This window comes from Epinephelus moara, chromosome 4, assembly GCF_006386435.1.
Source record: "Epinephelus moara isolate mb chromosome 4, YSFRI_EMoa_1.0, whole genome shotgun sequence".
In the NCBI taxonomy this organism is placed as follows: domain Eukaryota; kingdom Metazoa; phylum Chordata; class Actinopteri; order Perciformes; family Serranidae; genus Epinephelus; species Epinephelus moara.
The window spans coordinates 12,761,718-12,829,035 of record NC_065509.1 but is presented as its reverse complement, the minus strand read 5'-3'; the positions used below and the strand labels follow the sequence as shown (position 1 = coordinate 12,829,035).

General features: G+C 41.1%; 2 protein-coding genes across 3 annotated transcripts in view; one reads left to right on the top strand and one right to left on the bottom strand.

The window, feature by feature from the left end:
* The first annotated feature begins 6,600 nt into the window (after positions 1 to 6,600).
* psd2 (pleckstrin and Sec7 domain containing 2) lies at positions 6,601 to 53,484 on the top strand. Of its 2 annotated transcripts, none has more exons than XM_050041744.1 (15): positions 6,601 to 6,741; positions 16,697 to 17,267; positions 18,333 to 19,118; positions 37,094 to 37,291; positions 37,595 to 37,675; positions 39,155 to 39,267; positions 40,181 to 40,239; positions 41,849 to 41,938; positions 42,357 to 42,400; positions 42,522 to 42,712; positions 42,881 to 42,951; positions 43,498 to 43,655; positions 46,186 to 46,330; positions 46,637 to 46,780; positions 48,696 to 53,484. In XM_050041744.1, exons 2-15 carry the CDS (start codon positions 16,783 to 16,785, stop codon positions 48,924 to 48,926), a joined length of 2,796 nt encoding a protein of 931 aa, XP_049897701.1. In that variant the 5' UTR covers positions 6,601 to 6,741; positions 16,697 to 16,782; the 3' UTR covers positions 48,927 to 53,484. The 2 variants fall into 2 exon arrangements, with proteins under 2 accessions (XP_049897701.1, XP_049897700.1); XM_050041743.1 differs by having other exon boundaries at positions 39,155 to 39,306.
* Positions 53,485 to 63,137: 9,653 nt separating this feature from the next.
* purab (purine-rich element binding protein Ab) overlaps positions 63,138 to 67,318 on the bottom strand; it is a 6,978-nt gene continuing 2,797 nt past the window's right edge. Inside the window, exon 2 of the mRNA XM_050043121.1 lies at positions 63,138 to 67,318. This exon is cut by the window's right edge and continues 2,446 nt beyond it. The gene's annotated coding sequence lies outside the window, so the exon portion shown is untranslated.

Below are 67,318 nucleotides of genomic sequence, written 5' to 3'. Positions count from 1 at the left end.
TACGGGGTGTTGCGCGACATCCTGTTCTTGCAATTCGGATAAGCACAAACACGAACCATTGTTTTCAATCGATGCAGTAAAACTCTCAACTGTACTCCAGGACAACCAACGCCACTCTGAGCGGCGCTCAGCATGGCTCCTCTGTTTTCTTCTGGCAACAAGCAAAGCTCTTGCGAGATGACGTCACATAGCCCAGAAGAAGTGAAGGGTAAGGGAAACGCTTAGTATGCTATTTACAGAGATAGCACTGGCAATCTGAACCGGTCAGTGGCGAAAAAAAGCACTTTTAATGCGCAAACTTATACGGGACGCATTTGCCCCCATATCTACCTCGATGCTGCCGGCTGCATCCGCCTCCCTCAATACTGAACCAATTTTAAAACGAGTTGTACCTATGAATCATACGCACACATACACATGGGGAAATAGAGCCCAGGTTGAAAAATACCGAAGTTATTCTTTAATGTACAAATCTGAGAGTGGTATCAGTCCTCCCATCTAACTCTCAAAAAGCATGGAAAGAACCTGCAAACTCAATAGTGACATCCGTGTTGACAAACAGGTGCCTATTTAGACACCAAGCAGTTCCAGAGCTTTAATTTGTAAGTCAAATATTCACTTCCCTTTTAGCTTTGTTTGCCTTTTCACCAACTACCGAGGGAAACATCTGTCTCTTTAACAAAATGCTCCACTATGTCCACAGGCTAGTTGCTAATTTTGTCCCTCTGCCATTTGATGCTGGGTGGTAGCGTATAGTGAGTTTTTTCACTGAAGTCTGAACCTAAAATTGTGGGCCAGAAAACCAAAACAATCAGCTGAAAGATGATATAAAGGTTGATGCTACATGGGGCACTCCCATGTATTCCCATGCTTCTCTAAATATCTCTGCTAAAAATTGCTCTTCATACATAGTATTAACCAAAAACAAGTTTTCTGAGACTCCTGTTTACTTTGTTTAAAGATGGCACTGGTAAACATCTCTTATCGTTGCTGCAAAACATGTAAGAAACAAGTCCTTGAATGTTGTCTTGGGAGGTTTGATTTGTGATTAGTGAAACCAGCTTCTGTAGCAACTCATGCCATTTGTGTTCATCTTCAGAGAATCCATGCACACACACACACACACACACACACACACACACACACACATACACACACACACACATGCAGAAACACAGATTCATTTAATACCAAATATCAGAGACACACACATGCTTCTACACTCTAAAGCACATTCTGCTGTGAAGTCCTCTGATCAAAATCAAAGACCCACTCTATGTGCACACACATTCTGCAGTGTGTGTGTGTGTGTTATATATATGTGCCTGCAATGCTTCCTGCTTGTGTGTATGTGTGTGCCCCAGCTGTCTCACAGAGCTCCCTGTTGTTTGGCCTGCCGTGGCAGACGGAGCCAACGCTGTAAACTCTGCGGATCGATGCTCGTTTGGAGGATTTCTCTATTTAATTCCACCTCAGTCAGCAGCACTTCATCCTTCTCCCTGTGTGTGTGTGTGTGTGTGTATGTGTGTGTGTGTTTGTGTGCGTGTTTCTACACACTTGGGTGCCTGAGTATGTGTCCTTGTGTGTGCACATTGTATCTCTATCTTTATATTGAGTTGTCTGTGTGAGCATGTGCAGAGGAATGCTGCAGGAGGTCTCGGTGTGTGTGGATGCTAACATCTATGTGTGTGCTTCTGTCGCCTACACACACACACACACACACACACACTAACACACAAAGCGGTGGGAGTCGTGCAGCTAAAGACACACACCATCAGTCTGTCTAGCACCTCCCCCTTGCTTTGATTATACTCACAACGCTATTACTTGAGCACAGCAACATCAGCATATTGATTAATCTTCCCTACTACCTGCTCTCATATAACATGCTAGCACACGTGCATGCACACGCTCTTCATGCCAGCACGTCTTGTGATTGCACATTTGAACACACACACAGGTAAATGCATGCATGATGGCACACACACACATATACATACTCTGACACCACAGCCGTGCACATTAACACACCATCACGGGAGACCACCCACCCTTACAAACCAAAACGCAAGCTGTTAGCTCTTCTCCTCACCAGTTACCTCCCCCTTCCCTCCCCTCCCTCCCCTCCCATTGTCACATCAGGGATTTCCAGTGTCCCCAACACGTTGCAGCCGTCACAGCCCTGCAGATGTCACTTAGCTGCAGACCCACCTCTTCATTTCTGCATCCATCCATCCCTCTGCCTCTCGTGGGACTCAGAGGAGGGACAGAACAGGGAGCAGTGAGTGCATGTGGGTGTGTGTGTGTCTGTTTGTGTGTGTGTGTGTGTGTGTGTGTGTGTGTGTATGGCTACTGAGGGGGAAGGGAGCCGGGCAGGTTAATGAATTAGTAATTAGGATTGACGTTGCGTCTGCAGTGGGTTTCCCCCAAAACTGTTTTCACTGCTTTCTCTCTCCGGTCATCTGTGCATCCTCTGAACTCTCTTTGTCATCTTCAAACCCCTGCTCACCCCTCCTTCCCCTCCCCTCCCTGTCTCTCCCCTCTCCTTGCATAACCCCCCTCTACCTGTCTCACTTTGGGCCTCGCCTCTCTAACCTTCTCCTCCCCTTGTCTTCAAACACACACCAGGCTCTTTTGTTCTGTCCACATCCTCACACTTGCTTCCTGCATCTCTCTCTTCTTCTTAATTCCCCTTTTTCTCTCTTCATCTTCCCTCCTCATCTCTTTTCAGCCACTCCCCTCTTCTTCTGTCTCCTTCTAATGTGCTATTGATCACTGGAGATCACTGAATTGCGGGCTGAAGTTCTCAATCCATGCAGACGTTACATTAAAGCTTGGCACTGCTTTGCATTATAAGGGCTGTATCCCTGACGATCCCTGAAGAAAACATTGTAAAATTTTGGCAGCAGACAATGCAGAGCCATATGTGTGATTGTATACGTCTGCCGTGCTTCTGTTTATGACCTTGAAGTGCACCAGTAAGAGGGTACTCTCACAGCACCGTACTGTATGTTTCAAAGACAATACAAATGGTTTCACACTGGCGCTTGGCTTGATTTAACTGTGCTGGTTTTACTCGTGGGAGATGAGTGAAAGAGCAGGTTGAAAGCGAGTGAAAAATGGGTGGTGGGCATATGCTGGTACAGTGGAAGAAATGTCCTTAAGGCTTTGTCAAGGGCAGAGTGAACAGAGGCTAATTTATGGTATGGGTTGGCAGATAACATGAACTGCTTGTCCGTTATTAAGGCCAAGAATTCTAACATTTTGTGTCAGATCCTCTGCCATCCATCAGAACAAACACAGCAGCATCATCACAGGCTCAGAGCATCATTTTCTATTTGACAGCACAATCACAGATATTTCAAACCATACCTTGTTTATCACTGTCGTTCTGTCTATCTAATAAAAAATCAGACCCCCAATCCATTCTCCAGCTTGACAAAGTATGTACATAAATATAGACACACAAAAGCATGTACACTCTATTAATAGCAAATCAAAGTTTTTCAGAAAATGTCAGCTAACACTGAAAGCTATTCATCTTTGTTCTCCAGCCTACATAACTGATTGTCTTCCTTACAGCGGTTTAATTAGTGGTATTTCTCTTTTGGATAGGCTGTAATTATAGTCCCGCCACAAAGGAAGGAGTATTGACAATTTCCTCCAGAATGACTGGCACCTTAGAGAAGAGACACTGGTAAAGATCAGCAGAAAATACTGGTAATACCACAAGTAATGAGGTGTCTTCTGTGGTCAGACTAATGGCCATGGCATTTCTGATTGTTTACAACAATCTGACCAAGAAAAATGTACGTTCTGTGAAAGGGATGTCTGTGATAGACGAGATTAATCTAGTCAGTACGTGCCGGAATAGGCTTTGCACAGTGGTTACAGATACTGAATGGATAGATGGAAAACTTTGTTTTCATTCAGTGACATTCTTGGAATATTGGTAATGCTGGCTGACAGTGATCAGGGGTGGAGCCAGATGTTGTAGTCATTCAGGGCTCAAGGGGATCCCCTGAGGAGATGTTTTCTTCACATCTATGGCAACTATAGAGTGCTGCAGGGAAGTTAGCATCACCCTGGTTCCCTCGTCAAAAACCCTATGGGATTGTATCATTGGATTTTGGATTATGGCAGAAAATAAACAGTGTCAAACAAACATTTATTATATTTACACATTCTGTTCAGCAAGATAATCTTTACGAATGAACACCAATTTTCTGATTTTTGAAGCTTAAATGCAATCGCTAGAAGTAAAAAGCTAACATTCGGCTATAAATGAACTACACCGCAATCACATGACTTAAGACCACCACCATAAGAAGGCTTTTAAAGTGGTATTCAGTGTGATGACGTTCTGTAGTCTCATTTAGCCACTTGTTAACAACCGGCTATTTTAAGACACATAAAAGCTTAAAAATTCATGAGTGTGGACGTATTTTATGTCATAGAACAAAACGTGAAAGTCTTTTACGCTAGTTTCAACCACAGACCTTATTTCAGGCATCTAACCAAAAACCCGTTCAATTTTTTCAAATTTTCATCGGCTTATCCGAGGCCGGGTTGCAGGGGGCAGCAGGCCGAGCAAAGCACCCCAGTCATCCCTCTCCCCAGCAACACTTTCCAGCTCCTCCTGGGGGACCCCAAAGTGTTCCTAGGTCAGATGAGATATGTAATCCCTCCAGCGTGTTCTGGGTCTGCCCCGGGGCCTCCTACCGAAACACCTCCAGCAGGAGGCACCTAGGAATCATCCTGATTATATGCCCGAACTACCTCAACTAACCCCTTTCATCGCGAATGAACAGCGGCTCTACTCCGAGCTCCCTCCGGATCTCCAAGCTCCTCACCCTATCTCTAAGGCTGAGCCCAGCCACCCCATGGAAGAAACTCATTTAGCCGCTTGTGTCTGCAATCGAGAGAGATCGAGTGCAAAAATGCTGACTGATTTCATGATTTTAGGACGAATTCCTGCACCTCTCTGTATGTAATATTTTTAAACAAGTTGAGATTATATAACACCTAAATATCCAAACATCATTTGCGAAAAACATGACAGTTGCCAAGGGGTAAAAAGATCCTGTTGAGCCTACATCCTTGTCTTCATCATTCTAAAACTAACACACAACAGATGTTGAAGATGACTAATTTTCACTCCTGCCACAAAAATGGTCTGACGTTTCTATTTTTAAGTTAAACAGCATTATTAAACTTGAAACACATTTTTGTAATATGCTAGAGTAGAGTTCACAGAACAACGAGGAGCTGACAAATCTGCTACATTTAAATCCATGCCATAATAATCTAGGCCTCCACCAATGCCACGGTGGATATGATCTTCAATACTCTCGATGGAATATAAGGCCAACAAAAGAACATTTATTCAATTATATTAGATTTCTTTAGGGAACAGGATGGATTCAGGGCTTTTGAGAATACATTCAGGGCTATAGCCCTAGAAGCCACCACTTGCTCTACTGCTGACTGTAATTACAGTATATATATAGGGTAATCTTTAATTCCTAGAACACCAACATCACAGGCAACAATAACCAGAGGTCAAAGGTCAGGTCCATATTGTTGTTGTTACAATGAAACAGAACTATAACATGTGAAATGTAACACAAATATTTCAAACTGATTGTATAGGGTCTGTATCGTGCTAGTAAATATGAGTTGTCTATCATTTGTATGGGACATTGCTTACACAACATGATTAAAGCTTGCTTGGGCATTGTTAGATTTTAATTTGTTTTATTGAGTAGTATTGACTGTTTCATGGGTCATGTTTTCCCTCACAGACATCAGATTCCTATCTAAACCAAACTGCAGCATGACCAATGCTACATCCTGGGTATGACAGCTGCAGGACTTTAGACCTTGGACAGCACTATTTGACCGTCTGTAAATAATCAGCATGGTGTGTTTTTCTGGTCAATTCCCAGACTTTCCCCCCAAAAACATGTGCTCCCAATGCTTGTGTCGGCGAAATAGGCTTAATAGATGCCATTACCCAACTCCATTCTTCTGGGAACATCCTGGAACCCTCCCAAGGTCCTTTGGGTATCCCTGGACCTCAGTCTGGGAACCACTTGACACCCTTTGCGTACTCTGCATCCACAGCTCCTGTGTTAAACTTTAAGCCTAACCTGTTTTAATTTAATACATTCTAGGTCTGGGCCGTTATATAAGCTCTGGTCAGAGAGGAGAAGGACTTGTGTCAACACAACTGTCAGCGCTAATCTTCACTGCAGGCTACAGTGTCTGATATCAACAGGCCCTCGAGACACGTCCCGTTCACACCGCGCGGTAACCACGGGAGAGTGATGGTGCTCCCGAGCAGTCCTAGGAGCGGAATTACAATTGCTCAGCTGCCATTCAAACACACAGAGGCTCCACGGAGAGGAGGAGACGGAGAGGACGCCTCCGTGCATCCATCCATTCATCAATCCGCTCAGTAGTCGCTCTCCGCCGCCTGGACCTCCCGCGAGCCCCTTCCAGCCTGAGCGGAGGCGCGAGACAACACCACGAGCTTCGGCGGCGGCGGCGGCGGCCGTGAACAACGGTCGCACGCGCATACCGGTGAGAGGGGGGCAGCTGGGAAGGACGCTCAGCGTGGAGAGAAAAGAGAGCCCGTCTGTCAGTGTTATTCCCCGGTGTGGATGTGGAGAGACAGAGGGAGGGAGAGGACCACCGCTAAACTCTGCTTTACAGCCCCAGACTGAACGCATTTTACCGGTGAGTAAAGAAACGTTATACCGGACATGTTTAAAGTGTTGTAATTTTGAAGCTAGCTGCGCCGTGTTAGCGCTAAAAAACCTCTGTTTGACCGGCAGTTATAACGTAACCCATGCTGAGATATAATGTAGCCTGTTTCAGTTTGTGAGCGAGAGGAGCTAAAGGGTTTCTCATGGAGGCTGCGTGGAGGTTTCGCGTTCTGTTTTTCTTGCTAATCTGTGACCAAAAAATGCACACACAGCCGGTGCGAGCAGGCTTTAGGACAGCAGTGTTTGTGGAGCTAATATAGGCTGAAAGATATGCACCGTGCGGGCCGTGGGATTTTATGGAGGTGTGTGTGTCTGTTTTCTCTCTCTTCTTCTCCCCCTCGAGAAGAGAAAGAGAAAAGCGTTTCCTTTCCGCTTTTAGGAGGACAAGTCGATCTTGAAACGCGACCAAGGTCTATTTTGGAGGAAAAGAAAGACACCGGCCTCAATTGAGCTTGAACCGTGTCTCCCAGCCATCCTGTTGTCATGGTTACTGGCTCGAGGAGGCTGGGAGAACATGGCTGTCTCGCGCTGTGCTCTCTCACTCTCTCTCCCTCTCTCTTTCGCACACACACACACACACACACACACACACACACACACACAGGGGGAGACAATAAGCCCTGTCTTATCTGGTGTTTGTTTATGTCTTTTTAAGTGTATGGGGAGACACTTTGGAAAGCGAGCCAGGCACATAGTAACCCCCCCTATACATTTAAAGGCTATCCTATTATCCTATGCACATTTTAAAGCCCCCATAGGAATTATATACAGACAACCGATGAGAAATACAAAACCACACGATCACTATAAACCCAAAATAGCCCCACAGCCTATATATAGAAGTCTTATAGAAATATAGTGATCTTTTTGCAGTGGAAGATAGAGCTTCTGGCCCATATCTTTTCCCCTACAGGATGTGGGTGGCTTCTTTTAAACAGGTGTTTGATAGCAGGTTATTTTTCATCCCCCAAGCACAGTCACTATTATCTTAATTATAGACATTTACATGTCTAGTCTAGATCCATTGTAATGCATTCCCCCAATACAACGGTGGGTTCTCCCAGGCAAGTGTGCAGCTCTTTCCAATGTAATCATCTTGAACTCAAGGTGTCAGACATCCAGACACACCAGCAGCAGCAGCAGCAGCAGCAGCAGCAGACCAAATTGTTCATCTCTTCATTTTCTCTTTATTCTCTCTCTTATTGTCCCTTTCTTTGTTAATTACTTTATTGACACAATGGGTCATTGGGAGCAACAAACCACTTTAGGATGCTGCATTTATAAAATCTTTCAAACCGTGTCTGAGAAAGAGAACATGCAGTTTTGCAAATCATGCTAATGCCAGAAAGGGCATGTTGTGCGTGTGTGTGTGTGTGTGTGTGTGTGTGCATGCGCTAAAGAGTGAATTTGCATGATAAAATGGAAGTGCCCAGGGAAAAACAAGATAAATCACCACATTACTGCGAGCATGTATTTAGATATAAGCGTTTAGAGTGACAAAGTATGAGTGGACGGTTGACCTTGATGGCACAGAAGTGACATATTGGGGTGATTTGAGAGCTGGCTGACTGTTACGCTCTAGTAGGCTGCTGTGGCTAGTTGGAGGCTTTGTGGTCATAATGGTGTGACTTGTAGGCAGGCGAGCAGGCTAGGAAAACACCCTGGACTAATTCCAACTTCAGATTTTCCTGTTTTCCTGTGTCAGGATAAAGACCAGGAAATGATTATTCTTCCTCCCTGTCTGCATCTGTGCTTACACCACAACAGCATTTTCGAAAGGTGACTCTATCTCTGTACCTTGTGTGTATGTGTGTGTGTGTGTGTGTGTGTGTGTGTGTGTGTTTGTGTGTGTGTGTCTTGGCTGCAGTGCCAGTGCTGCAGCGAGCATGTATATCATGAACAGGGTCAGTAGGTCATTTATAGTGTGAGACTGCAGTGTTTTTTCTGAGCGTAGACTAATGAAGAGAGGAGGAGGGAAGTCTTAGTATTCAGATGTGATTAGCATCCATCAGTTTCAGCTGATAGCCTCATAAATTCATTTTGGTTACTAATTAAACTCTCTCTGAAAAGTATTTAGAGGGGTTGTCTTGGTTGTTAAGGTGCCTATTATGATATCATTGGCTATTTAACACTGTTGTAGTTTTGTATGTCTGTGTGAGCTTATTATTTATCAATCAGTGACATAATTTTACATTTAGGAAGATGAGATAATCCACACAATGTCAATGACTGCAGTGAAGCACCAACACTCTGTCCCTCACACCACTTGTGAATACTGTGGTGGTGCTTTTCAGTAAGAAACCCTCATGGTGGCACGCAGCACAAACAAAAGAACTGCACAAATGTTTTTTTTGTCTAAAATGAAAGCGGGCAGCTCTACAAACGTAATGAGGTCAGACAAGTTAAAAGTGGTCAATTGGCCGACTGTTCCACCACTTAACTCAGTAAAGAGTGGTGCAGTGATGCCCAACACAAGTGTCTGCAGGCAGAGTGCTCTCAAAATGATTTACCAGCAAAACAGAGCTATAGATAGATAGATAGATCGATAGATAGTTAGATAGATAGATAGATAGATAGATAGATAGATAGATAGAGAGGTAGAGATTAAGGATTAAGGGGATTTAAGGGTTTATGCAGAACACTAGTCTCTATAATATAATGTTAAGGCTGCAATTTAATCAATTCATATTGCAATATTGCATTGTCAAATCATATGGTGTCAGAAAACCTGCAACATGATTTTCTTCCACATTGTGTAGCTCTATTATTTGTCAAACTCTCAGGGAATCCTGGCTAATCCTCTCCACTGCACCATGTTACATTCAGTCACTGCCAATAACATCTGGTCATGGTGCAGCTCTACTTGAAGAGGGAAGGCGTTAAGTGCCTGCTTAAAGACAGAAAAGTATCCCGTTATCATCAGGGGTTGGTAACTAATAAGGCTGCTCTGATTAATTGGGCACCAGTCGTTTTTGGGACCTTTTTCTTCCAAATAGTTTGATCTGTGGTCTCTATTTTATTTTTTTATGCCTGTGTTGGACAGGACAGATAAAGTGTGAAAGGGGGAGAGAGGGGATGACATGCAGCAAGGGGCCATGGGCTTGAATCAAACCCGTGGCCACTGCGGCAAGGACATTGCCTGTACATGATTGGGTGCCCCTATCAGTGGTCTCTATTAAATCAGAGGAGCCAATCAGATGATGGGAAGCACACAAGACAATTTCTCCATGTGCTGCTGAAATAGTTTTACTGGTCTGGCAGTTCAGACTGCTATAAGGCTACCTCCACGCAAATACATTTGTTTTAAAACGCATAACTATTGCTTTGTTAAAGCCTAACATCCACACCACTCCAGTGCATTTGCATCGCTAAAACTGAGACTTTTGAAACCACTGCCGACCCTGTTTTAGTTTGAAAGCTCCAGGATTGTGTTTCAGTTTGGATGTGCAGAAACAATGGTGCAGACACCCATGTTAGCCCAATGATGGAGTCTTATCAGTCTTAATATATTTGCTTTGCAACAATGCCCAATCTATGTTTTCCACCACCTTGACTGCCTTATACTCATATTACTTTCAGTGACAGTTGTGCTTCTTGTCGGTCCAAGTAAAGAAATTTCTGCTTTTACGTTTTGCTATTGCTGATCTTCCTTCGTAGTATTTTCTGCAACTAAGCAACCAGAGCAGACAATCTGCTTACTCTTAACACAGACATATGCATGGCCACTGTACGAAAATGGTCATGTGATAAACGTTTTCAGGTGTGTTAGTAAAGACAGAGATTATTTTTAAAACAGTGCTAAAGTGCTTGTGTGTATGGAAATCGTTTTCATTATAAATTATGTTTTAAAGTACTAGTGTGGTATTGGAGAGAGTGTAATAGGTTGCACATGTTGCCTGCCACTAAACAAACAGTTGTCAATTCATGATGCTTTCTTATCTTTTAATTCTAATACTTAATATGCAGTATTGTTAAGAATTGTTCAATAAATGAATAATACTACATCATAAATAGAGGGCTTCACATAGACCATGTGATTGGTGATCTGTATTGGCCAATGATGCTTGCAGAGATCAGTTATTGGCCCTAAAATTCCTGATCGGAGCGCCCGTATAATTACAGATTTTCTATGGAAAGCCTGGGTTTCAAACTGAAGGCATGGTTGACCATGCAGGCTTCTAACAATGTTGACAGAATGGGAAGAACAGGAATGGAAGTGTTCACACATTATTTCAAGATGGGTAGTCTGACTGCTAGCCAACACTTTGTTGACGTCCACACCAACACATTTCCTTACACCAAGTGACAGAAATATTGTAGCTGTCACAAATTCTCAATATCTAAGACTTAGAAGTAAAACTAAAACTTTAAAACTTTTTGACTCGCCTGATCGGAGTAGTTGTCCAAAGGAACTCTGTAAATAAGGTTGCTACCATTATGGGAAGTGAAGGAGTGAACATTTACCGAGGAGAAGAAGTCAAGATATCTTGACCTCTGCTGCTTTGATTTTGACAATTCTTTTAAAAATCTCATATGGATCCCAAAACTAATAGTAAGTGTAAAATTAAATTGGCAAAGTTGCCCTTTAACACCCTGGCATTCTAAAGTGCCTGCGGTATGGAGAAAATCAAATATCACATTATTTTTGAGCAAATATCTCAATATTGATATTGTGACAATATTGTAGGGTTGTATTGGAGCTTTCACAAAATATTTACACAGTGAGATTTCTGATAAATAATGATCAGTAATGTGTGTATAATGAGTAAGTGGGTAAAGGCAAATAATATAACAGCTAGAACAGTGTTAAATGTTCAGGAAATTGCATCCTTTTACTGTAATGCAGGCTTTTAAACCAAAAAAAGACAACAATTACAATATCCTGAATCTAAGATGGTATCTAGTCTCATATCACAATATTGATATGATATAGATATTATGTCTCAATCTCAGTCAAGCCACAATTTTTTTTTTTTAAAGATATTTTTGGGGCATTTTAGCCTCTAATTGATAGGACAGCTTAAGCATGAAAGGGGGAGAGAGAGGCAAGGACATGCAGCAAAGGGCCACAGGCTGGAGGCGAACCCGGGCCGCTGCGGCAACAGCCTTGTACATGGGGCGCCTGCTCTATCCACTAAGCCACCGATGCCCCAGTCAAGCCACAATTTGAAGTTGCATCATATAAAACTTTAGGACGCAATGCAGCAGCTGGGTCGGCTTCCTAAAAATTGCTCGCTCTGGAATAGTGTTTCCCTTATTTTTTTAAGCCTCCAGTCTGATTACCTCAGAAGTATTTCTTTGGCATCTTTCTGCCTATACAGACCAGTCATGCTTATCGTTGGAGAGTCCCAGCGGACTGCAGCTCTGTGTCTCAGGGATCAATAAATTACACCATGGTGCGTGTCTATGTGCGTGCAGTGTGGTGCATGTTTGTGTGTGTATCGGAGAGTGTGTGCGTATGTCTGAGTGAGACAGAAAGACAGGCAGAGAGATAGAGAGAGATATAAAAGGCACAAGAGACAGAGAAGAGCTATTTAATGATGACTTGGCCTTTTATCCAGCCTCATCCTCACTGGATTGGTTGGTTTATATGTCTGGATGGGCATGCTGTCAGATGTGGGATTGTGTGTCGTTCTCATGATTGGCAGATGGTCCGATCGCAATTAAAGGAAATTGATAAGGCTTTAGAGCCCCAGTGTTCTGCTGACAAAAGTGGAATGCAATAAGTCTCTCCTGATAGCCATTGTATACATAGACACAAAGACTGACCCACACCTTTTCTCTATCATTGGCTGTGTTTTTCTCGATCTGCCTATGTGGGGTGTCGGAGCACATCTTCTCTTCCTCCTCAGCAGCCAGATTCATAGCGCAGCTCACTTCCACAGTCTCTCTTTTTTTTTCTTTTTTTTTTTTGCTGGCTAAGACCCATTTACCTCAATCACTGAGAAATGAGAGGCTGAGAGAGAAAAGAGAGAGCGGAGTTAGACTGTGAGATAGCAGAAAACATAATGTAGAACAGATGAAGAAGAGAGAGTGGGAGGAAAACAGGACACTGGAGACACAAAGAGAGAGAGAGAGAATTCCCACTTTGCGTGTCTGCTTTCATAACTGTTCACTGTTTCCATTTATGGAGATGTGTCACTGTTTTGTTTGTGTGTGTGTGAATTTAACTGTCTTAATATGTGCTAATGCATCTTTGTGTAACTGCATAAATGGATGCAAATTGTACTTGTTTGCATATGCTCAGTACATACGTATGTGTGAATGTGAGCTCCAATAGACTCAGATGAAAATTTGTTTCAAATATTCAGCACCTGAGTGTAGGATTCTTCAAGCCTATAATAATAACTCTTTGATTATTCATGATAGATTTATTACCAGTGTTTGAGATGTACTGTATCGTCCTTAGTGTGTCATAATACAGTCAATAAATCATTTGCGATCCACAGCATCAGGTGGCATGTGATTTATGGTTCTGCAGATGGAATACACTGACACAAACTGCCTGGTGTTAATAGATAATGCAGATGATTCCCACCCTCCTTCTCAAGCAAAAAACAACAACAAAAAAACAGAAAGAAAGAATGAGTAGGCCAATCACTGATCACGTATGCAGAAAGAATTTGTTGGGGGATCAGTCAGAGCGTCCTTTGAGATCATCACACTTTCAACAGCAGTCAGAGTGAGAAGGATTAGACGACGCTGGCAGAGACACACTGTGCTTGGTTGTGAAAAAACACATATTTGCTGATGTTATACTGTTTTTTATGCCGCTTGTACTTCTCGGAGTGACAGAAGACATTTTTTCAAACTGTGAGATGTCTTATTCTTGGCTTTGAATGCTCCAACAATAACATTTGCCACAGGGATTGAGATTGAGAACTCAATTCTGCCGTTGCTTTTGGGTGACAACATAAAAGTCCTAAAAAAAGAGAGGTCTACTGTAATTAGGAGACAAGCTTGAAATAAGGGAGTAATTTGCCTGACTCTCTTGGTTCTGCATAATTTGCATCATCTTTTTGCAGCTGTGATGAAACATTTAGTGGGCCTGTGGTGTACTCGTGCTCAGGGGCTAAGCCAAAGCACTTGCAACATCATAGATACAAATTTGGCTCACATCCTAGCCCGCCACAAATCTTTCCTCTCTGTCATGATCCCATTTGTTTTCTTCACAGTTTGAACAAAATAATGCAGAAATTCTAGAAATTTCCCAGAGAAACCACAGTTTATTTGGCAGGGTCACTATGTTAATTTCAGCCTAACTAGGTCCTTACCTGCATCTGCATGCCATCAGGAAAGATTTGAATCCCAGCAAAAATGTTAACTGCAGCTGTGCTGTAAGTCCCTGCTAGCGATGATTCAGCAGAGCAGAGCTCTAATGTGGCTAAGGACTGTCTGTATCAGGCAGACAGGGCCGCTTCCTGGCTGCACTCTGCAACAGTATCACAATCCAAACATCTACTCCACCAATGCAGGTTCCTGCTTGATAAAATGTGCGAAATACACTTTAGCTTGACTGACGCCATATCAAAATGATGTGTAATCATAACTACATACATACACACTTTATATAATATACCTTATTGCTGGATTATTGTAGAATTATTAGGGCTGGTTATATACTCAGCACTTCATTTTTTTTTGTCTTTGCTTCATTCAATACTCATCATGTGAATGGAAGCATTTACTTGCGTAAAATGCCACAGACGCCACAGGCATGTTGTGCAGCCATACCTTTGAATGTTTTGGTGCCATCTCGGCATGCTGAACTGCCAACTCTGCCAATACTCTGCGGTCAACTTCACCATACCCCAAACTGCATTGTTTGTAGTTGCTGGGCCAATCACACGTTGCATCAAATTGAAGAAAGCTTGCAGTGATTAGCTGCCTCAAAGGCATACAATTTTTTTTTTTTTTTTTTTTTTTTTTTTAGATCTGGGTACAGAAAGGATTGACTGCAGGTATTTGTTTGATAGAAGAAGTTTCAGTACCACTTTGCTCTGGGTTATTTCATATTTAAATACTTTAAATGTATCCAGTACCAATACCCAGCCCTAAGAATTACTGTGTTTTTTCATTACTAAGGGTAAAAATTTCATCCAGACATGGCATCATTATGATTATTGCTATATATCACACAAAAGCCAGTTGAGACAAAGGAAATATGTAACAACCATAGACTGTATAAAAGAAGTGGATGTAGCCTCCAGGTCTGAAAAGTGAGGCCATGCTAATGACCAGCAGGGGGTGACGCCACTAGTTGCAAAACGAAGTCTGGTTGTACAGAAGTCCATGAGAAAATGACTTTTCGGTTGATTTATTACCTCAGTGAACATTTTCCTAATGAGTTTATGGTCTCAGTCACTAGTTTTAAGTCGTCAACATGATGTTCATTTTGTACATTATGGTCCACTGAGAGTAAAATAGACAATATAGCAGGGTATGATTTTGGGGCGTGGCTGCCTTGTGATTGAGTCACTGGCACGGTGACCTGTCAGTCAGGATAGAGGCGCAGCAATGTGGACCCTCCCCAGCTCCACCCTCTCATTCTTGCTACAAAATATAAGATGACGACAGCCAAAATGCCAGACTGGAGGCTTCAAAAGGGTAGTCCACAAACAGATGGGTGGTGTCACAGTGGCTATGCCCACTTCTTTTATACAGTATGGTAACAACAGACCTAATAATTCTAAATGATTATTTATTATTTATTGGTTTGGGAAATCAGTGTCTTTATGTTAATAAGAACACCTTCATGATAGTGATACGTAGCACAATATGGCAAATGTATGTAAAATCAAATAGAAAAAAATCCAATTAATTGATATTAGAAGTTCATTTCATGACCTTGGAAACAGCTTTTGGCAAAACTATCTCATCAGGAGGTCCATTAATAGCTTTCCTGGAGCTTTCAATCACCTCACACAATCCACCTAAGTAGAAATAGTTTGCTCAGTTCTGAGCAGTGTGTGGACTCTTCATCCATGTTGGCTTAAAAGATGAGATTGGAGGTTTATTCCTGACCTTGAAGACTGACATGATGACGAAATACTTAGTGATTAATTGATTATCAAAGTGGTTGGGTGATCAATTTTATTTCAGCACTAATCACATTCTTCACACAATTCATCAGATGTCATCAGATTGTATCTAAAAGGAATTAATTTCATTTTATATACAAAAACCTCCATATTTTTCATAAACAGAATAACATATCAGCCTGTCTTCATTCAAACGTAACTTGCTCTGCAGAGCCGTAATTAAGAGATGCTCATTAGCATTTGCCCTTGAGCCCCAGTTAGACAAGATGAAGACCTGCGGTATAGAGGTCTCTGCTGCTCAACCAACAGTGAAAGCGTGAGAGTAACAGAAGACTATTACAACACATGTTTGAATCTCAGGTTACTGTCATGCATTCACACAAAGCACAGTCACAGCAGGGATGGAAACAGATAGTTAGTTATTCAGCTGTGAAATCACATAGACAGAGAGCGGATGAGCTGGCAGGATCATTCTGACAGGAATCAGTTGAGCTGTATTAAACAAATCTATCTCCCTGCCTGCCTGTCTGTATCCCTCTGCTTTCTACTTTATCTACCTTTTCCTGCCCTCCTTTCAGAGCTGTTTTGGGATCATCTGGTGCAGAGGACAAAGTGTTCCAGACATATGCATCTCTCTCGCTCTCTAACACACACATTTACACATGGAAACACACTGCAACACACACATACACAGCTGTTCTTTTGTTGAAGGTGACCTCTGTGACTTGTAATTAAGACTAGAAATAATCAAATGACTGTATCAGTATCTGCCGTAGTTATTATAGTCATTTTATAACACTGCCTTCTCCTCCTCCTCATTTTCACTTGGTACTTTGTCTTCATTTCATGCTCATTTTCCTCTTGCCTCTTTCTTTTTCTCCGCAGAGGGTCCCCCCTGGTTGCTGATCTGAAGCTCTGGTCCTCATCTCGTGCTGGAGTAGACAGCCACCCCCCCCTCAGTGAAGAGCACCATGACCCAGGAGGGGCAGGCTCTGCCCTCTCCCACCCCACCAGAGAGCCCAGTGGAGACCAATACAGCAACCAACACCAGCACCACCGCCCACCCACCCACAGAGACACACAGCCAGGCAGAGCAGGACAAGCAGGGGGCTGGGGCGAAGGACGAGAGAGAGGAGGGGAAACAACAAGAGGAGATCAGAGAGGGAGAGGAGGAGGCACGGGGGGAGACACACGGGGAAGGAGAAGGGAAGGAAGAAGTAAAAGATGAGGGAGGAGAGGGCGAGTTGAAAGAGGAGAGGGTACAGACAGATGGAGGGGCGGAGGGAGAGAGGGAAGGGACGGTAGGGGAAGCATGTATAAATGTGGAGGTAACGGAGGAGGAGGAGGCATCACATGAGGCGGAGGGGATGAAAGAAGAAGAGGAGGGGAAGGAAGATGAAGAGATGCAACTGTCTACAGCGGAGGAGGAGGCAACTCACTCTCAACAAGCTGGGCGGTTGGTTCACTAAATCATCTTTACTGTTGCGCTCTGTCAAAATATATATCGCTGTAGGGTGTGAAAATCCTGTGAGTACATCTTTGACCTTTGGGTGTCAAAGTATGATATAGAATTTAACTTTCATCAACAATTTATTAGTGTCCTTCTTGATAAGCAGACACACACACACACACACACACACACACACACACACACACACACACACACACACACACGGCTTCCTTAAGGCTTTTTTATAGTGACCTAAGACTTTTGTGGTTAGGCAGACTGTGTTTATGTTTCATGTATCATAATAGAGTGCCACTTTTCAACGCTGAATGTTTTTAATGGCAAATTGTTTTCTCAGTGTGGTTCTTTGGTACATAATTAACCTCATTTGCATTTTACAAAATGAACAGGCAAAAGCCTCAAACTAAATGAGCTGAAAGGAAAACAAACACAGAAGGGAAATGGTCTAATTTCCCTAAGAGCCGGAGGACACAGTAAACCAATTTTAAACCAGCAGAGATAGTGAAGGGTTGTAGGTGAACAGTTCAAAATGTGGCAGAAAAACACGTCTGTTAATTAGTGCTCTGCTGTGAGAGAAAATGTAGATACAATAAAATACATAATAATAAATAACAAAATGACACATTACAGTTAAAGTATAAGTAAATTAAGCTGTTGCACTTTGATTTAACTAATTTTATGAGTAATTTCTCTCCATCAGCAGCAAACACAAAGGACTACAATAGATTCATATCCTCACAAATAAAAGGGATGAAATAGTAGAGGTTTGACAGACCAGGGGAGATGAGGTTCCAGCTATTCACAAAGTAGCAAATTGGACAGTGCTTTTTCATCTTTCATCTTGCTTCAATTGTCAGTGTGGCTATTCAAGCTGAAATATTTGCCCATTGTGCGCACTTCTCCTGAATGAAGAATGATTTCAGCAATGAATATGAATGATCTGCTTTGCATGTGTGCCAATCTCGACAAAGAAACTGCCGTGTGTTTGAGTCATATGCTGAAGATAATTTCACACTTTCCTTTTTCTTTTCTCTTCTCTGCACGTTGAAACAGACTGGCAAATGGCATAGGTGGGAATGAAGACGATGATGAAGCGGGCGAAGAGGACGAAGGCGGAGATGAGGGGGAGACTCACACACACTTGGACACTTTCAGCTCTAACTTTGAGACTACTGTAGAACAGGCCGACACAGAGGTGGAGGAGGAGGAGGAGGAGGAGGAGGAGGAGGAGGAGGAAGAGGTCCAGAAAGAGGGAGATGGGAGAGAAAACCAGGACAGTTTCAGCTCGGTGTTTGAGCAGATTGTTGAGCAGGTGGATGTTCAGGAGGAGGAAGAGGATGAGGAGGAGGAGAGGGAGTTGGAGGAGGAGAGGGACAAGGGTAGGGTGGACAACAAAGACGGCTTCAGCTCTACTTTCGAACGCATCGTAGAGTCTGCCCTGCTGAGGGGTGGGACCTGCTACAGCAGCCTGGACTCTCTGGACGTCCTGTCGCTCACAGATGAGACGGACAGCTGCGTCAGCTTTGAGGCGCCACTTACGCCGCTCATCCAACAGAGGGCACTGTTACAGGGTCCTGAACCTCTGGAGCTGGAACTGGCAACTGTTCAGGAGCAAGAAGGGGCTGAGGCTGGACCAGACTCCCCAGGTGATCTCACAACTGGGGAGAGCGCTGTCCGTGGAGCTGCAGCTGTGGGTGGAAGCCCACTGAGGACCACCATACCAGGGAGCAGGTCAGAGTTTGTGCTGAGCCAGCCCGGACGCTGGGCCATCCCGAATGGATACCACACAGACTCCCAGGGAGCCATAGAGGGTTGTGGAGCCATGATCAACTCTGTCAGGTAAAGAGGCCAGTTTAAGGTCATTTAACCCCAATGTTTATGTATTTATTTACAGTATCATTAGAATTTGAAGTTTTGTTTGAAGATAAATTAGTCAATCCTGTTGGAAACTGGTTCAGTTTATGTACTTCATTTCAGCCCTTTATTCTGTATCTTTAGGTTGGATCCATCAGGGGTGAGAGGGGGTATTCTTAATGTACATGGCAGCCTTTTTGGCACTATCAAAGCCAGATATTTTCAAATCCTACACATAGGGGCTTTAAAGTGTAACTTCAAAAATGTAACAATATTACCATTTTCCAGCTCTCAGATGCAGTTTTTATTCCATGGCCAGAGGGATTATGTTTTCAGGTTGTCCATCCGTACATTCCACTCCCGTGAACACAATATCTCAAGAACACCTTGAGGGAGTTTCCTCAAATTTGGCAAAAATGTTCTCTTGGATTCAAGGATGAACTGAGGTCAAGGTCACTGTGACCTCGCAAAACATGTTTATGGCCATAACTGAAGAATTCATATGATAAATGACAAAATTTCACGCAAATGTTTAATAGGACAAAATGATGAAGTGATGACACTTTATATCCAAAGGTCAAAGGTCATCTTCACTGGGACATCATAATGATCTGCTAAAACACATTTCTGGCCATTATTCAACATCATATCTCAGGAACAGAAGAGGAGAGATTTGGTCAGATACTGAATTGGTGACACTAATCTTGGGTGCCTACATTGGAGGTGTTTTAGTTATATAGATCTTCTGTGCTGCCGAGTTGAAGATGTGTGTGAAGCATCCATGTTTTAGAACGTGTCGCTTCTTTGCAGCAACATCCATATTTAAAGTATTGTCTACTGTCATGGCTACATATGAGTCTGGACAGACATGGATATAAACAGCAACTTGACTGATTGGCAGAGACATACAACCATGAGTTGGCAATTCTAGTTTATACTTACACAGATATTGTGATACAGATATTAGACAGAGTGCAACTGGGATGTTTACTCTTTCAGTTTTGTTCAGTTAATAACATGCAGCCTTTGCTTCAAGCTTCATTCTTCAAATCTGGCTGAAGTTTTATGTGATTATAACAGCTAACACCCACTGTACATCTTTCTGTTGCTCATTAAGAAAAATTTAACCGCATAGGCTATTTCACAATGGCACAGCAACAACTGCTCCACCATAATTAAACTGTCCTTGACGCAGGAACATGACGCACATACAGCCTTAGTGTGGCCTTGCTTTTGAACTACCATGGCAAATAGGTTATTTTACGTTTTGGATGTTTAACACAGACGGATACATTTTTAAATGACTGATGACAGATTCCAGTGTGTGCTCTGCTGCAGCCAGGCAGTGAAAGCTTTGTGTAGATACACTGGTGTCCCTAAGTGTAATTAATGTCATATGCTGTGACCTTGGCTTAACCAGCAGGTGGCGTGAGCATGGTGAGACCCAGCTGTGGGCCCTCAGAGAGGGGGTAGGGTGGATGGTTGGGGGTGAATGTGGGGGTCTGGTGGTTCAAACGGAAGTAATTTGTCTGTGCATATAAACTCGGTTGGCAGGCAAATCCTTACCAGTCTACCCAACCAACCAACAAAAAAAACCTAGGCTCGTGTTACTCGTCTTAAAAATCCTTCATGTCTTTGCAGAAGGAGAGAATGGAAGCTGGTACTGTACATGGTTGGATAGCTTTGTGCACTTTAGCGTGAACGTTACACTCGCACAACAGGGTTGAACAGCAACAAGCAAACAAAAAGGCAGTGCTGGAAAACAAAATTCAAAGATGCATTCGGAGAGCTTTTACATTTTTATGCAGTCAGTGCGGCTGTTTAAGCAGTATTGTTGCATTTTAAATGAAACAGCTCCTTCCCCTGTTGATAGTGACTAAGATCCTGGTAAATCAGGACAGCAAGTTCACGGAGCAGACCTGCAGACTATTTGCCTTATGCAACCATTTTGCTTAAAGCGTACTAGCACAGTAGGGAGAGATAACCTCAGTGCTGCGAAATTACACAAGGTTTATGCATGACAAAAGACCTTCTTTGAATGGAAACAGAATTTGCAGCACGAGTGTGGTGGGCTCTTTTGGGAGATTAACACTTGAAATTTATACAGCAGTGTGGAAATACGATACAGGGTGCCTGTCGGTATAATGAATCACTTAGGTGAACAGAACAGCAGGAGTATCCTTCTCCTCGCCTCAGATAGCCAACTGATATTTATGACAATGCTGAGACTTTATACATTCATGGTCTCTGACTCATCCGTTCTGTCCATCATTTGCATAGACCCGTAGGAACTGTGGGGAATACAGCAACAGCTGACAGTACTTTCTTACATTTAATTACCTTAATAGCACTAAAGAGGGTTGAGGAAGACAGCGCAGAGCCTCTGAAGGGGGAGGTGGTAACAGGAACCATCTGGGAAAAGCCATGTAACCTGAACTACATCTATAGGTCGGTCTGGCCGGCCTGTAGAAAATCCCCGTGGCTTGTTCTCCCCCTGCACAGTTTCACTTACAAACCTACTGGAATTCCAAATAGATGCACAGACCTCTGACATTATCAGCTCAACTAACTGATGGGATTTGTTCACAGACTCTCCTGATGCTTCAACAGCTCAGTATGAGTTATAGGATGAACTGAGGATTTAAGATGTCGGCTCTCTTTCTCTTACTCTTCTCTCTCTCCTCGTCTGCAGATGTTGTCCTTTAAGCACGGTCTTGCTTCCTGACCACCAGCGCCTAACTGAATGAGCTATTGTTTATGTCATGACATCATCGTCTTCAGCTTTCCTCTGCCCAGCAGGGTCTAAGAGTGAATGTGTGTGTGTGTGTGTGTGTAAGTGACTGATTATTGCTCTATGCTAGCCGGCTTGCCAGACATTTGAGCACTTAAATCTAGAGTGGATACATCTGCTAGTCAGTCTTAAAGGGATATTTTAAGTTTTGAAGACACTTGCAGTATCCAGTTTATCATGAACTAGAAGTCCTTGATGTCCATTCAACTTTTTTTTTTTTTTTTAAGGATATTGAAAGGGAGNAGGGATATTTTAAGTTTTGAAGACACTTGCAGTATCCAGTTTATCATGAACTAGATGTCCATTCAACTTTTTTTTTTTTTTTTTTAAGGATATTGAAAGGGAGGAGTTACAAGCATTCAGTGCAAGTCAGTGGAGGTAAAAGCCATTTCTCTGAAATCACAGTGAGTGCAGTGAAAGTTTGTTTTGTTGTAATATTCTCTAGAGGGAGCATGAATAATTTTAAAATAATTGCTTTTCAGCTGAATTGAATTGTGAAGTAGCCTAGCCAAAAATGAAAACATCACAGAGCCAGTGTTTTTTATGGACTCTGAGAACACATGGCTTAAATGAAAATATAGACAGGCCATTATAATTTCTAAATGAATATCTTTTTATGATTCACAACATCAAAGCAAATCAGTTATTAATACAAGCTAATAAGGTACATACGTACATTATCTCATCCATTTCAACATATATTTCCCTGTTTCATTTCTTCTTCTTCTCTCCTTCGCTCAATTCATCTTTGTTTGCGCCATCTCATCTCCAGCCTCAGTATTCATTTCTCTCTTTTATTCTCCTTATCTCACTTTATCTCAACCCCCCCTGCCGTCCACCTCCTTTCTTCTTTGCATCACCTCCTCTTCCATTTCCCCTACAGTGCTCTCCTGCTGCTGTGTCTTATCTTCCTTTCCTCTCCTCTCTCTACCTCCATTCTTCCCGGTGGGTAGCCACAGAATTGGCACAGTTACGCATTTTGGCACTTCAGGCGTCATGGGTAACTAGTCGTTTTCACTGCAGGACAGAGCAGCTGCAAAGCAATGGATAAAAATGGCAAGTTAATCAGTCAGTCACTCAACCTGGCAGACATTTAGTTGTTTTATGGGTCAGTCAGTGCATGTGTTTGTCTGTCATCCAGATTTTCTGTTTGCTAGTAGATAGAACCACTCGTATCATATCCCTATTCACATACTACAGAACACAGCCAGACTAGTGATAAGAAAACAACAGCCATGCCAGCAGATTTTTGAGGCAGAACTTACTCATAGTGGTGCTTTTAGGTATATGCTAACTTTGGCATGCTCACAATGACAATGTTTAGTAACAATGCGTGTTAATGTTTTAGCATGTTAGAATGCTAACATTAACTAATTAGCTCTAAACAGAAAGTACAGTTGACGTGGATGGGAAAGTTATTCATTTTGGCAATATTTAGTCATAAAAAATGAAGTATTGGACAAAAATTAACCTTATGATGGCGCTTGAGGTAAGTCAGATGATCCCCAAAGTCATTTGGATTTATCATCTGGTAGTCATAAGTATCTACACAAAATCCCATGGCAATTCACTGAGTAGTCACTGAGCTATTTCAGCCTGGATCAAAGTGGGGGACCAAAACACTGACATCGTTATCTCCAGAGTCACATTGCTAGCATGGTTAAGTCCAGTCTTTTACAGGATATATAGGGGTCTATGAACAAAGATGTTTTGCTTGAAAGACACACATCTCTGAACATGGCCACACAGCATGAGTGTTTGTTATTACTGGTGACAGAGAGTGTATGTAAATGACAGAACAGCGTAACAAAGAGTAGTGTGTCTTTTTCAGTAAAACATTGGCATGCAGCATTAAGCAGTTGGATCAACATATGTGTCTCACATTGCTGCAGAGACTGTTAGTGAGTCATGAATCAGTTTTACACATGTCTAACATGCCCTTCATGAATGCAGCTGAAATACTAATACTCCATGCCTCACCGCAGCTATTCTTACTCTTAATGTGATTCTGTTTTACAGATGTTTTAGCTGTATAAACAGCTGTCACCATGCAGTGCATCAGTGAAAAGAAACACAACTGATTGATTGATTTTCATCGAATCAAAACCTTCAAATTGTTTCAGACGACTTGCAAACTGGCATCAGTTTTTCAACCATCCTAGTACAACAGACTCCGTCCAAAATTCAGGCTTCAACTTCCATAACAGACAGAGCTTTGATGACGCCCCAGGCGAAGAGAAGAAATCTAATCTCACCTCAGCCAAACTCTCCCTGTAGATCCTCTCCCTGCTACTGCTGATTATTCTGACATCAGTGGATAAAGGAAGTAAAGTAGGCAGCTGGCCACAGGGATATAGGAAACATTGGTAAGTATAGCAGATGTAGTAGACAAGCCATCCAACACATGGAAATAAGTTGTGAAGGGTTTCTTTTAAGCAGCTAACTGCTCGTTAGTTCTCAGGCTTTTCAGTCTTTACATTGTGTAGTTTGTCACCCTGTCAGTCAGTCACTCAGAGATTGATTGGATTAGACTGTCAGTCACATTTGGTCGTTTGATTAGTTAGTCAATCAATCTGTTACTTTAGCAGTTGTGTCCATCTGTGTCCTGTGGGAACCATGATGGAGGTTGGAGCTTAACCTTAATCCATAAAGGCTGCCGAAACCGCAGTGAAAACACTCTCTATCTGTCTATCTGTCAAGCAGCTTACAACTGTACGTAGCCAGCTAGATCTACACAGTGGAGCCAACTAGTTGAATGCTGCTTATGTGATAATGCAACCTGTGGTGCGGCATTCATGCACACTAACAAGCACACACAGAGAAACGCTTCAGTGAAAGGAGACGGACTGATATGGATATGGCACTTAAGACCATTATGCACAGTCTCACATCAAAGCACAAACTAATAATCAAAAGTATGCGTGTCTGTTCACTTATGCACACTTTATACTCATGTACATGTGTGCAGTATCTCTGGCTGTATATTTGCATGCATGCATATGTTTCTATGTGTGTCCTGTTTGGCAAAACATGCTGTGAGTGTGTGTTCCTCCCCCTTGCCTACTAGATCTAAGCCCAAGCAGAGCAGATAAAAGCCAGGCGCAGTTGTTTCCATATCAGAGAAGCAGCTCTGCCGTGTGGACTATAATCTCTTTCATATACACTGTCGAGTGCAGAAACGCACACACACATAAAAGACACACGGGCCAGCAGCATGCATGCGTAAACAACATTGTGCATAATGCTCGTACGTCCTAATGCTCGCTCAGTGACGCAAATGTGGGAGCTTTTATATCTATCTTTCACACTCTGAGTCTTTCCCTATTTCTGTTTCACACTTGCACTCTCACACACACACACAAACACAAAAACACACACATCTTTCAGGATGTCATTTTGGGAATAAAACCCTTAGCGTGGTTCTATAGCGCTGCTGAAACATCCTGCAGATTATCCTTTCCTGGCTCTCCGTCGGGTAGTGATATGGACACACACACAGTAACACACACAGACATATGTGTGCGCACTTTTGCAACACAAGCAGTAATACATACAAATTCTCTCTTTCACCCTCTCACCACAGACACACACACTAACTGAATCATTTCAGCACTGACAGATTTATCCCTGTCTATTTATAGCTCAACTCTATGTTTTATGACACATCCCACAGTACTGTACCAATGACTGTTTTGGCTGAACTAGGTTCTTCTTACCGCAGACTTCTCTCCTCTGAGGCGTCTGTCAGTGCTTCCTGTATGTGCAGCGTGTAAATTGAGCCAGACTCTACAAAACAGTTGTGTCTTTTTTGGGCTCTGTTCTCCTCTTTGAATCTGTTTGATTTTAAGGCAGAAGTTATCCTCTAGATGTTGTTCGTGATTAAGCTGTTCAGTGTTTCACAAACACAATCCCACACCTGAACACAATTAGTCTCACCCAGCCGAAAGAGGTCATCATTGTCCATTGTCTGCAGCTGAGTAGGTGTTTTTTTGGACCTTGTGCGTGTTTATGTATGTGCAAGAAATAGACAGAGGCAGACAGAAAACAAACCATACCAAAACATTGTGTTCACGTCTGTAAAGTAACTTATTGCACTTAATTTTTACTTTCAGTGTTACATTTGATAAGAGTATTCATTTTGGGTTAGTCTGTGATGTGATATTAGTCTCAAATATACTTATTTATAAGGTACAGACAACTGCTAGATTCCAACATCAACTCTTGTGTACCTTGTAGATCCATAAATAAAAAACAGATCAGTCAATTAGGGATTAATCATGGAATGTATAACATAATAAGTAGCCACTGTGGCAGCACCCATTGGTTTGTGGACTCCCATTCTGAAGCCTCGAGCTTTGCTTTTTTGCCATCGCCATTTGCCATCATCAGGTGACCATATTTGGACAAGAGGGTTGAACTTACCCCAACGCTAGCTCCTAGCTTGGTTAGCCTTCAGCATTTACAGCTATAGTTAACTGTGAAAATGCAAATGCTTATGCTAATGCTATTTTTTACCAGTGAAATCAGGCTTAAAACCATTAAAACAAAATGCACTTACTGGAAAACCTGAACTTCTGACTCCTTAGAGGGTCTTAACAGCCAAACGCTGAACAAGACTTTTTAAGGCAACCAAATTTCATGAACTGAAAACACACTGAAATAGTGACAGCTACGGCTATGCCTATACTCTGAATCTGAAGTTCAGCCATAGTTAGGTTACCTAACCAACGTCGTCGCCGTGGTAGTGACTTGTCCACGGACAGCACCCACCTGTCACTTAAAGTGGCCCTGCCCTTAATTAGGCTATGCATAACTTTAAGCCTTAATATAATTTAAATGGGTGAGTTTTATAAAAATGTATCACCTGAAAAGTTGTAATGAATGGAAAAACTGTTTTTTGTACCAGGCTGTAAACATGTATATTTCTGCTGTGAAGTTGGACATTCTATGAGGATTGACTGACATCCAGAAACATCCTCAAATGGCCATTCAAACAACTGCAGTTTTCGGCACGTCCATGTTGGCTTCATTTTTCAGCTCTTGGAGGTTGGCACGTTAGAAAAGCCATTTCAAGATTAAGTAATTTACTTGTGATTATATAATCATTTTCTAATGTAGCAGCCTTAAAGGCTGTAATATAATCTATTAACTAAGTATGGTAATGATATTTTTTAACACCAATAGTGGTTGATGCTGGCTCTAGATATTACAGTTACAAAACAATCCATACATCTATATTCTGAATGCTGGGTTGTGGTGTAAGCTGGCTAAGCAAGGTAGTCCAGACGTCACTCTCCCCAGCAGCAATTCCCAGCTCCTCCTGGGGGATCCCTAGGTGTTCCCAAGCCAGATGACATTTATAATCTCAGCATGTTCCTGGAAAACCTCCAAAGGAAGGCACCCAGGAGGCATCCAGATCAGATACCAGAACCACTTCAACCAGCTCCTTTTGGCACTGAGGAGCTGCAGCTCTACTCTGAGCTCCCTCCGGATGTCTAAGCTCCTCACATAGATCAGCTGGTAAATCGAAATCCTCACCTCCCTGCTCAGCTCCAGTCTAGTACAATGTGTACATTACTGCTGACGCCACAACAATCTGCTGTCTGTCGATCTCACGCTCTATTTAACCCCCACTCATTAACATGACCCTGAGATACTTGAACTCCTTCTCTTGGGGCAGTCTCTCACTCCCAGCCCAGTGGGGGCAATCCACCGTTTTCCAGCAGGGACGATAGCCTAAGACTTGGACTCTTATCCTGACTGCTTCACACTTGACTGCAAACCGTTCCGGTGTGTGCCGGAAGTCACAGTCTGATGAAGCCAACAGAACCACATCATCTGCAAAGAGCAGACACGCAATTTTGAGGTCCCCAAACCAGACACTCCTCCCTCCAGCTGTGCATTGAGATCGTATCCATGAAAATCACAAACAGATTTGTAACAAGGGACAACCCTGGCGGAGTCTAACAACCACTCAAAACATGTTTGACTTCCTGCTGAGAATACACACACATCTCTCAGTCCACTTATGTAAGGACCGGATGGTTCGTAGCAATGGCCGGAGAGCTATACCCCCCATAAGACTCCCTGGGGAACATGGTCATAAGCCTTCTCTAAGTCCACAAAACACATGTGGATTTAATGGGCAAAGTCCCATGACCCTTCTAGTGACCTTGTGCAACTTTTTTCTGTTTTAAGTTTATTGGTTTCTAGGACACAGCTAGAAGAAGCAACACTGGACGACCACCTGAGCTGCTTTTTTGACTCTATCTTTGGCATTATGACAATATGAATGACTGATTGAAGCGCAGAAACGATGGACTTCTTTTAATAGACTGCATATGTTATTGAGGAGCACTTATCTGGTTAATCCTCCTCTGGCTAACAGCTCAAAACACTGAATCAGTTTTTCCCCCATGTGCCGGCTGCCATGAGAACATCACATCTGTGCTACGACAGCTTTATAAATTCTGCTGTCTGTGAAAATCCATGGTGTGTAAATGACAAAGGTTAGCCATGAGTCATGGTAGTGAGCTGCTCGAAAAAGTGATGCGTGATCAGTATTCAGCAGTGTCTGCTCGGTCTAAAAAAGTATTCTGCTCCCAGTGCTGACTGGATAGCAGCTTTATTGTTGTCGCCAAGGAAACTTAGTCATTGTTGTCTGTGCTTAATAATGTGCAGAACCTGGCTGCAGGGTTTTGTCTCTGTTCTCATCTTCCATTTCATCCCCCAAATTTTTGTACTTTTGACCCTACAGCTGCTTGTCTGTTCTCTGATTTTGCCATTGTTCTTCTTTCCACCAGAGGAGAAAGAGGAAGGAGGGATATAGATGGTTAGGTTAGTGTGCAGGGATGTGTCAATGTGTCTTATACAAGCCTGTGTTTGTGTGTGTGTGTGTGTGTGTGTGTGTGTGTGTGTGTGTGTCATAGGGACATAATCCATCATGAAACATGTGATGATTAGTTTCTGTGCCTGTGTACTCTCATATTACTATACATTATTTACATTGATGCAGAGCTACATAATGCAGTAGTCACTGATCTTCAGTGACCTTAATAAAGCACTTTTACTATTTATATCCTGCCCTGTATCAGTTAAGCTCAACACCTAATTCGGTGTCCTCATTTGACATTAAAAATAGGAGGGTTTTTTTTTTTTGCATTTTTCTCTCCTAGGTTACACTTTTTAGGTGGCTTTACTCTGTCTTGCATCCATGCTCGCTGAGCCATGTTGAAGCAATACACTAGAGGGATGTACAGAAATAACCACATAAAATGACTACATGTTGGAAAGCAGCTTAGTGAACTGCGTCCAAATACAGGACGTCCCGCTGATATTTAACTGATCTGCTGGCTCAGAGCCTTTCACTTAAATGCAGAGGAAGTTGTGTTGGCCGGGACACACAGGGCCATTGTAAAGCCACCACTAGGAACAGTCAATTCATCAGGAAAAGTCTGTCCGGTCGTTTGCCCCGCCCCCAACATCCTCTCCTCTGTGGAGCGTTCAGGCAGCCAACAAACTTCAAGGAAAAAACTCCTAACACACTCCCTGCCTGTTGACACTATGGTGAAACGACGCTACGGTCTCGTTTATCACCCGAATAGGCTGTAATTATCTATGAGCCGACTTCCGCTTTGAAGAAATGTGATTTGGCTTGAAGTTGAATAAGAAACCGGGCCGATGCAGATTTTACCGACTGGATGATGAGGCGGTCGGACCTCAGCGCGCCTTCAACCGCTGCTTGCCAAATTTCCGAGAGACGATGTGGAAAGAGGAATATGATGTTCACTTCGACTTTTTGCTGCAACTCCTGTAAGTTTCATATTCATACAGATCAGAGAATTGTGTTGAGATTACATGTCAAAATGGGTGGGAACACTGACATTATGCTGCGTGGCAAAATGGAAATAACGAGGTAGCTGTACTGTAACTCCACTCTGACGAGAAATCACGGTTGTACTTATATTATATTTATGTATGGGCTTGTACATGGCACCAATATAGGGATAAAAGTGACCTAAACGGTGTTTTAAAAAAATCTCATATGGTAAGCCATATTCCTTTAGGGCTTCAAGTGCCTGCCAATCAATGTAGTGGATTTAGAGAGATCTAGCACACTTATACCATACATTTCCATTTTTTCTTTATCAGGACTTAAAGTGGCATTTAGTAAGGCAAGAGTTATAAGATTGCTGTTGTTAAATGTGATACTGAGACTAGGCTGCAACTAACCTTTTTTTCATGGTCAAATAATCATTTAATGCTTTTTTGGTCAGTCAGTTCATTGATTATTAATTAATAAATGCCTGTAACAAGTTCCCAGTGCTCAAAATAATGTAATAATAATAATCAAATTGATTTTTATAACCAATAGTCCAAAAACCCAAAGATTTTCAGTTTACAATTAAAGTAAAACAGAGGAAAATCCTCAGAGATGATGGAACAAGTGTTTTTTGTTTTAATTTTTGCTTTAAAAATAACTTTTTTTTGTCAAATTATTGTTGAATATTATATTATCCAGCAATTTATTGATGGATTTCAGCCCTAATTGAGATACTAAATAAAGATTTGTAGCTAAAGCCCACCTTAAGGATGCCCAAATGTTCTTAACTGTTATTTTCATGTCCGACTTGTACTTTGAACAGTGACCAGCAGTTTTTAAAAAGTCAATATGACCCAACTTGTACCCAGCACAGCCTTAGTGGATGACCCAACAGTGTCAATACTTATGTGTGAAAACAAACATGCAAATAACGTTAATTAACGATTTCGTGGCTGGAGGTGTCCTTTTTGCTTGTTTTACATTTAAGAGTTCAATACTGCAACTGTGTTTTTTTCCCAGAGATTATATCTACAGGCCTCAGCATATGACTTGGCTGACACAACACACACAAAGAGCCCTCACATGTGTGTGTTCCTATGATATGTCAGCTAGCCATTGATCAAAGTAAATGAAAATAAAAGACCAGTCTGTGAAATAACAGAATTTCATAATCCAGTTAATCCCATAATAGTTGATTACCCTCATGGGAGACGCTACTAAGACCCTCCCCTTCCAAAACTCACATACACACACATACACACACATACACCTTACCTGCAGACACACCTTGTAGGTGTGGGTACGGGTAATGCACAGCCAGAGAGATTAGTGTGTGAGTCACTGGCATGCACCATCATGCTCTCTATCTCTGACACACTCACACACACACACACACACACAGACTGAGTGGCGGTCACAGTGGATGAATGTGTGGCCTGGGGATACAGAATTGCGCCTTTAGATGGACAAATAGGTTTAGTGTGTGCCACTTGGCCCTCAGTGACGCCAAGTATCCTGGCACAAAAGGCCTGCACTAGATGTCTGACACTTCATATTGTGTCTCTCTCACTGTCATTTTGTGTTTGTGTGTGTGCGGGTTCTATTATTGCCAGACAGCAGTGACTTGGGGGAGCATGGCATCATTTTAGCCCCATGACTGATATGAGCTTTGAATGATTTATGAGGTCTCTCTGAGTCTAGTGAATTAATACGGTCAGACAAGCGAAAGCAATTTCACTGCAAACACCGGGCTGGATATTGTTTTGATGGCTTACCACAGTCTCATTTTATTTTGTGTGAGTCTATATGTGTGTGTTTATTCCTTTGTGTAGTATGTATATATTTCCATACACACACTTTTCAATTTTCAACCACTTGTCTGGGTCTCAAAGGGGGTTCTTGTGACTTTTCCAGGTTAGGTGGGATATGTAGTCCATTGAGCAGAATCTGGGTCTGGCCAGAGGTCTTCTCCCTGTCGGACACGTCTAGAATACCTCCAGGGGGAACCGCACAGGAAGCATTTTAACCAGATCCCCAAACCACCTCTACACTAAAGAACGGTGGTTTTACTTCTCCCGGATATACAAACTCCCCACCCAGTCTCTAAGGATGAGCCCAGTCACCCTGCAAGTGAAACTGATTTCACCCCACTGTATCTGCAATCTTATTGTCATTCTTGGCAGTGATGCTCCGTGGCGATAAGGTGGTGAGGTTTGCATGACTCACCTCATCATGGCAGAGGGTTTATGTGTTCCCGTGACCCTGGGAGCTGTGTTGTTGGGGGCCGTAGCTCCTTGGAGTGTGTCCCAAGGCAAACTGGTCCAAGGTCAGAGGCCAAATGAAGAGTGATACTAAGAGCCTAATGAATCAGTGGAGACAGGACGGTGTAACCTTGCCTGGAGCGGGGAATCAGGGCCTTTTGTAGAGGTCAGCTGTAGGGGTGTAGTGTGCAGTCAGCCGTTCAGCATGTGAGGGCAGGGGACTGACTCTGGAAAATAGGTTGTTGTTTGTGTTTATTTGTCAGTTTTGTTCCGATGCCCCTTTTTGCCACACGACGCAAAACTATGGCAGACAGCCTCAAGATAATCTGCAATCCCTTTACTTCTTCTTCTAGCAGCACAGGACACTTTGCTTCCGCTGTATCCATGGTAACTGGCAAATCCCTTATGACAACAGCACGTAATGTATTGAATTTGTGAAGGTAATGCAATTGGGCTGATCTGATTATGCAAAAAACATCTGAATCATCTGGCGAGAATGCTGACGGTGCCACGCAGATGCACACACTGACAGGAAATGAGGAAAAGCCATTGAAACTGATGGAGGTGAATGTGTTTCTTAACAAATACTTAATTCCCTGTTTTCTGCTGATTTGTATTAATACAAAATTGATGCAATTAATGTTTGTACCTTTCAGCATGGATAATATTAAAAGTCATGCAATTTTGTTTGAATGTTAGATGTTTTTAACTTGTAATGAAAAGCAAACCATCAGCACTGGGTGTTAAAAGTCCAAATAAAAAGGATAATTAACTCCCCACTGATGAACTGTAGTGTGTAGCAAAGCACAAAGTGCAATGCAGTACAGTGGGCACAACTCAATACCTTAATCAAACTACCTCACTAAGTCATAAATAAATAAGTAGGGCACTAATTAATACTCTTGATTCTCTCACTGCTATTGATGACACTAACAGTTATACAGAGTGTGAGGCCTTGTCTTGATCAGTTCATCAAACGGTGTCCCTAAACTGGCCTCAGTTCTTCAAGTGTTCTTTTCTCGTAAGCTTTTATTGGTTTATTGGTTCTACACACATTATTCACACTCAGTAATATTGCCAGTGACATTTTTAGCTGCGACCAGCAGCTCTATAGCTCGCTCTGTCAGTTGATTGGTTGGTCCAAAAAAATTTCCCACCCATTTGCAGCCAGTTTTATGCCCTACGAGGTTGAAATTTGGCATGAAGGAAAAAGTGTGTGTATGTGAAGGGCTGTGTCTGTGTTCCTGTCAGTTGGGTAAAGGGATGTGACAGTGGGAGTGGCCTATGACAAAAAGGTGCATAACTTCTAAACAGTTTCACAACCATGACCAGACTATGGGAAGAGACACACACAGACACACACGCACACACACATACAGATAGACTGACATATAAAATGTGAATTCCAAAAATGTTGGGATGCTGTTTAAAACGTAAATAAAAAACAGAATCCACATCCTTTTATATTTAATTGAATACAGTACAAAGACAAGATATTCAATGCTCAAACCGATAAGCTTTATTTATTTATTCATTTATTGTACACTCATTCTGAATTTGATGCCTGCAACGTGTTGCAAAATTGAGACAGGAGCATGTTTACCACTGTGTTACATCACCTTTTCCTTTTTAACAACACTCAGTAAGCATTCAGGAGGTTTTAAAAGTGAAATACTTTCCCAATCTTGCCTGATGTATGACTTCAGTTACTCAACAGTCTGACGTCTCCTTTGTCGTATTTTGCACTTCATAATGTGCCACACATTTTCAATAGGGGTCAGGTCTGGCCAGTATACGTAGTACCCAATACCCACACACTTTTACTATGAAGCCACGCTGTCATAATATTTGCAGAATGTGTCTCATTGTCTTGCTAGAATGAGCAGGGATGTCCCTGGAAAAATGTCATCTGGATGGCAGCATACGTTGCTCCAAAACCTGTATGTAACATTCGATATTCATGGTGCCTTCACAGATGTGCCAGTCACCAATGCCATCGGCACCAACACTCCCCCATACCATCACAGATGCTGGCTTTTGAACTTTGCGCTGGTAGCAGTCTGGATGGTCTTTTTCCTCTTTAGACCACAACACACTTTGCCGCTTTGTGTCAGTCCATCTCAGAGGAGCTCAGGCTCAGAGAAGTCAGTGGCATTTCTGGATGTTTTTGAAGTTTTGCTTTCACTTTGCATGGTAGAGTCTGAACTTGCATCTGTAGATGCAACAATGAGCTGTGTTAACTGACTATAGTTAAGTATTCCTGAGTCCATGTAGTAATATCCTTTATACAACCATGTTGGTTTTTAATGCAGTGCAGCCTGAGGGGTCAAAGGTCACTGCCATTTAATATTTGTTTTCAGTCCTGCCCCTTATGTGCAGAGATTTCTCCAGATTCTTTGAATATTTTGATGATATTATGGATTTTAGATGGTGAAATTTGTGTGCTGCTGAGAAACATTGTACTTAAACTGTTGGGCTATTTACCAACACAGTTTTACACAAAGTCTTGAACCTAGTGCTGTCCTTGCCTGTGAACGACTGAGCCTTTGAAGGATGCCCCTTACATACCTCATCATGATACTTTAATTTGTTACCAGTTAACCTGTTTTCCTGTGGAATGTTGTAAACAGGTGTATTTTGGGCACTCCACAGTTTTCTCAGTCTTATGTTTCCCCTGTTCTAACTTTTTTGGAACATGTTGCAGGCATCAAATTGTGTAATAGTGTATATTTACAAAAAACAAAAAAGTTTATCAGTTTGAACATTGAATATCTTGTTTCTGTACTGTATTGAATTGAATATAGGTCAAAAAGGATTTGCAAATCATTGCATTCTGTATTTATTTACGTTTTAAACAGTGTCCCAACTTTATTGGAATCGGGGTTGTACCTACACACACACACACACACACACACACACACACACACACACACACACACACACACACCATTTTGCCACATCACCATTTATAGCTGATAAACTAGAGGCATCATTGAACTCAGTAGAGTTCCTTTTTGATTGCTGGGTGAGCCCCGCCCCCTGTACACGCCTCTTTCATAACTCATAAACTGTTGTGGGTCATTTGTTGTAGACGCTTGTAGGAGGTGTCACTGGACTCAGCAGAGTTCCTTTTTAGTTGTGACCAGCACCTTTTTACCTCACTTTGTTGGTTAGTCAGGCAGTCGGTCCAAAAAAATCTCCCCAAATAAAAAGAGTAGAAAGGTCATTGATCTGTTTGCCATAGTAAATTGACTAGTGCAAAAAAAAAAAAAAAAAAGACGATTTTTGTTAGTTGTTATGGTGACAACACATCAGTGGGGCCATAAGGTGTGTCATACTCACTAGTTTGAGAATGCTGCATTGGCTAGTTCCTATACCTGTTATCCTTGCTAAACAGAGAAATACACCCATACACCAATTCAGGTTTCTCTTTTTCACACCAAGACTAACGTTGGCTCAATTGCCTGGTTAACTCATCATAACAAAATCCTCATTCAAACTCGACAGAAACAAACTAAAGCACCAGTAATCATCACCAATTAATCAGTCCTCTGTTCCAACAATTACCAGCTCTGATTTGGTGACAATGAATCCTTTATTCACCAAGTTAGATGTGAAAGCATGCTGCAGTTTCTCCGCCTGTTCTACTGAGCAGCGGCTCTCACTCGTTCTTCAGAGGCCGCCACGGTAATATTCATTGTGTTTTCACAAACATCCCATCATTGGCTGCAAAAGACACAGGGAAATCGCAGTTACTGTGACATTTTAAAAGCAACGGACTGCTTATATGGAAACATAATGTTATTACTACACTGCTTGTTTGGTCATTACTGCAAAACTTCACCCTTGTAAGTACACGATTTGCTGTAAGTTGTTTGTTTATATGGAAGTTAGCCTGCCACAGTGATTGCGATGGCAGCGTTACGCATTAAAATTGCCGCTGCTGTGTTGATTCGACTGAGAATGTCCATTCTACTGTTATTCTGTTTTTATGGTTTGTGCCCGAGGATGCTGAAATAGAGGTCGTAGCTATTGTAAATCCATGCTTGTTTTCTTCTTGTGTTAAAATGTGTCTCTAAATAAAAGTGAAAGTCAGTGAACTGAAATGAACCTGAAAGGAAGCTGGTTTCATAATTTTCACCAATAGTTTCTAATTCAGTATATATAGTTTTTAATGCATTTTAGTTTGAGACAGTACCACATTGCAATGTCAAAGGAAATCCTTGCAAATGATTATAACTTCAAATAGGGTACATAATGTCCAAGAACATGTCAGTCATGCAGACTTTGCAAGTCATGGCAATAAAAGCTGTGTGTTCCCTCTGGTGTCTTCAGCTACTTGGCATTTAAGTTTTTATTAACCTTAACTACTCCTGCAGGGGTGAATGAGTACATTCAGTCTTTCACAGGAACGCCTTGCTTAATGGTCGCACACATACACCCATTCACAGCTGGGATAGACAGCCTAGTGATAGACAATGAGCATGAGATGGACAATTTAAATTTTCATTTGGGTGTTTTGCTCAAGGGCAAGTTGACTGGAGCACTTGAGGCCAAAGAGAGCATGACTTGTTCAGTCTTTGGACCTTTATCAGTGAAAAGCTCACTTCATTGACTTCCACGCTACATGTGCCTGAAAACGAGGAAGTGAAAAAATAGAATTGAGGTTTTTATATTGCAGCACTTAAACTCAAATTATGTTAGAGGTTAACAGTCTGAGATTAGTGGAGCTTTTTGGAAGAGATTGGGGCAGGTGAAAGCTGCTGCGGCATTATAATCAGCCTTTAGATTCACTGCATTAAAGTAGGATATTAAGTGACAGGGAAACTGGGTCAGTGTCATAACAAGTCATTTAAACCTCTTTGTTTGTGTGTATGTGAGCATATGTTTATGTAATTCAGTTTTATGCTCAGCAGTTCAGTTTCCTGTGTCTAGTTTTAAGTGAGTGGGCGTGTAACGACAGACATGTGTTCCATTCATTAACCTAGGCACCTGCTTTTGTGTTTGTGTGTGTGTGTGTGTGTGTGTGTGTGTGTGTGTGTGCGTGCGTGCGTGCGTGCGTGCGTGCGTATGTTCTCTCTTCCAGTGATGCCAACCTCACAGACGTGCTGTCTGACTCAGAGGAGTGTGATTTGGGCAGTCTGGAGCGTTTGGAGCGCGGCAGCACAGACACTCTGGCCAATGGCTGCCGAGCCGACTGTGAGGCCGCCAAGAGGCTGGCCAAGCGCCTCTATCACCTCGAGGGCTTCAAGCGCTGTGATGTGGCCAGACACCTGGGCAAGAAGTGAGCACACAAACACACACAGTAACATGTGCACACATGATGACTGATGGACTGAATAATCACCAGCAACAGAGGAAAACATGTTTACATGACTACATATGTTCAGTATTGGTGTATGGATGAGACATGGATCCACATGTAAGAATACCTAATTGATTTATAAACACGTAAACACACTGGCACAAGCTTACTTTATTCTTATAACACCACCAGAAGAGCACTCTCTAATACAGTAGACATTTATATAACACATTCAAACAGTGCCACGTTGATGTGCTGATGCTCTTTTCTGTCTCTCTGCAGTAACGAGTTCAGCCAGTTGGTGGCATCGGAGTACCTGAGCTTCTTTGATTTCTCCGGCCTGTCGCTGGATCGAGCCCTGAGGTAAAGCGCAGTCAGCACTTGGAAGTGATGAGTGTGTGATGTAGACATCTGTACAAATGCGGGCGTGTGTGTGTATTCTTCACTTGTCCCTCTTCACAAGGCATTAGCATTGTGCTAATCAAGCTGTCGTGTTGAGTACAGTTAGCCAGTGTAGCTGACAGCTGCAGAGTGCATCACTGCCTTGTACCTGACATGTTGCTGTCTCAGACGGCTCCCTTCAGCCCACGGTGTGCAGTTAAGAGTCCTCATGTGTGCACTTCAGACTGGCCTAGATTAGCATACTGTTGGGAACGTCCTGCATTCATTTGGGTATTGTTTCGATCCAGGATTCCAATATGGTGCATCACTCATAGTATAGCCATAGTAATATGTAGTAGGAATTAAACTTAATTGTCAACATTTCATCATACTTTATACATCTAAATGGTTTATTGAAGGCTACTGTGGTTATCAGTATTAAAGCTGTAGTTGGTAACTTTAAAAAAACTTTTTTGTGGTATTTGCTGAAACTTTCACTGCATCCACGCAGCAGTACATGATACAAATAATCTGTAGTGCTTCTAATGGCCTCACCGCACATGAATGAAAACAACTAATCACAGCTGAGGAGTCTGTAATGCAGCTGTCGATCATGTCCGTCACTGCTTGTGAACTGCAGTCAAACTGTCAGACTAGGCAGCACTGGTCAAATATGAGTCAAGAATCTGTCACTGTGTTGCCTCTTTCTCGCTTCAAAGATTTTCAGGAACACATTTTAGTGTTGGGGGACCAAATATGACAAAAAGTTCTTTTTTATAAAGGTTACTGCTAATGCTTTAATCTGTCTTAGTCTTAGTGAGCCAATATTCTTTTACACAGCATACTTTTTTTGATTAATCTGCTGATTGTTTTCTGATAAACAGATTAATCGTTTAGTCTTTCAAAATGTATAAATAACACATCACAATTACTCACAGTCCAAGGTGACATTTTCACATGTCTTGCTTTGTTCAATTAAAAGCACTAATCCCCAAAATATTACATTTACAATAAGATGTAATTAAAACAGCAAATTGTCACATTTAAGAAGTTGGAACCAGCAAATATTTGATGCTTTTGGTTGAAAAATGACTAGAATAATGATTGAATATCAAAATAGTTGTAGATTATTTTTCTGTTGAGGGACTATTTGTGTAATTGAGTGTACAGTGTTTCCACTCTACGTTGATGTTTCACCTCAAAACGCACAGTATAAAATTAGGACTGGAAACCTGTGGATTCAGACACAGAAAGATGACACAATCCTTCCTTATGACAATACTACAGAGAACATGACCACTAGGCCACATTTTTTCAAGCAGGCTCGACTGTTATAGTTCGGATAAAATGTTTTTGGTAAGGTCTTCAACAAAGATGTCAGGTGCATGATTAAATCCTATACTTTGCAGAGATGTATTACTGGAAACCAGTTGACCTTGTGGTGTCATTTGTGTGTGACAGGAACTTCTTAAAGGCCTTTCCACTGATGGGAGAGACTCAGGAGAGAGAGAGGGTCCTTGTACATTTCTCCAGACGCTTCTGCCACTGCAACCCACAAACACTCACCTCTGAAGGTCAGAGCTACGAGGGTGATGATGGGGATGACACTGACGGTATGAGGCACAATATTAACGTTGAAACAAACACGTGTTTTGCTTTAACTTATTATCATGAAGTAAATGTTGATTGCACAATGTAGTGGTGACAGAATTATGACACCATCTGCGTTTAGATTGGTTCCCAAAAGTCTTTCAAGGTGCAATTCTGTCTGCCACTGAGTAAGATCTCCCGGGAAAATGAAGGCTTGATTTACAAAGGAAGTGCGTCAACCATTGCATAACTAAAACAGGAAGAGGATGATGCTTTTGTTTTCCCTGGTAGCTATTGGTAACCATTCCCAGTTACCAAAGAGTATCAGTGTAATTTCTTTGCAGTTACTGTCCCCAGTAACAGAAAAGGTGGAAGATGGAACAACTTAAAGAACTGTGGAAACTGTGGTAGTTGCTAGGCTCTGAGGAAAACAGAAAGTGATCCCGTTGTCTTTGGAACAGTGGCCATTCTGGCCAATACCACTTAGAAATGCTGGGGGCGTTGAAAAGTTGTCTGTTTCCACTGTAAGAATAAAAGTCATAACAGCTGTACAAAATATCACACCACAGGGTGTACGTCAATCGTACAATACTGTTACAGTTCTCCATATTGATCCCAGTTAAACAAACAGTCATGACTGCAGCATACTGATACTGCAATGTTGGAGTTATTCCTACTCGCATAATAATACTGAATCAACTCAGATCAGACACAGCATTAGCTGAAATTATTTTAGCATGGCGGCTATTTATACAGCTGTGCAGGTGTGTGTGTGATTTGTGTCTGCATGAACTATAAAGGAATGTATGGCACTGCATTTACATAAATTTGTGTGTGTGTGTAGAGGAGTGGCATGACATTTAGCTGACCTCGGCCTTGTGTATTGTGCTGTTGCAGATGGAGCCCACACATTAACCTGCGCCCTTATGCTGCTCAACACCGATCTACACGGACATGTATGTACTGTAGCTCTCCATCTTAGTCAGGATTCCCCTTCCTGTAATCTATCTGCAGAACAAAGTATAAAGACAGCCATTTGTCCGCAGTGACACTTCTCCATTCACATCATCTTCTCTGTGTGTTTCTCCTTCTTCCCGCTACCCTCTCCTCTCTCTTTGTCTTTCTCCTCCGCGGCCTACTTTCTGACCTGTTTCTGTCTCCTCCTTTCCTCGAATAGTCTCATCTGTTCAGTTTTAAACTGGAGCACTGTGGTCCGGGCAGCATAACACGATCAGTATCATAGGTCTTGTGCTTTGCTTTTCCTCGCCCCTCCTGTCCCTGCTAATAGTACTGTTTAGTGAATATCCCTCCTCTAACTAATTTCCTTTCTCTCTTTTCAATTTCCTTTTCTCCCTTTCAAATCCTTCCCCTGCTAACCAAATCTGGCCCCCTGGTCTCCCTCCACCCTGCAGGTGGTAAGTATATTTATAGCATTAACACTGTCCTCATTGACATCTGTACCTCCTCTTGTCAGCTAGCGATAGAATTTAAGTCATGATTTTGAAGTTGATGTCATATTTTGCTCTTAATAAAGGATGCACACACAGCGATATATCAATTTTTCAATCATTGTTTTTTCAGCAGCACAAAAAATTAGTTGCTTAAAAATTATTTACCTAAATGAAAGAGTCAACAGCTGATTTTAATTTTAACTTGTTCTTCTTATAATAAAATGCAGCATTGGTTTAAGCAAAGAGAAATGCAGTCGATCTGCCCTTTTTCTCCTGTGCAGTGTTGCAAATCACATTATCTACATTAGCGTGAAAATTTAAATACATTGAACAGCAGATTTAATGTTAGAAAGGCTATACTTTTCATAATATCAGATTTGAACTTAGTAAGAAACTAACCATTGCATTAAAATATAAGTCCATTTCTATATTCAGGACTCTATCCATTTGGATAATGGCTGTGAACTACACCACGTTACCTATTTGCCGGATATTATGAGTAAATGGAGCATAAAACATTTTGCGACGCATGTTACATCCCATCCTGGGTATTGGGTGCTTTTCCTGGAAAAGGGAGGAGCGTTGTCTTCTCTGTTACGTGGCCACTTCAGAGGAAAATGCGAATAAAAAGCAACAAACCAAATCTCCCCCCCCTTTTTTTGTAACAGCAGCGAGTCAATTCAGTTTGTGTGTCACATCTGTATCTGTTTAGGTTGAAGGCTTTATTCAGGCAGAAAGGGGCAGTAACACACACCTCCCTCTGTTTTCATTTTCTAATGATGCATCATAATTAGAGGTTAAAACACTAGGCAATGTGTGGTAAGCTGATATTCCATGAGCCCTAATAGAGGTGGAACCGCTCTCACCACCTCTACCAGTAGAACCTGCTGCATTACACTGCCACCCAGTGGATAGCTGAAAAACTGCATTCAGGTTGGAGCAGCTAAAACTGGGTTAAAATTAACTGCGGATACTGAGCTGAACTAAACACTGATCAAGTTGCCAACCCACATATAAAAAAATCTAAATGTTTCAGCAAGGTAAAATTTTTATCTGAATCTTGAATTGATTGTCTTGTTTGTTTGTTTCTGTCTGTTTGTTTACCTCTCCTCAGAACATTGGGAAGAAGATGTCCTGCCAACAGTTTATCAGTAATCTAGACGGCCTCAACAATGGCAAAGACTTCCCTAAAGACTTATTAAAGGTACAGATTTTCTCCTGAGAAAAAAAAAATATATATTTTAAGTGATTGCAATTACGGTTATTTTGGGATTTATTGCGTAATTTGTTGCATGTAACGAGTTTCTTCCCAACACAAGCCTTTACCCACTTAGTTATTATATCCACATTACTGGTGATGACTGATCAAAAATTTCATTGTGTAAATATTTTGTGAAAGCACCATTAGTCAACCTTATCGTCGAAATATCGATTTGGAGGTATTTGGTCAAAAATGTCAGGATATTTGATTCTCTCCATGTCACCCAGCTCTAACCACATCTGTCAGCTTGATCCTTTAAGTCTTAGCCTCAGAATTTAATTCTGTCTTTACATTCGAACCCTTCAATCCAATTAAAAGAAAATGTTTACAGTTTCTCCCCTTTCTTGCCGTACTCACACAGGTCTTGTACAACTCCATCAAGAATGAGAAGCTGGAGTGGGCAGTGTGAGTATGCATTTTGTGTTTATCAAAAGGAGAAGTATTTGGGGTATGTGAGTTTTTCAGAAGTAAGTACACTTGAATATGTGCTGCTCAGGTTTATCTGAATGGGTATTTGTGTGTGCAGTGAGGAGGAGGAGCTGAGGAAGAGTCTGTCAGAGCTGGTGGAGGAGCAATGTGAGGGCGGGAGTAAGCGTGTTGCCAGGGTAACGGACGGCAGTAACCCTTTCATTGCCATTCCCATTCTCTTAAATGCCGTCACTTACAAACATGGAGTGTTGACCCGCAAGAGCCACGCTGACATGGACGGCAAACGCAGTAAGTGATTGGACATTCACACACACACACACACACACACACACACACACACACACACACACACACACACACACGTACACATGCATTATTAACTGAAATAAACAAATTCCTTATAAGTAACTGTAAAAAAAATATGTCAGAAAAGTTTATTCATTTCTTCTCTTCTAGCCCCGAGGGGTCGTCGTGGTTGGAAGAAGTTCTATGCGGTCCTGAAGGGGATGATCTTATATCTCCAGAAGGTACCGCATCTCGTCCTCTGCTCTGTTACCATAGAAACACACATCCACCACCACCGCCGTCATTGCGGTGGTGGATGCTGCTAGCTGCTCTCCTGTGTGTGTGTGTGTGTGTGTGTGTGTGTGTGTGTTGGAGAGGGATTGAGATAGAGAGAGCATTAAGGGAGGAAATGAGGCATAGCCGCTCTGCTGTGTGTTTGTCTCCCCCTGCTGGTAGGAGGGCTGTACTAACCACATATACCATTGTGAAATGTTCAACCTCAATGAATTGAATTAGCTTCCACTCTGTCACTAGCAGTGTGATATTTTCACCATGGTTTAACTTAATTATGTCATAGATGTATATATAGAAATAGTTGCTAATTTTTAGGTCCATTGTTTCTTTAATAAGAACTGTTCCTCAGAATGAAGTTGAGTGACGTCAGTTTAGACATTTGTTTCCTACAGATACCAACTAAATGTAAGCTACTCTTCTAATGCAAGCTATAAGAGACAAAATGACTGAATCATAACAACATTAACGAATAGTTTTTTCCTTTACTTTCCCAGGATGAGTACAAGCCTGACGCTGACATTTCAGAGGTGGACCTGAAGAACGCAGTGCGGATCCACCATGCTTTAGCCACTCGTGCCACTGACTACAGCAAGAGAGCCAATGTACTGAAGCTCAAAACCTCAGACTGGAGAGTCTTTCTGCTGCACGCGCCGTAAGTCATCCAGGCTGAATTTAAGATGTTTTCATTCAGCCTCAAAAGTACAGGAAATAAGACAGATATAATGGATCTTTCCATTTTATACACATTCTTTTAAGTTTTAAAATGTATGCGAAAGTTTTCAGTGAATGGCATTGCCCAAATTCATTAAGTACACTATCACTGGACCATCTTGTAACTTTGGTGATGATGATGAACTGATTGTGCTGCCTCTTCCATAACAGAATTTATAAAGTACTTAATAATGCAAAATGTAGAAACAAAAAGCAAGCAGGCAGACTGAAGTGATGTGTTATGTCTTTCTGCCTGTCCATCTCCTCTGCTCTGTTATAGCACTAAGAACAGTGCAGTACCTACACACACAGGCCCGTCCACTGCTCACAACACACAGCTGTCTGTGGGTTCTGATACAACAGCCAAGTGATAGTCACATGTATTTTGGCCAGTGATGTTGTTGCTATTTTATACCACCAACATTTTATCCAACATGATGCCATAATAAACAGTAATGTCTTCCCGACCATTATAAGACTTGGGTTCAGGGATTCTCCCTTATTTCCCTCTCTACCTTCACCTACTTGCACAAGTCCAAAGAAAGATAAACAACAAAACAAAACCTCAAAGTCGACACAGTGTAGTTTACCAGTAGTTTGCAACTGCATTTTTTGAGTGGTAGAGGCACAGTCCTGATAGTCATTAGCTTGTCAATTGCTGTTAACTAGCCAAAAAGTCAGTTGTTTGTACTTTTACTGTCCAACACCTTCATCCTCCACTCCATAAATCCACCAGCAAAGTGCCCGGCTCTCAGGCCATCTATACACGGGAGCCGACTGCAGGACGTGGTTCTGTTTTTGTCCCAATTAAACGCCCAGTCCCTTTTTGACAAATAAACGCCTGTGTCAGTTTGACGCCCCGTCTTGTTGCCAAGCAGTTCTTTTTTATAGACGTTCTTCGGATGAATCAAACCAGATTGTTGGCTACCTCAAATTATGTGTCCATTCCTTGATTTCTCTGTAAGTTATTCATATTCCTTTAGTCCGTCAGGGTCCTCAGATCGAAAGAATCTGAGGATAAAAATTAATCCAAGTTGTGAGTATTGTTTTTTCATCATAAAGAGGTGTTGTATCAGTATGCTGGGTGCAGTAATCCTCAATTGCTGTAACTCACTGTCTCTCTCTCTAATACTCTGCCTGTCGGAGCTAGATCAAACGAATGATTCATAATTAATATGTTATCTGAAGCCTGATTTTTAAACAATTAATATTCATACTGGTTTAAATAAACAATTTGATTGTGGTCCCTTTCTGTTTTGAGCAACAGTTTTGTTTGAGAGGAATTAAAGACCTGTCCCATAAAGATGCCTGTCCCAAATGTAGGCCTTTTAATTTAAATGATAAGCAAATAATAGTCTTGGTTATTGATTGAAGTTTTTTCGGTACCTTTTTTGTATGTATTAATTGGTGTTAGTTACTTTTTTAAAATATGATTTCTTTATATTCCAAATACACAGTCTGAATAGTCCTAAGAATTAAAAATGAATTGCTCTTTTTAAGGGTGTACTTGCATTATAATACATGCAATATATTATCATTATATCATTGGCATAAAATGATAATAATAATAATAATAATAATAATATTGTTTATCACAGTTGTTCTTGGGACAAGGCAAAGACAAGTTATTGTGACAGACCAACAAACCAAACTAAGTGATAGGCTCTGTCTATCTGTCCATCTCTTCGCTGTGTTTCATAGCTACGGACAGCGCCACACCGACACATGAAAAACAGTGCTGTCTGTGGGTTATGAAACAACAGCGAAGCGATAAGTCACATGTTTCTCTGCCAATAATTTGGCTGTTTTTTGCTATTTTATATATAATATAGATACATTGGCCTAAAGCTTAAACAGACTAGTGTTGTCACGATACTGGAATTTATAACTTCGATACAACACCTTGAAAAATAGCAAAATTTCATGCCATTTTCAAAAATACAAATTTACATTGAGGGCATAAGATTTAAACAGTTTCAAATAATCAGAATTAATGTACATTGATAAATCGATATTTTTTACAACACTAAAACAGAGGGGGCAAAAAATACAACTAAAATAAGACTCCTCCTGGTGCCAGGTGTCAAAAAGAAAGATATGGATTCATTATTTAAAAAAACAAAACAAAACAAAAACATGATTTGACCATCACTTGAAAATAGGCAAGACTTGACTCACTATATACTCACTTCTACTACTACTACTTAGTTCTTAGTCAGGGACACCCCGAGTCAAAATAATAGTTGATAGTAAGTAGAGATGAAGAATCAGTCAATGAACTGGAACAGTTGTATATTTAATGTAATTCCCTCAGCCAGTTGAATGTACCAGGTTTTTGTCTTGTGAAAGAACGTGTGAATGTGGCAAACAAAATATACATCAGTCAAACAATTTTCCCTGTACTCACCTGCTCTCTCGCCCCTCAGCGACATCTCACTTTACTCTCTCTGTCTCTCTCTCTCTCTCTTCAGTAGCGAGGAGGAAATGATGTCTTGGATCTTTCGGATAAACCTGGTGGCAGCGCTGTTCTCCGCTCCGGCCTTCCCTGCTGCCATCGGCTCCATGAAGAAATTCTGTCGGCCCATCCTGCCGTCTTCATCCACCAGGCTCAAACAGGTACACACACACACACACACACACACACAGATGATGACATAGAGTACAGCAGCTGACACACTCTGCAGGCTCATATTTTCCCCCTAGAAACATAATATATTAGTGTAAATACAATCAATATCTAGTTATGACTGATATTTTGCATGTACATAATATACAGTTCATCACAGCAGCATGCAGAATCCTTATGCATTAAAAGTCTCTACACAGGGTTGGGCATTTTTGCATATTCTATTTGTGTCCCCTTGCATCTGATTGGCTGTTTTGGGGGTCTTCTGGTTTTTGTCTGGGTTGTGATTGGCTCAGGAGGAGCAGCTGCTGAGTCACGAGAGCAAGCTGAAGCAGATGAGCCTGGAGCTGGAGGAGCACCGGAAAAACTCGCCCTCAGCCGACCCTAAAAGCCGCGAGTGGGAGGAGTACCGGCTCAAAGAGCACTACCTCACGTACGAGGTACAGCTCCAGTTAATTTGTCTGCTTTTTTATGTTTCATTTTTATAGGGTTTTATGGTTTTGTTGGGTTTTCTTTTTTTTTTCAAGTTAAAGGGCAGCCAAGAGACCAAAAGGCATGACAGATGGCCAGTGTCACTTGTTTGCTGTTCTCTTTTCATACCCATACTCCTATTTTTTCCAAAGTATATCATTTAAAATGTTTCAGTTTTCATCAGATCAGCAGAAAGGACGACTTTCAGAGGCGCACATAAAATCTCATGATAACTGAAACTATCAGTTTCTTCTATGAAAATCTCATTATTGGAAAAATAGATGTAGCTTTTGTGTTTTAACTGCATTTAACCATCAGTCCTCACATTAAAGGTCCAGTGTGCAGGGTTAAAGATCTATTGCCAAATGCTTTCATTAGTTTCTTATCACCTGGAAATAAGAATCATTGTGTTTTCATTACCTTTGAATGGGACGTTTATATCAACATAAGGAGTAGAACCTCTTTAACAAGGCCATGTTGTTTCTACAGTAGCCTAGAACGGACAAATCAAACACTGGCTCTAGATAGGGTCATTTGCGTTTTTGTGTCGCCCACCACAGTTCTCCTACATGCTTGGCACACGGGAGAAGTTTCAGTTCTGCAACCTCACTGCTGGATGCCACCAAATCCTACACACCGGACTTTAATGCCTCAATTAAGCTAAATATTAAACAGAAGCTCTGTCCAAATGTAGAATACGTTTTCAAGATAGCATAAATTAAAGCCAGTTATGAAATTAATTTGAGATTGGGCTGTGTTTAGACTGCAGGCTAATGTGGCCCACATTAGATTTTTATGTGAACAACAGGAATCACATTGGAATCTGATCTTTTCAATTTCGATTTTGGCCACTTACAAATGTGGTCCTACATCAGATAAATGTCTAACTTTTTGCAATGCAACCTTAAATTAAACGGCCATATCAGAACTCGTGACTTTTACATCACTCTAGTTTCTTGCTGCAGATGTCTTGTGTGGAGAGGCGCTGACACATGTATCTGAAAGCAGCCCTTGACTTTCTGAAATCTTGGATGAAATGTGTTTCATTGAAGCTATTCATGTCATGATCCCACCGTTGCTGGTTATTTCGCATCCACGCCATGGATGTATAAAAAGAGCTGGATAAAGGGGCCCCGTTCATTCTCATTGGCGCATAAAGCCAAAAAAAGTTCAACTTCCAGTTATGAAATTTCTCTGATCTTCTGCATCTTTCATGGGCCCATAGAGCAGACACACTAGCATTTCCTTCAACCTTGACTCCCACCCACTCGGCCTCGGGCTCACTCACATGAATGACATAAAATAACTCTGAATTAGGCTGTTAGTAAATTTTGCAACTTTTATGTCATAACCATTTAAATAAGGGATATTTAGTGTTTACACTTGGAATTAGTTTTGCCTCGAAAAAAAAAATCCCCACTGATTTATAGATGTCTCTTTCCCAGTGAAAGTCTATGGGAAAAGTCTTTTTGGCCCCCATGGCATCTTGTGACAGAGCTGGAAGTCGAAATTTCACGGTTTGGCCACTATGTCAAATTGGCTTTACAGCCCAGCTCTGTTCCTGGGGGCTTGTCTTTGTTATCATCTACTCACAAATTCACTGGCTCCTCCTGCACCTATAAACGAGACTGTTAATGCTGACTTCAATAGCCTCCACGTTTACTTCCGTTCAACCGTGTTCTGCATGTGATGTCTTTGTTGTTGTTCCTTTGCACACATTGGTCAGTTCAGGAATGGAATTTGATACTGGCCTCATTTAAACATCCAAAAAAAAACAAAACAGATATGAGCAATAAATCACAATTTAACAGGAAGGTGTGCTTTAGCCTCTTGTTTCATCTTCTTTTGGTCTCACTTTCCCTCTTCTCCCCTCTCTCTGAGCAGAAGACTCGGTATGAGACGTACATCAACCTCCTGCAGGCCAAAATCCGTGCAGAGACGGACGACCTTGAGAAGATCGAGGCCAGCGTGATGGGTGGCCTGATCATGGAGGGCGGCCTGGTTGGCCGGGAGTGCTACCTCCGCAAGACGCAGTCCTCTCCATCCATCAGTCAGGCTCAAGGCGGGCTGAACGGGAGGGCCACTGGATGCACTGCTCCAGGACAGAGGAGCTGAGGGGAGGCAGGAGGACCGGTGACCACAGCCCACAAAACAACATCCCTCCAAGCCAAACCAGCTGAATCCTCCAACCTCTGACTGGGTTTTTCTGTTAGAATTTTGTGTTTTGGGCTCCTCCGTTCCTCCTGTTGTACTTACAATATGAAGGTCGGTAGCAACAGGAGAAATGACACATGTCACTATCCTTCCCAGACTTTATCGACCCTGATGATAAGTTTCTTTCCTTGAGCAATAGATGAAGAAGATGAAGACCCAACAAGTGACCCTGCCAAACCTCAGTCCTTTGAACTTTTATTATTGCACATTAAAATGATCACAACTGTGATCACTATTTATAACAACATCATCAGTATTATTTTGAAATTACACTCAGAGCAATGCAGTTGTCTGTAGTGGACATGTGTTTTTAGTTACGAGCAGAGCTTTGAGTAATTTATAAAGTATCAGTTTAAGGCCAGAAAGAGGACAAAGAGTGAGAGACAGACTGGTTTGCCTTTGTCCTCTCTGTCCTGTCTTCGTCCTGCAGTCCAGGAGTCAGGCAGTGATTCAGATGGAGATGGTACTACTGTAGCATTTTGGCCTTTTATTTCGTGTTTACACACCCAGCCGCTCACAGGCGTGTGTATGGACCTACAGTGATGGTGGACAGTGGTGTGTGAAGATACAACATATCTGTCCCAGAGTTACAAAAAACTCTCAGAGGAACTTCTCAGAAGGATCAAGTCCCTGCCATGTATAGCATATTTATTTATTTATTTAATTCTCCAAACCTTTATTCACCCCAGGAAGGGTTTACACTGAGCATGCTCGCTCTTTTTCCGTCTCGACATTCATACAGTTAACATTTGTAAGTGTAAAGGAGCTGCCAAAAGGAACAACTGTGGATTTAACTGTTCACTAAGCTGCTCCACCAGAGGAACTGGAGGTTGAGTGCCTTACCCAAGGGCACCTTGACATTAGATGTTGAGGGATTTAGAGAGTGTTAGTCAGTCACTTGTCAGAGAGATCACAAGTCTGTGTCTGTGATTTTTAAGCTGCCGCTACCCCAAATACTGACGCGTATTCAATTATTCTGTTTGCTTTTCTAACAAATCAAATCTGAACTGAAGAGGAGAGCGGTATGTGACTGAATGAAAGCACTGTGCCATGTTCTGTTTTATCCCACAAACTACTCTTCTTATATCACAACAGTGTGCACTGAGCTGATATAAGTAACAATATATGGTTGAGTGTGAGGTTTCTTAAGTTAGATGTGAAGGGCAGAACAGGAAGTAGTGGGTGAGAGGCATACCGTATGAGTGGGTCAGCTGGTGTATGTGTGTGTGTGTGCACATGCATGTGTCTGTGTGTGTGTGCATCAGCATGCTCTTTTTAAGCAGTTCCAGTTGAGATGTTGAAGCAGTAGGCAACAGGAAGAAGTAAATATAGCAGGGTCAAGTTTTTCTATGAAGAATTTATAAAGCATGTTTGGTGAGAATCAATCCGACGGCCTTCTGCTGAATAAGACCGCCATCACAATGAGGCCTGGATCTCTCAAAAGCATCTTCAGCACGGAGGCAGACATCATCTTTGTGACAAAATATGTACCTCATCTCTTAAAGGGGACCTATGATGCTTTTCTTTATTTTCTGGCATATATGAAATGTTATGATTAAGCATGTTCATATCAAACATGGCCAAGGTTTCAAATAATGAGGTAACCACATGTAAAAGTAACCCCTGTGAGCAAAGACGTCAGGCCATGCACCATTCTTAATACTCTCTGAATACTCTGAATAGTGTTTATATTACAGAGCCATTACTGTTACATGTAGCTACATGCTAACGTAAATTTAATGTTAATTTCTCTCCAATTTCGGATCATATTCTTGGTGGAACATGTCTGACTGTGAACATTTTGTTTTAGAAGCTTTTGGTAGTGATAAAACTGTGGCTTTACTAGAGATGCACCGATCCAGCTTTTTCAGTTTCGATACCTATCCCGATGCTGTGGCTTTGAGTGTCAGCTGATACCCGATACCGATCCGATACCATGGTTGACCTAAAAAGCTATATACCTTTACATGTAGAACAGAAAAGACTAGAGACATCAGGCATTGATGACTACACAATTCTTTCCTAAGATAAAATGAAACAAGATGAAACAGATTAATGCAATGATGAACTATTTATTTTTAACAAAATAAACAATTGTGCAACAGCAGTTGAAATAGTGTGAAATACCTTCACACATCAGATTCTCTCCTGTGCTCCATGACGTATGACGTAGCTTGCATCGCAATAGATTTAAAGGGAAAGGATTGCCTCAGGTATAGGTTTCATTTTCCGAGACCCGATCCATCTATTTTAATGATATCAGGGCCGATATTTGATCCAGATATCGGATCGGTGAATCCCTAGGCTTTACTGTGTTACAGTCGCTCCCTGGCTGCAAGTACACTGCTACCAAAAGGCAACCTGCCAAAAAGTTCCTCAAATGGCCACTTGAGGCTGGCTCCAGAAGCGAGTGAATCCCCATAGACCTCGTGTTAAAATGCCCAACTTTACAGCAGAAATAAACATGTTCACAGCCTGGTTCAAAAACAGATTTGGTCTCGATAGCTAATTCCAACATTCAAGACACTGAATTTTTTTTAAAATTAAGGCTCAAAGTTAAACATTCAAGGGTGGGGCCATTTGAGTGACAGGCTGCCTGTGAGGCGTTGCTGCTGTCCAGGAGTCAGATCCACCCCTTGCTCCTCCACATCTCCACCTTCTCGTACAAACATGGTCACTTCTGGGTCCAAAAAAAACCAGATAGGGACGGCCAAAATGCCAAACTCGAGGCTTCAAAACGGGAGTCTAAAAAATCCTGGAGGTGACGTCATGGTAGCTATGGCTATTTTTTTGTACGGTCTTTGACTGTCGTATGTGGCTATATGCTATTGTCAGGGAAACATGCAGTCCTGGTTGTGAGTTTGCCGTTTTCTCCCAAATTTTGAATCATGTTCCCGCTGGAATATGTCCAGTTGTAAAGACTTTGGTTATTAGGTGATTTCTCACAGTAGAAAGTGCAGCTATACTTCGTAACAGTCATTCTCAGATTGCATTGACAGTGCAGAGATGCCAAGATGGAGAAGACCCGGACACACTGACGAATCAGAGCAGACTGGGCTTTTTGGGAGGGGGCTTAAAGAGACGGGGTGAATACATCTATATTCAATCAGACAGTATTTTGGAACATTAAAGCATGTAAACATGTTCCAATACAAACCCACAAAACATCATTGAAACAGAAAATAAGCATCACAGGTCCCCTTTAAAACAGAAAGTCTAACCAATCTTATGTTCTGATTGCTAACATTGACCTTTCACAGCTTGCTTGGCCTCGTAATGGACATTTACTCATACTGATGTATTCTTTCCACTGCCATTCTTCTTAACAGTTGAACATGTTTTTGGGAAAACAGGCCTTGGCCTATCTTTGACAGAGACTGGCTGATTGGAGAGTGTAGCAGCAGGACTGCTCCAGCTTAACGTGTTAAGTCAAGAAACCTGTCAGCGTACTGGAATGAGCAGCAAAACAACTCCACCAGCAGAGTAGCCATCAAAACATCCTCCACGTGGAGGATGACGAGGAGAAAAGACTTGTTTTCTAAGAAGACTGGTTTGGTTTTCTGAGTATGACTGACTCTGCCAGCTAAGAACAGCCAGAACAGACATCCAGCACATGTTTTTCCAAACAGAGGAACACAACATATTACGCCTGTTTCTTATGGAAGGAGGACTTGTGTAATCTGAGGAAGTGTGGATGTGGTGGTAGGTGTGGCAGTACTGCTGTTTGTGAGCACCTTAATAGATCCCAGCCTGCCCAAACACACACATACACACACACACACACCCCTTTTCTCTTTCTCCGTAATTTGCTTATGACACAACTGTAGATCAGTGAGCTTAGTGCGCCCTCACTCAGCCTCAGTGTGGCACAGAAGCATGTTGACATAACCAGAGCTGTGGATATCGACAGTATGATCAGTCTTTGGCTCTGGACACAGCGCTTCTGTTGCTTCGTATATCATATTAATAGTGACTGATAGGATCTGAGATCCTTTTGGGACTTGGCTGGAAACCTGGAATCACAGCTGGAATCCTGGAGCCGGATCCTTGTACAGACCAAAACGCTGAAGTGGAGCTGAGTTTTCAGAGAGGAAGTACCATTTTATAAAGCTGTATTGTTAGGATAAATAACTGCTTTCTTACAGGGAGACTTCCCCTTATAGTCACTTTGGCTGTTGTGCTAACCATTGTTTCCCGATGTTCTAGGGTAGGCCTGTGCTGTAATATAGGATTGTGACAAAAAAAATATTTGTTGATTGTTATGTTTTATTTAAAAAAAAAAAAAAAAAAAAGAAAAACAAAAAGACAACTTGGGCACTTTGATGTCGGCATTGGATCTGTCTTTTTGTTTGTTTTGTTTGTATATCTGAACTGTTCTTTGACAGGATGCTTATACTATGTAAAGGACATATTTACTGAATATTTAGTCTGTGCTTCATAAAGTAAGCTTTTATACAGATGATTGTGGTCATGATTTATTCACATTGTCAACTTCGATTTAAAGAAAACCGTTAGTGTCTCACTGGTTCCCTCGTCAAAACGGCAATGGGATTTTTCCATTATATTTTGGATTATTGACGAAAATAAGCTCTGTGGCACATTTATAATACTTACACGTTTTGTTCAGCAAGATAATCTTCACAAGTGAACACTACTTTAATGTTTTTTTAAGTGTCAATGCAATTGTCAGAAGTAAATAGCTATTGTTAGGCTATAAACTAATCAAACTGTGGTCACATGACTTACCACCCCCACCACAACGGGGCTGTAAACCCATATTTGGAATGACGTTCTGTCGTCTTGTTTCACCACTTGTCACCAACCGCCTTTAAAGCGTATTTATTGATGTCTTTTATGTTGTAGGACAAAACTTGAAAGTCTCTTAAGCTTGCATTAACCACAGAGCTTATTTTAGGCATCTAACTATAAACCTGTTGACTTTGAGAGGAGGGAACTAGGAGTGCAAAAATGCTAACTCATTTCTGGATTTCAGAACTCATTCTTACACCGCTCTATTGACATCTATGATGTTATGTAGGTATTTCTTCGTGTAATAATACAAATATATTTTGTTCTGAACTTTAGTGCTATGTATTATTTCCATCATAGGTAAAAGCACATTTAAAGGATGCTCATTAATGTCAAACTTCCATTCCAAAGTTTTTAAAAATGCTAAAACAAAGTGGGCAAAAGGTTAAACTTAAGTATTTTCAACCTGGACTCTGTTTTCCCATGATTTTGTGTCTAAGTGACTAATAGAGAAAACCATTTTCAAAATTGATCCAGTATCAAAAAGAGAGCCCTGCTGCAAACAGGCTGCCATGTAACCACTCTGGGCAATCGTGCACCATCAGTTTACATCCACTGAAAGTGCTTAATTTGCCACTGACAGGCTCAGATTGTGTTGCACAACATTATGGGAAAGACCCTACAGAGAATTGAAATATCTTCCCTTAACTTTTGCTGATGTGGTCTGTTTCTTACAGAGTGTAATCACATCTCAATTAGGGAGAAGCCTTGACTTTTCAGCATTGTCAAAATCATCGAAATATTCAGCCATGACATTGAAAATCTTTTAGATAATATTCACTGTGTACACTTTCTGTACTCCAACACAACAAACTCTTCTTGGTACTCCTCTCTCCAACCCTCAGTAAGGTTCCCACTGTTTTCTTTTTTCCTGCGACATGTCACCTCTTGCAAGATTTCAGAACGAGACTTCTCCTTGAGCAAGACTTGATCACAATACCAAACAGACCAGTGAACGGCAAAGAAAAATGTTTAATTTCTCTGTAGGGTGCTTTCTGTACTGTTCTCCAACACTTAGGATAATAATCTGAGCCTGTCAGTGGCAAAAATAAGCATTAATGGACGGTGCTGTGACCACTTTCAAAAATGGTTGCCTCCATTTGGTCACTTGGACACAAAAACACAGGAGAAAAGGGTCCAGGTTTAAACAACACCGTAGTTTATCTGATTTAAAACAGTAGATGGCGTGTTAAGCCATTTTCAACCCATGAAATGTCAATATTAACATCAGCAATGATGTGTTTAATCAAAGTACAGTAATATAGTTTACAGCTAAATTAATGCAGTAACTATTTTATAGGTTTAGTCTGCAGTTAAGAGCTACATTTGAAAGTTAGCATGAGTCAAATCCAGTATAAAACAGCTTTGTAGCCAGAGACAATAAAGTGTCAGTGGTTACGAGCACACAGTATCCTTCATCCTTAAACAAGTAATTATTGTAGAGTTCACCTTTAAGTAAGGACTTCAGCCCAAGTCAGAAAACTGTGTTACATGTATCATGCCATAACACAGACTACATTTCACCAAATAAAAATGTGAGAGTCCATACCCACACACCTTTTTAAAACTGTATAGTGTAGCATAACAACAGACACACTGGTTGAAGTATGAACTAATGTGTATGAGTGAAGCATTCATATGCATGGAGTAGCTTCAGGTAAATTGCAGTGTAACACATTGCTGTATCTCCCCCTGTTTTCTTTTAATGCATCACATCTAAACTTTAAAGGCACCGCCCTCTCGACCACTTAAATTTCCCCCGCAGGTGTCTTGCAGTATTTCTCCTGCATCAGCAGTGTTGGAGAGGCTCAGCTACAGCAGCTCAGAGATGCTGATTACATACTTAAACTTGTGTCATGATACTGACTGCTGATACTTCCCACCAGTGTCAAATATACGTGGTTATTTGTGAGCTGTTGTGACCTTGAAATGACTCATCTATAATTACATGTTGGATACAAAACCAAAATACTGTAACCTTTTTATAGTTATAGCTCATAGACTGTTTTCATCTCATTATTTGGACTGATGGAACAAGATAAACATTTCAGTTCATTTTTAGCTTTATATCATTATGGTAACTTCAAAATGTACATAGTTTAACATTTTATCAAATGGATGTTGTGTTCAATTGTCATCAGGCCATATAAGCACTGTGCTTTAGAAAAAAGAAATCAATATATTTTGTCCACATTTAAAAGAAATATTTTTTAACCTAATACCTACATGGTGATATCAATGATTTGTTAAGAGCTTTTTGAGTGTACTGTTCACCCTGATAGTATTCATCCTGGACTACCTTTTATTGTGATTTATGGTGAAGGAGATTCAATAATGACCATTTTTTGCAATTAGCATTGGTCCACATTTTACACAAAATATAGTCATTTGACTTGAGGACATGAAAAATGCCTTAGAAGAGGGACAGGGAAGCTGTAACATGACTTCATACCTCATCATAGTAAGAATAAGATGATGGTAATATAGCTATCTGTGTGTGTCTTCAAGGACAGTGCTTAGAAAAACAAACCAAGATTAGCATACGACCATGGTAAGAATAGTGCACCAAAGTAACACTTTTTGTCAGAAACTATTTTGGAAACTGGCGGTGAGGTAAAATATTTGAAAACTAGAATTACAGCCTCGCAGTTGTACATCTCAGCGGACCCGTAAAGTTGCAGTTTACACTCATGTCTCTGAAAACAATCCTAAATAAGCTATAGCTAAAATAATAGCTTAATCCTAAAACGAATCCTATTTGACATTTGTGTGAATTTTTGTCATAATTAGCATATAAATTCTTGAGTTATGGCCAAAAACATGTTCTGTGAGGTCACAGTGACCTTGACCCTTGACCCCAAAATTCTACTCACCTTATTTTTGAGTCCAAGTGGACGTTTGTGCAAAATTTGAGAAAATTCCCTCAACGTCTTCTTGAGATATTGTGTTCACGACAATGAGACAGACCCAAGGTCACAGTGACCTTGATCTTTGACCACCAAAATCTAATCAGTTCATCCTTTAGTCCAAGTGGACATTTGGGCCAAATTTGAAAAAAAAAAAAATCCTCAAGGCATTCTTAAGATAATACCTTTATGAGAATGAGACAGATTAAGTCACAATGCCCTTGACCTTTGACCACCAAAAACTAATCAGTTTATTGTTGAGTCCAAGTGGACATTTGTGCCAAATATGAATAAATTCCCTCAAAGCGGTCTTTAAATAATGCGTTCACAAGAATGGGACTGATGGATGATTGGGGTCAGACAAGTGGATAGATGGACAGACAACCCAGAAATATAATGACTGGCAGAGGCATAAAAAAGACATTTTATTTCCCCGCTTGAGTCCTCGCTCAAGTGTTCTTCAGAGTGAGTCTGTGACTTTAAGAGAGTGTTGCATTATGGGCCGTTTGTAGCTTAAATGTTGCTAGGCTATTTTTTTTTTATTTTTTTTTTTTTTACAATCAATAGTTTCTACAAGTACATCTGCTGTATGACTGCTAAAGTTTTTTTTAGCTCCAAAAATGTGTAGTAAGCTCACTTTAACCTACAACCATTTTTTTAAATTTATTATTTTAAAAGTAAAAGTCTTTACTGAATCAAGAGGTTGTAACGTCAGCCAAGTATGGTGCCGCTGAGTGTTGTGTTAGAGGATGACAAAGCGGTAACAAAGAAAATATGCTAATGGTGTGAGAAAGTTTGCTGTGTTCCTGACATTGCTGGCAGAGTGTTAATGTGACAACCGAACAAAGAAACTCCACTCAACGGTAAGCATTATATTTTATCCTTTACATTAAAACAATATGTGTTTAACTTTGAAAAAAGAAAACCAGTTGGTACCCCAAACCCTGCTGCAGTGAGCGAGGTGCAGTCAGGAACAGGGTTAACGTTAGCTTGTTAGCCGTCTTTCAACAGCAGACATTTTGACTTTTCACAGTGGGAAAAGAACAGGTGTTACTAATAATGGCTCTGTTTTATTTAATTTCAAGCGTCCCAGAGAGCTATTGTGACAAAAATAATTTCAGTTAGTAAAATAGTGTAAGCTTGTCAAACAGTGTTAGCTAGCAAAACGAAATGTCCTAATTGAATAATTAGTAACACCTGTGTTTCTCCTGCTGTGACACGACTGTTGCAAAAGAAGGGTTTTTTTTTTTATTCTACTAAACAGCTGAATCATTACTGTCAAAGATTTTTTTTTTTTAAAAAAAGGTTAAATATAATTTTTTTTTTTTTTAATTTGGATACTGAATTTCTATTGAAATATTATTTAATTCAAAGTGTGATTTAGCCACACAGTCTGTTTTGAGAGCATGTGTTTGAAAAGGGGATTTTGTATTTTAATCAGTGTGGTCTTTTAAATTGTTTTCATTAAACTTGCTCTGAGATACCAAAATAAAATCTGAGCTAGTTTGCCAGCTAGCTAGTTTTACAAAATTATCAGCATGGTCATGGGGACAGGGAAGCTGTAACATGACTTCATACCTCATCATAGTAAGAATAAGATGATGGTAATATAGCTATCTGTGTTTGTCTGCAAGGACAGTGCTTAGAAAAACAAACCAAGATTAGCATACGACCATGGTAAGAGTAGTGCACCAAAGTAACACTTTTTGTCGGAAACTATTTTGGAAACTGGCGGTGAGGTAAAATATTTGAAAACTAGAATTACAGCCTCGCAGTTGTACATCTCAGCGGACCCGTCAAGTTGCAGTTTACACTCATGTCTCTGAAAACAATCCTAAATAAGCTATAGCTAAAATAATAGCTTAATCCTAAAACGAATCCTATTTGACATTTGTGTGAAATTTTGTCATAATTAGCATATAAGTTCTTGAGTTATGGCCAAAAACATGTTCTGTGAGGTCACAGTGATCTTAACCCTTGACCCCAAAATTCTACTCACCTTACTTTTGAGTCCAAGTGGACGTTTGTGCAAAATTTGAGAAAATTCCCTCATCGTCTTCTTGAGATATTGTGTTCACGACAATGAGACAGACCCAAGGTCACAGTGACCTTGATCTTTGACCACTGATTTTAATCAGTTCATCCTTGACTCAAAGTGGACCTTTGTGCCAAATTTGAAGAAATTCCCTCAAGGTGTTCTTGAGATATTATGTTCATAAGAATGAGACAGACCCAAGGTCACAGTGACCTTGACCTTTGACCACCAAAATCTAATCAGTTCATCCTTTAGTCCAAGTGGACATTTGGGCCAAATTTGAAAAAAAAAAAAAAACTCCTCAAGGCATTCTTAAGATAATACCTTTATGAGAATGAGACAGATTAAGTCACAATGCCCTTGACCTTTGACCACCAAAAACTAATCAGTTTATTGTTGAGTCCAAGTGGACATTTGTGCCAAATATGAATAAATTCCCTCAAAGCGGTCTTTAAATAATGCGTTCACAAGAATGGGACTGATGGATGGTTGGGGTCAGACAAGTGGATAGATGGACAGACAACCCAGAAATATAATGACTGGCAGAGGCATAAAAAAGACATTTTATTTCCCCGCTTGAGTCCTCGCTCAAGTGTTCTTCAGAGTGAGTCTGTGACTTTAAGAGAGTGTTGCATTATGGGCCGTTTGTAGCTTAAATGTTGCTAGGCTATTTTTTTTTTTATTTTTTTTTTTTTACAATCAATAGTTTCTACAAGTACATCTGCTGTATGACTGCTAAAGTTTTTTTTAGCTCCAAAAATGTGTAGTAAGCTCACTTTAACCTACAACCATTTTTTTAAATTTATTATTTTAAAAGTAAAAGTCTTTACTGAATCAAGAGGTTGTAACGTCAGCCAAGTATGGTGCCGCTGAGTGTTGTGTTAGAGGATGACAAAGCGGTAACAAAGAAAATATGCTAATGGTGTGAGAAAGTTTGCTGTGTTCCTGACATTGCTGGCAGAGTGTTAATGTGACAACCGAACAAAGAAACTCCACTCAACGGTAAGCATTATATTTTATCCTTTACATTAAAACAATATGTGTTTAACTTTGAAAAAAGAAAACCAGTTGGTACCCCAAACCCTGCTGCAGTGAGCGAGGTGCAGTCAGGAACAGGGTTAACGTTAGCTTGTTAGCCGTCTTTCAACAGCAGACATTTTGACTTTTCACAGTGGGAAAAGAACAGGTGTTACTAATAATGGCTCTGTTTTATTTAATTTCAAGCGTCCCAGAGAGCTATTGTGACAAAAATAATTTCAGTTAGTAAAATAGTGTAAGCTTGTCAAACAGTGTTAGCTAGCAAAACGAAATGTCCTAATTGAATAATTAGTAACACCTGTGTTTCTCCTGCTGTGACACGACTGTTGCAAAAGAAGGGTATTTTTTTTTATTATTCTACTACACAGCTGAATCATCACTGTCAAAGATTTAAAAAAAAAAAAAAAAAAAAGATTAAANTCCTAATTGAATAATTAGTAACACCTGTGTTTCTCCTGCTGTGACACGACTGTTGCAAAAGAAGGGTTTTTTTTTATTATTCTACTAAACAGCTGAATCATCACTGTCAAAGATTTTTAAAAAAAAAAAAAAAAAAGATTAAATATAATTGTTTTTGTTGTTTGTTTTTTTTTAATTTGGATACTGAATTTCTATTGAAATGTTATTTAATTAAAAGTGTGACTTAGCCACACAAAGTCTGTTTTGAGAGCATGTGTTTGAAAAGGGGATTTTGTATTTTAATCAGTGTGGTCTAAATTATTTTCATTAAACTTGCTCTGAGATACCAAAATAAAATCTGAGCTAGTTTGCCAGCTAGCTTTTTTACAAAATTATCAGCATGGTCATGTAGTGACCAGACACTTTATGAGGCTGAAAAGACGTCTACACATTATTTAATACCTTTAGTCTTGATATTAACACTAACTTATAAAGCTGTTCATGACTCTGCGCCCCATTATCTCTGTGACCTCATTCACAGCCTCCCCTCCATTTTGCTCTAATAGCCCTAAAACAATCTGCCCCTACCTGAAAACTATAGAAGACTGAGGCAGTGCCCCCGACCCAACTGTAGGGTTGTCCATATGGAGATAATTAAATTTCATAATATTTTGACCAAATACCTTGATATTGATTTTATGGCAATATTGTAGGGTTGACTATTGGTGCTGTCACAACATTTTTACAGTGAGATTTTTGATATATAATCAGAGGTAATGTGGATATCCTGACCACCATCAATAAAAGAGCAGCAATAACAGTCTGATAGGTTCAGAAAATGACATCACTTTACTGTAATGCAGCCTTTAAAACCAGGAGAAGAACACTTGACTTATGGTGATGATATCAAGTCTGATATCACAAAATAATATCGATATATTGCTCAGCCCTACCTGACTGTGGATTGCTATGCTTGAAGAGCTTAGAAATTGAACTCAGTCTCCTTAGTTTTAAGAAACTTCTTAAAACACACCTTTTAAAATATGCTTTTAACACCTGTAAGAATTATTGTCGGCTACCACTGTCTGTACCTCTTCTATGCCTATTTTTTTTTTGTCCTGTAACTCTATCTGCAATTATATTATTTTTATTTTCAATTGTTTCAATAGTTTTTACTGAATTTCAATCGTGTTTGTTTGTTTTTTGTATCTGTCACTTTGGACCTATAGAAGTGCTTTGCAAAAAAATATTATTGTTATTATTGCATGTTTAGCAGCATGTTCTTTGTCTAATTAATTTTTTTTTTTACTGCTGCCACTGTGTTTTTACAGTGGCGATTTCAGTGTTTCTGCTCCTTCAGCTTTGAAAACAACCCCAGCTTGTGTACAACAGAGCCCAAACACTAGAGCCAAAAGATAAAACCAAAATGTAAAAATCTAATTTGCTATTCAGTTCCCCTTAGACTGTAATTGCATTAGTTTGATATAGCACAGAAGACTTGCAAAACACAATTCAAAGAGGAGGGGCTGTATTTTTCAGATGAAAAGGAAACCTTCCGAGAACGTTGATATAGCTTCCAAGCTGCTGTGTATTACCGATATGCTACTGCCAATGTAATTACTGAACAGTCCAATTTAAATCAGAACTCTTACAAAATGTGTTTGTTTATTATTGAGCAGTGTCAATTTATTAATAATAATAATGACAGTCAAATTATATCATGGTTAGACTTTCATCTTTGCCCAGTTTGTTCTCACAGCTCCCACTGATCTCCACATCACTGCCACCACGTCTGCTGGTTAGAATGTTTGGTTCACAACAGCTGACAATTTAATGTGAGGTGCCATCGCTTTTATTGCTTTTGGTGCACTGACCTGTTGCCTCCTGCAAACTGAAAAATCCTCACCTGGCTGATAACAGTTGATTCTCCTCTGTCAACAGCATGTCCTCTTTCCTGCTGTGGCAACAATCTGGCACTCTACCTTTGGTTTCCTCGTGGAAGTCAAAACCAGATGTCTGGAGCACTGTTTAAAATCTGATCTTTGTATCCACCCACTGTTGTTACTCTCCTATGGTGTCTGTGCAGTTTGTATTCATTAATACATGAAGACGCTTTCCAAGGACAGATGACAGGGGGATAACTCCAAACTCCAAAGATTTAAATGATTGTAGATAGTTAGAAGTAATTAATTAAATATACTCAAATTAATTAACATCTCATTTATACATGGTCTTTATATATATCTATATATATATATATATATATATATATAGATATATAAAATTAATCAATACAGTACCTGTGCTGTGTGCATATGTGCATCACAACAGCATTAATTACCATCGAGATAGGCATGGCCATTTTAAAGGTTGAGTGTGTAGGATTTAGTGGCATCTAGTGGTGAAGTTGCAGAACTGAAGCTTCTCACATGTGCCAAGCATGTAGGAGAACTACGGTGGCCGACGTGAATGGCCTTATCCAGAGCCAGTGTTTGGTTTGTCCATTCTGGGCTCCTGTAGAACAACATCTCCATGGCAGAGGATGCACTCTGTATGTAGGTATAAACAACTCATTATAAGGTAATGAAAACACAACAATTCTTAGTTCCAGATGATTATAAACTATTACAAATATAGTTATGAATATTATACAACTTTTTGCAAATAGACGCCCCTAAGTCCTACACACTGGACCTATATTTGGCGATATTTGGTCAAGAGGAATGAATATTTAAATAATTTCCTTTTAGTTTTCTGTTTTATTTCTGGAGCCCATCCCTGATAAAAAATGGATGACTGTAGTGTTGAGACAGTTGTGCGGAGACAGGGACGTGTGGAATGACTTTTTATTGCGCGATTAGTCATTTTTCAGACAACAAGGCTCCCCCAACATTAAAACAAACAGCAATGTACAAAACAGCACACCTTTTTTTGCCATCAACGGAAATTTAATAAGGTAGTGAGAGTACATAACAGAAAGTAATGAAGTGTAAGGACGCGAGTTATGATGATGTTGAGATGTATAGGATGAGCTCAATGTCAAAGCCAAAGTAAGCACCATCGTCATTTAGTCAGGAAAGGCCATATTTCAGTAAGAAATATTCTAGAAGGGGTGAGGAGAGGTTTAACATGATACAAGAGGGTTGTTATCACAGTTTTCAGACATTTTTACCAACTAAAAAAAAAAAAAAGAACAATATCGGTGTAGCACTACTTTATCATGCAATTTACTTTAGTAAACCTTCTGACACACAGACAAAATATACTTCAATAAGTAGAACTCAATACATCTCTGTCCAGCAATAGTCACAAAGCCTGTAATTTATACTCTTTGAATGTGAGATCCCTATCAAAAATAATATGCAGATTTTTATTCTTCTTAATATATCTAAAGTGCAAGTATTTATCCATTTTTATTCAATGCTTTCTGTAAGTATAAAATACAAAGGAAAAAAAACAGCAATATGTTTTTCCCGTTTACATGTTATATTTTTCTGAAAGGAGGAGCATCATATATAACAAACCATATATATATATATACACACACACGCCACAGATAAAATATTTTTGAAAGATACAACATATTATCTCATATGGGGATGGTAAAGGGATTTAGACCAAACTGTGACATGGGATATGTTCATTGTGCATTGACCCCACCCCTTAAAATCCAGGATCCATTTCCCAGCGTCTTCAAAACATTTGAATAAACGTCTTTGTAACTATACACAACAGTAGCCTGTACAGTCTGCAAACATGATGGACCCTACTACTCGGTGCATGAACAAACAGAAGACGTGCTGAATGAGCTCCTCTGTCAGTGGTTTGTGATGAGTCATATAGTGCTTGGCTTTGACCAGAGGCTGCGATTGGCTGTGTGATTAACCAGGAACTCTACATGGCCAATGAAAGACTACAACACTGAAACCAGAAACAGAGCAGATTTGGTTGTCTGGAACACCTCATGGAATTTCAGTCTGTTTTAAGTCGGTGATTGCGGAAGTTTGCTTTTAAAAGTCATGTACGTGTTGTTGTTTGAATGCAGTCAGAAAGGTGAATAATCTCCCTGTTTAAGACAGGAGGAACAAGCAGACGAAGCGCCTACAGCTGGAGCCATCATAGCAATCTGACTTTGAGTACATGCAACAAGTAGCTACTGCTGCACTGTTTGAGTTACATCTACGATTACATTTTTTTCTTCTTTTTCCATCAGTTGAAATGTGTAAGGAATGGTCACCTGTTGTTTGAGCAATGAAAAAAAAGCTCTTTTGAATAACATTGGACTAAATGAACACTGCAGTCATAACAGACAAAAGGCAGGATTATTACATCACAATAAAGGATTGCTACGATGGCTACCGCTGTATAATAAATCAGAACACCGTTCTCGTCAATGTTAACAGCTTCAGTGCACCATCACCCCTGTACACTGAACTTAGCCAGAGCCACTGAGGACAGCACACAGCTTGACCACTGACACTTTACACAGAAAACAGGATGGATAAATCTGCCTACCATTTTGCATTCGAGTCCCAGAAATGGATGACTGCGTAACGTGGGCACAACATGGCTGCAAGGTCACGCCAGGTTTTTGCTGTGACACTGGGTGAGCTCTGATAAACGGAGAAATCAGATTTGATCACACTGTCTTCAGCAAAATCACAAGACCCGCCCCCCGCCCCCTCCCCTTTCTGTGTAACTCGGATAGATCTACGACCCAAAATGCACGAGTCATGTTTCACAACAGAATCACTCTGCACTAAAAGCACAGCTGACCCAGTAGCACCTGGCGATTACAGTCTGTAACAGAGCAAAACGACACGTCTTTTAAAGAAATGTGTGCATTTCACAGAGTGAGGCATTCACAAAGTATTCTCTATGAGCAGGTTCAGGCTCTCCTTATATTTGGCCATTAGAGAAAGAGAGAAAGGAAGTGTTGTATTTCCAGTCTTCATGTAGCATTAGCCTCCTGGAGGCCTAAATTCAATCAAGCTAAAGCTAGAACACTTTGGGGAATAAGTGCTGTATAACAACAGAGAGTCCAGACTCATGTTGAACTCAAGATGAACTCAGATTGACCTCAGATGTGCATTGCCAGGCACATAGTCATAGGTGGCTTGTACGTGTGTCTAATGGAAACGGGCTCTTTATAATCACAGGGCAGTGTGAGAAAATGCAGTCATCTCTGCAAGAGGAGAAAGAGACTTCCTGCTCTTCTCCAAAACAGAGAGAAAGGTCCTAACTGGATCTGTCTGACAGCCGGGTCAGTAGGTCGTGATAGGCTGCTGTTGGTAAGCCCCCACAGTGCAGTGCCAGGCTTCATCAGGCCTTTCACCGACACTCGGAGACAACCCTGGGCCAATCGTCCTGCGTGGAACAGATGGGATTTTCTGGAACATTTTTCTTGGCTCTATTGCCGCAGGCATGCCCAATCAAACACAGATCAACTTTTTTAAAGCAAGGACTCCTGATACCGTTTCAGCCCAGGTGTGCTTTGGGGAATTTTACTTCAGTCTAACTATCACTGTGCTATCCCACATGTCTGGCAGGCCCAGGCTGTAACTACATTAGCAGCCTTTATCCAGCTGATGCCTCTAAAGCTGCAATCCATGCAGTCTGTGTTTCCCCTTCATGCCACCTAGGTTGCACGCCACTCGGACAGGGCCTGTGAGCAGGCTCAGTCGTAGTGTCGCAGGCCAACCTGCTTTAAATAAAGCTGATAGCACTTCAGATGACTAGCACTTCAGTGTAAGCCTAAAGGTCGACCAGGTCAAAAGGAAGGAATGGACAGTGTGTCTGACAGAGCGTATTTGGGCATTCGGACAAAGTTTTATTGCACGGACAAAGAGGCAGGTCCTTTTTTTTTTTACGCTTTGAATCATGAGCTGGGAAAGAGGAGCAGACCTGAGATCAGAGTCTGCCCACATAAGAGAGAAGGATTGTGATCCTCATTGTAAAAACAACAACAAACTCCTCTGTCCTCTGGGTCTGCTGCGGCCGATCACTATCGCCTAGCTCAAGTGAAACCGCAGACAAGCAAAAGTCAAATCGTAGTTCACCTGTCCTGCGATCGGCAGTCCCAGGCGAGAGAGGGGTCGCACTCAGGCTCCAAACACACAGTTTCCTGGCTGCTAATGACAGGAGGCCTTGTGCAGTTCTAGACACCATTCAAAATACTTTAGAGGCCTCCCAAACACTCAGATAGCGACAAGAGGCCTCAGCAGGGAGAGACTGTACGCATGTGTGTGTGTTTCAGCCACCCCTGGACCCAAGCCCCAAGATACTATTCAGCTTCGGTGTAGGCCGCTGCAGAGAGGCTGACATGGAGACAGTCGGAGGTTGTTGACTGTCTGCGTTGTGTGTGTGTTAGGGGAGGAATGAGGAGGGGAAGGGTTTTTCTCTGGGGTGACTCCGTAGGGGGACGTAAAACACCCGAACTAGTCTACGCGCACTGATAGACGGACAAGGCAGCCTACTGGTTTACAGAACATGACAGGAAAAATATCTCACTACTAGTCTGACTTTTTTTTTCACTTTGAGCAAGTGCGTGAGAAGAAAGACTTCACATTTCGGAAATATAATGCAGATGCATCAACCTCATCGTCATGCTTTCAAATATCTACTGATCACAGCCTATACATTTTTTCGTCTTTTAATAGTCTATACACGTGATACAATGCCGCTATTGGCACGTACACAATATTGCACACTAATATGAAATGTCCTACACTAGTCAGTGGCTTCCTCTCTGCCTGGGAGGGAGAAACCTGACACGTATTGGACAACATAATGTGGAGAAAAGGAAAAAAAAAATAAAAATAAAAATAATGCAAAAGTGACATATTCTGAGTGGCGAGGCCCCCAAAGAGCGATCAAGGGGCTGTAGCACCATAAAGAGATAGATACTGCCTCGGCCCTGCACTGATAGGCCTCTACATCCACTGGACTGCACTCAGACTGACGGCATGGCACGGCCGGCTGGCCTGCCTGGCTGGCTGGCTGACTGTCTGGCTCTTTAACAACATCCATCTCAGCTCTGACGAATAGCCTCATCCAGCCGCTCCTGATTTAGTTTTTTGTTGTTGCTGTTTTTTAAACATCATGGT

Coding starts and splice junctions, on each gene's coding strand:
- psd2 (XM_050041743.1), top strand. CDS start 16,783: ATGACCCAGGAGGGGCAGGCTCTGCCCTCTCCCACCCCACCAGAGAGC. Junction 42,401..42,521: donor GAGAAGCTGGAGTGGGCAGT/GTGAGTATGCAT, acceptor TTGTGTGTGCAG/TGAGGAGGAGGAGCTGAGGA. Junction 46,781..48,695: donor AGCACTACCTCACGTACGAG/GTACAGCTCCAG, acceptor CTCTCTGAGCAG/AAGACTCGGTATGAGACGTA.